Source organism: Tiliqua scincoides, chromosome 1, assembly GCF_035046505.1.
Source record: "Tiliqua scincoides isolate rTilSci1 chromosome 1, rTilSci1.hap2, whole genome shotgun sequence".
Classification (NCBI taxonomy): Eukaryota; Metazoa; Chordata; class Lepidosauria; order Squamata; family Scincidae; genus Tiliqua; species Tiliqua scincoides.
This window is the reverse complement of record NC_089821.1, coordinates 207,272,272-207,344,360: the sequence shown is the minus strand read 5'-3', so window position 1 is coordinate 207,344,360 and position 72,089 is coordinate 207,272,272. Positions and strand designations below refer to the sequence as shown.

Sequence of the window (72,089 nt, the reverse complement as noted above, 5' to 3'; positions counted from 1 at the left end):
CACCTTATGAACTTCCCATATCCAAATCATACCTAAACAGTCTGAACCTGCATTACCTGACATTACAAAAATGGCTCTGTGTGTGTGTGTGTGTGTGTGTGTGCGTGCGCGCGCGCGCGCGCGCATGCGTGCATGCGTGCGTGTCTGCCCAAGCAGTGATGCCTCAAGGTTAATCTTTGGCATGATAAAATGGTATTTTCAGTAAACCCAGGATGTGCATTCAAAATTTAAATGGGATGTTTTTAAGTTCAAATAAAAGCAACTGAGAGCTTGCCAATACGGTGCTAATTCTCTGTGTTTGTAATTTCTTATCCTTTGTTAACAATTTTTTGTGTGTCTCAGGAATTCCAAAATGGTGTATCAGAAGAACCTAGGAGTGGAGTCCAAGCTACCTTGGACTCACCACAGGGTTCAGCACCCTTAATGGTAGCACTGAATTGCTGGGGCAAGGCAATTACTGGGGCAAGGCCCTGCCTGGAGTCTCCCAATGGCAGATCAGACACTATAGCTGCAACTAGTACTTGTTCAGATTCACAGGCTAGCTGGCAGCGTGCCTTGGGAACAGCCATGAAGTTAAGTTGTGGGGGACCCATCGACTTTCCTCTTCTGCTGTTGTTCTGAGCAGTTCTTTACTAAGAAAAGTCCTAGCAATGCTTCTCAGCACAACCAGACTATACTAATAAGTTCTGTGTCTGCGTAGTGCCTGTTTTTCCTCGGCTTATTCTGCTTTGCCTTGCTGTTCATCACTGTTCCTCTTTGCCATGAAACTACTACTCTATTTTGTCTTCACAACTACTTGCCCTGCCTCCCTTCTTCCTTAGACTTCAGCTAGGGCTTTTTCCAGGCAGGGCCTACCAGAGGAATTTTGTCAGGGGGTACAAAGTTTCTTCTGGGCCACTTCCCAAAGGGGGAGGGCAATGGGGACAGGCAGAATGGGGGGCAAAATAAGGCAGGGGGGGTGCTGACAGCCACAATAGTCTTTGGAGCCAAGGTCTATTAGGCTTCTTGATGCAGAGCCCAGATCTACCTGATGATGTGGCATTGGCAGCTATATAAAGTGATATGGAAAACCAAACACACTCCTCAAAGTCTCTCTAAAGTCTTTGAAATATAGAAAATCGATTGCAGAAAAGTGGCATCATGATGTTTATGCTCACACTAGAATGGACCAAAATGAACTTCTGCAGCAGCAGTAGCCCCACACCTGAGCTTCTATACACTTCTTCATGGTTATGGGATCCACAAGTCAAAAAGCTACTGTAGCAAGCCAGTTTCCTCCCAGATTTGACACTGTGTTCAGGAGGGTCATGGATGCAACCCTGAACCCAGTATAAACGGCTTGCAGCAGCAGTTAACACTGCATGCATGTGGTTGTGCCTGAGCATCATGCGTAGGCAGTGAGTTCAGCTGAGATAGGAAAATGTCAGATCCCAGGAACTTTCTGGGTCCCCTCCTTTGGCTCCTGGGTCTCCTTTCTGACCCTGGGCCTGGGTACAAATTTCCCCCTTTACCCCCCTCTCCTAGGCCTTGTTTCCAGGGCTACAAACCAAGCCCCCAACGCAGCTTCTTCATGGTAATGTGGTCCACATAGATTGAAGTGCTAGCAAGGTGTGTTGTGAAATAATCCCATGGCTGCATCACCAGAAACCACACTCTTCCTAGATCCACTGAGCCCACCATCTTCAGTATAGTAGATTGGTTCTATGGCCAGCAAAAGCAAGTCTTGTTAGGGCTTCAAGATACTGAGACCCTCACACGCCTGGCCAGCATGGATGTCTCACATGGAACTCAGTCAGTTTTTACAGTGGGTTGATGCAGTTGAAATACTTGCAGTGGTAATGTCAGCAGTACTTTAGCAGGGAAATGTCCTTAGAGTGTTTGAGTTCTCAAATGTGGTTGAAGCAATTATCCCCCAGAAGTCTGTTCTTGGCTTTGATGCAACAGAGAGGGGGAAAAAAAACTCTGTTGGTACTTTTTTCTTTTAGAGCTTCAAGTCTACATTTTAAATGCTTTTGGACAGATATCAGTGTTAAATTATCTACTTTTTCCACTGTGTGTTCCAGTAATAATAGGTGCATGTTTTGCTGAATTGTTTAAAATTATAATAGAAGGTAGGGTTCACTTCTGAAAGCCGACAGCCGTGCTAAGAAGTATTCCAAGCACTCATTATCGCTTGCTTCTCAAACGCAAGAACTTTAAAAGTCTGCCTGGCTTCCAGGAACTTTCAACCAAATTCAGCCTTGGGTTAATTGACCTTAAGAACTTATTGTGGGTTGTGGGGTTCATTTGGAGCAGTTCACAGGACTGAAACTTAAACTACTTCGACTAAACTAACAAACCACAGAGGGCTTGGCTGAACACATGTGAATTGGACTTTGCCTAACCAAACATTCACAGATCGGGCTTAGATGATTCTAAGCAAGATGGTAGGCAATTCCTCCTCCACTGGATACGATGAATAATTCTGCAGGGTTTTGCAGACAAGTGCAAGTATGTGTTCATATTTCCTAAATGTATCATATTTTCTGTTCATTTTGACCTTCTTGATCCCTCCAACTGCAATAATGCCCATATTTCTGCTTCAAGTGTTTACAAGTGCCCTTGCCCTTACAATCCAGTTGTCTCAGTAAACATGGGTACTGCTCAGTAAGCAGTACCATACGATTGCCAAACTTAGATCAGCCTTTGATGATTTGACCCTTGATGTGAGATGTACTTTTCATAAATTTCAGTGGCAACATTGTGGTAGCTAGGGGAGGATGGTGTGGCCTTGTCAGATAGTAGGCTATTTTCTTATAGCTGAGGGACTTGACATCCTCTTGGTCCTGGGCCTTGATTTGATTTGAGCTATAAACACCAGCACAGAAACACAAATCCAAGCTGATCCCTTGATTATAATGACACTTTGACACTTCCAGGTTGGCCACTAAACAGCTAAATCCTACACATGTCCTACTGCATTCAGTGCATAACCAACGTCCCGTGTGGTTGACATTAAGACTACACTGTGGGAGTAAATCCTACTGAATGCAGTAGGACAAGTGTAGAATTTACTCCCAGTGTAGCCTTAATGTCAGCCACACAGGACATTGGTTATGCACTGCAGGAACACAAAGGATGGTGCTGCCTATGTGGGGCAATTGAAGAATGATTTATGTTGCCTGCTTATGGCATCCCCACTTATCCCTCTTACTCTGGAATCAATTCTCTGATTCCTACTTGTGCAGTTTTTGCATGCTTTTGTAGGGAGCTAGGAAGTGAGCTAGGAGCTAGTTGCTGGGCTTGAGTCCAGCATGTACAGCGCATACGCTCTTTACTCAGCGTGTAGTTCTTTACTCAGCGTGTAGTTGGTCTGTGGAACTCCTTGCCACAGCATGTGGTGATGGCATCTGGCCTAGATGCCCTTAAAAGGGAATTGGACAAGTTTCTGGAGGAAAAATCCATTACAGGTTACAAGCCATAATGGGTATGTGCAACCTCCTGATTTTAGAAATGGGCTACATCAGAATGCCAGATGCAAGGGAGGGCACCAGGATGCAGGTCTCTTGTTTTCTTGTGTGCTCCCTTAGGCATCTGGTGGGCCACTGTGAGATACAGGAAGCTGGACTAGATGGGGCTATGGCCTGATCCAGTGGGGCTGTTCTTATGTTCTTGTGTTGAGACACATGGTATGGTGAAGCAGAGAGCTTGAACCTATTTTCATGACTTGGTCTGGCCTCTGATGGCCAAGTTTGAGAAACTCTAATTCTGAGCAATTAGCCTTCAAGCTGATGCCAAAATGCCACAGTGAAAATATATGAGAGCATGGCTAATAAATGTCTTCAGGAGAAAGTTTCCATTCGGGTCTCAGACAGATTTAATAAGGGTCAGATTTGCTCCATCACTACAAAACTTAATAGAAAAAAACTGTTCAAGGTCTTTGATAACTTGACTAAGTTGGAAAATAAGTGGTATCTCCATCCAAGAAATGGGTTCTTGTCATGATACCAAGGCTTGGTAAACAGGTCAAAACACACATCTATGATTTGACTCTTAATGATATGCTTAACAATCACAGATATTTATGCTTGGCAAAATAAATATCATGAAAACCTGCCAAAATTTTAAAAAACAAAACAACTTAATTCCTTGCAACAAAAAGCAAATTTTTTAAAAAGTTGGTCAGAAGGCAAAAAAACTTAATAAAGAAAAAAGTGACAAACAGACTTTGTACCCTATTAAGGAATGTTGAAATTATAAAAACAGAAGAAGATAGATCAAAAACACATTTGGTTTTTGCATCATGGAAAAATGATTTCACTCAGCATTCCACTGTGTGTGTGTGTGTGTGTGTGTGTGTGTGTGTGTGTGTGTACTTTGTTGGAAAAGGACAGACTTTATGTGAGTCATGTAACTATCTGCAGGGGCTCATGAAGGACACAAAAGGACTGAGTTCTCAGTGAAACATCAAAGGAGTCACATTTTAAACAGATCAACAGAAACTGGTTGTCCTGGGGGAGGGGGGAAAGGAGCAAAGATAAAGCATGGAAAGGTGAAAGAGTTTTCTGGAGGATGAATCTATTTAATTGTTTTTGATTCAATAGAGAGGTCTATTTTGGAATATATATTTTTTTAAAAAGCACAGCCCAACACAGTTGGACTTAGCAGCTCATCAGAGTCACCAAAGGACCCTGCCTTTCACTGTGTTTGTTTATCATGCATCCTTGGCAACGAGTTGCCAGGCTGGACTCTGGCTGCTGATACAATAGGCAAGATGATTCATGAAACAATTCATGTTCCCTAATTCACAGTGTGTCCCCCTCTGCTGCATTCAAGCAAACCAGCCCCAGTTCGGTGCTGATGTACACTTTGTATAATGCAGGAAGTTGTGTAGTCCGTGTGGTTCAAGCTGCCAGAGATCTTTGAGTCATACTTTCTTACAGTAACTAATCATCGAGAACTTTTTTTTTCATCAGCTCAGCAACCTTTGAAAGTAGCTTCAAATCTAGTCCCATTTAATAGACCCAATTCACTGTACATGCTGTTTTTAACATTTTGGAAGTTTAAAATGCAGTTTGATGGTCCAGTAGACAAGAAAGACTTGGGTTTGTTCTGAATCAGATGGCTGATATCTAAATGGAAGGAAGTACCTGAAGGGAGTAAACCAAGAATTTGCTTGCATTTTCAGGTACGAAGATGGATTAAGAGTCCCATGGTTAGCATGGAAAAGCATCAAACCAGCAGCCTCAAATACCCGGGGTCCACTGTGATGCATATACCTCAAGGGGAGCCTGACATTGAGTCTCCATTATGCCAGATGTGCTTCAGCGACCATGCTTTTCAAAGAGAAATTGTCCCTCCAGACACAGAGTCATGTTCCTGGGAAGGCCACAGAAGCTGCAACGTAAGCCAAGTTTTTCCTCAAGTGTTATCCTAGTATAAATATGTATACATAGATTGCTACTGTGGGACAATTAAAAAATCACTGAAGATTTTCATGGAGCAAAGTCTGTAGCCAGGGGCTCTGAGAGGAATTTTATCAGGGAGTACAAAGTTTCTTTTGGGCCCCTTTGCAAAGGGAGAGGGGTGAAACAGAGTGGGGCAGGGTGGTGATGGCTGAGCAGAAATAGGGGCAGGGAGGGGCAAAACAGGGTGGGGAGGTTAGAGACAGCTGGAAATGTCTTTGGAGCCCAAGTCTACCAACGCATGTGACATCAGTAGTGTCCCCAGCATCACCAGTCACTGTAGTGTCCCCAGCATCCCGTGCAGGCAACAAGTCTGAGTAGATAGGAAAACATAAGATCCCAGGAAATTTCTGGGCCCCCTCCTTTGGCTCCTGAGCCCCCCTTTTGACCCTGGGCCCGGGTACAAATTACCCCCTTTACCCCTGCTCCTAGGCCGTGTCTGTAGCATCTGCATCCAAGGCTGGTGGACAGACTACCCGAAAGAGGGGTCAGATTTTGTTAGGGAGGTTGGGTACCTCTCACTAACCCCTAGCCTAGTGTTTGTGTGTATATATTGTCTAAGCCTAGAATTGTAATCCTTGCGACTGCTGCATGTACTGTCATCCACATCTTGATTAGTGTGTCTGAGAACAAAACTAAAGGCCAATGGAACAAGTTCTCCCCCACCCCGGCCCTCTGTTTCCCTTCCTTCCCTATGTTATTCCCCTCGTAGTTTTATAATATCCCATGGCACTGCTGCTGTGTCCCATGTGCCTGATGAAATGCGGGCCTATGTGTCTGCGATGAGAATTGGGCCATCCAAGATTTTTTGTCAGAATGAATGCAAAACATCTCTCGCAGCATCATTAAATGATTAAAATTGGTCCACTGCAATGAGTGGGAACACTTGATCCTCCAATTGTCCTAAAGCTAAGCAAATGTTAACCTTATCTCTGCCTAGCTGGAGTCTACTAGGATCCCCTATGCATAGTGCTCTGAGTGCTTCCTTTCCCACAAAGAAAGGAAAGTGGTGATAAATGATAAAAGTAAATAAAATAAATAACATCTCCATTTACCAAAAGATACTGATATGTCTGTCATTATGCAGTGCATCTTAAAGCATCTCAGTATGGGAAAATCCCCAAACTACATTATAATGCATGAAATTCTGCACTGTGGATTTGGTCATCCAAACAAATCCAGGTTTCTAAATTCATGAAGCAGCTGGTTTTCAAGCCCAGCAGGAGAGACAGTTCTCCAGATTTTGTTATGAGGATTTCTTTTCTAAGTGCCTGAAAACAGTGAGTGTGCCATGGAAGGAGACACGCCAAGAGAGAAATAAAAAATATTAATTGTAATAAGATATAATTCCTGTGCGGAAACTGGACTTATTACTTTCTCCCCTCCCCCATATATGAACGATGAATTATCTTAACAAAATAAAGAAGTGGAAAAAGATGCTTGGGTACATTATTATGCCAGCTGTAAATCACAGGCATTCCTGTGCAAGCTACATGAAAGGGCCTCAAGAACAGATTTTCATTGGGTTTGCACATTCATATGGAAAAGATTTAGTGGAATGAGATTTTTTTCACCCTCTCTCTCCTTTTGCTGAAGGCGGAAAAGAGATGTTCAGTGAGTAAAATAAAGTACAAAAAAGAAATGACAGACAGTAGTCTTGACACAATTTGAAAGGTTCTCTTAAGACAATAGGGTGCCTGCACAAACACATTTTTAATGGGAATTGCACCTGGTGATTGCATCCTTGGGCAAAGGTCTGCATGGGGTCCCCATAGTATTCCACTGGCTCTTTGTTGGCACATTGGATGCTATCAACTGTCACTTGAGTGGCATCTACCACTTGACCAGATGGGGTGAATGAATGACTGGCAATCAGATGGGAAGACCATACAATCAGTCTTGTGCATACAATTGAAACCTTTTCATTTATTCATCACGCACATTTGTATTCCACCCCTTCCTGTGAAGAGCTCAGGATAGCATATGTGCCCCTATTCTCATACTAACCCTGTGAGGTAGGCTAGGCTGAGAGTTACTGGCCAAGATAATTTAGTAACCCTCTTGGTTGAGTGGGGATTTGAACCCAGGCCTCCTTGGCACTAGTTCAATACTCTAAACACTATACATACATCCCAAATGCATGGGGTCATATCTGGGGGAAATAGCTTCCACACAGCTGAGTATGAGTGTGTTAGTGAAGTCGTACTATCCAAGGTCTGCTATGCTAGCAAGCCAGCTCTTAGATAGGGCAAGCTACTAGTTGCTACACCAATGCAATATCATAATAAAATTTGTGGCGGGGACATTGTGGCAGCAATCTTCTGGTTTGCAGTCAGCCACTTCATTGCTGCATGTAAATATACATGAATATTTACATAAGTGTTCATAAAATCACATATTAAACTATCTGGAGGGTCATGGTTGGGCCACCAGGAAAGGTCACACATTTGCAAGGGAAAAAAGTGTTGGGACAGTGTTTACAAGTGTTGCAGGACTCAAAAGTGCTCTTTCACTGATCTCTGCCACCAACAACTGGGCATAAGTGTTTCAAGCTACCCCTAGGCCCCAGCCTGTTTGTAAGGCACTGTGGGCAAGAGTGATGATGGGAATGGCCCATGGGGCACAGCTGGATCTACCCATAAGGAATGCCACTGTGAGCTTCTTTCATGCTACATCATGTTTGTTTCCAAAGCACTTCTCTAAAGAGTTTAGCCCTATCGTGCATAACTGGGACCATGGGAGGTACCCAGGCAGACATGCCCCTGAGCAACCTTACAGGATTATGCAGTTCTTTTAAAGTGTGTTTCTTTTTCCTTTGACTTTTACTCCTTTTTCATTTGACTTTTACTCCATCTGAACATTGCCAGTGTAAGCATGCAGTGGCTTATTCCGCACACTAGTAACTTTGCTTTCAAAACAAAGCCTGTGACACATTATATAACAGGAGTAACTGTAAACAGCCTCTTTAAAAAAAAAAAAAAAAAAAGCTGGCAAAACAAGTTGGGTAACCAGCTTTGCCTTGAGTTGAATGTGGGTATCTTTTGCTCTCTTTCAAAACTGGCTGCACAACTCTTGGATTAGCCTGGGAATGTATAAGCCCCTCATTAAACAGTTTCTCAGGTTAGTGCATAGCCAGCATTTTATTTAATTTCTCACTCACTATAACAATAGGATTTGTAAAAGTACAGCGGTTTGGGGTGATGTTCGAGGGGAGGAGAGCAGAAACAGGTATGTGGTGAAAACCTCATTTTCCTCTTATTTTGGATCTTTCTAACGCCCAGAGGTTTTGTGAAGTCTCAGAATCCTAAGGAAGCTGCTCAGTCATCCAGTAGTCATTATTCTTTAGCCATTATTCACCCAGATCCAGTAGCCATTATTCTTTGGGTGGGTTTATTGTTTAGGCTAATGGGTTCTGAGCTGTCTGTGACAGATCAGGAGAGAGATCTTGGGGTGGTGGTGGACAGGTCAATGAAAGTGTCAACCCAATGTGCGGTGGCAGTGAAGAAGGCCAATTCTATGCTTGGGATCATTAGAAAAGGTATTGAGAACAAAATGGCTAATATTATAATGCCGTTGTACAAATCGATGGTAAGGCCACACCTGGAGTATTGTGTCCAGTTCTCACCGCATCTCAAAAAGGACATAGTGGAAATGGAAAAGGTGCAAAAGAGAGTGACTAAGATGATTACTGGGCTGGGGCACCTTCCTTATGAGGAAAGGCTACAGCGTTTGGGCCTCTTCAGCCTAGAAAAGAGATGCCTGAGAGGGGACGTGATTGAGACATACAAAATTATGCATGGGAAGGATAAAGTGGATAGAGAGATGCTCTTTACACTCTCGCATAACACCAGAACCAGGGAACATCCACTAAAATTGAGTGTTGGGAGGGTTAGGACAAACAAAAGAAAATATTTCTTTACTCAGCGTGTGGTCAGTCTGTGGAACTCCTTGCCGCAGGATGTGGTGACGGCATCTGGCCTGAATGCCTTTGAAAGGGGATTGGATAAGTTTCTGGAGGAAAAATCCATTATGGTTTACAAGCCATGATGTGTATGTGCAACCTCCTGATTTTAGAAATGGGCTATGTCAGAATGCCAATGCAAGGGAGGGCACCAGGATGCAGGTCTCTTGTTGTCTGGTGTGCTCCCTGGGGCATTTGGTGGGCCGCTGTGAGATACAGGAAGCTGGACTAGATGGGCTTATGGCCTGATCCAGTGGGGCTGTTCTTATGTTCTTATATCATCTTCTTCCCTAACTGACAACAGCCAAAGGAACGGAACCCATTTGTTGGACCATGAGGCCCACCTGCTTTCCAAGAGCAGGATATTCAGGCAACACTCACAGGTTACAAAAAGGATGCCCCTCTCTGCATGTTTGGTACTGATCTAGTGCTGGAAGTATCTTGTGCTTTTCTAGGGCTTGACTGTTCACCTCCCTGCAAGTGTGGGTGTTAAGACTAGAACCCTGGAACAGAATGAGTAGGTGGGGTAGTATCCAGCAATTGCATCAGAGTTTATTTTCCATTTGAATTTTAACCTTCTTGCCAACCCCCATTTTCCTTCTGTGAGTTGATCAATGCCTTGTTTTTATGTCTTGTTTTTTTTCCATCTGGTACTTCAGTTTTTCAGCTTTTTAATAAACTTACTCATTTGACTATTTATTTGCCTGGTGTTAGTTCACTTGGGAGGGAGTGGGTTGCCATCTTTCTCAGACTATCATGTTCTTCTACTGTTTGGTTTTAAGGAGACATCTCCTGCCTCCACATTTGGGAGCTCTCTGTTAATCTTTCCCAAGTTGACCTCCTTTGGCCTGGACTTTCCAGCCTTGGGTGGTGGCAGCAAACTATCTTTTCCAAGTTCACTCCCAGTTTAACCAGTGAGCAAAGTAAAGCAGAGAGCAAGGGAAAGGGTGTTGTCACTAACCTCTAGGCACTACACCTGTTTTTCTGTCCCCAGTTCCTTACAAGACCCAGGATGGTTCGTTCTTTGAGGTCAGTTGACCTAAACACTTTAATAATGCACTCCAAATTTTTTTGGCATCACAAGTTATTACATCAGAGAAGCTCAGCCAATGTCTGGCTGCCAAGAAACATGTCCCTGGCGTAGCTGGTTCACTTTCAGTGGGAACAAAGTTCCACTGAGACATCAGGGGACCTGCCATAGGTCTAAAATGTGCTGTTCTCATTGTAGGCTAAATGCAATGGTAGCCCCATAACCCTTTTTGTAGTTGAAAAACCACTTCAAATGGGGACCACTGAAAACATTTTTATCAGGAATAGTTTTCTCTGTTCTCATTCATCCCCTCCAAAACAGACTTTTCAGCCTAAAGAAGAGCTGTCTATTAGCAAGCATATGCGTTTAAAATGAGGTTTGGCCCTCTGCCTCTAGTAAGTGGCTAGGCAATTGTCCCCAAGGAGCTCAAAAGCACTGTGCAAGAAATCCATCTCTATATTTTTATCCCCATCTGATAATCAGCCTTAGCAAATTATAATGGTACACTGATAGACCTATATTCCATGACTTAAAAGTTTAAAACAGTAATCCTGTTTTAAAACCATCTAAGCTCAGGCTCTTTTAGGGTTTTCATTATTCTTTTGTTCACTGTAACTAGCTTTAAAAAATGTGAGTTTTAAAAGAAATCTATCAGCAAGAATTTCTCAGTTTGTAAACTGTCTGGATATGTATCAACTCACATTCTAGCTCATTAATGGATAGATGTGAGTCTGTCTCAGTTCCCCCGTCTTTATAGTGGGAATAATAGTGGTTTGCCTCACATGAGACCTGTTAGATGAAAATGTTGATTCCTGCTTGACCTTGGTCAGTGTATGCATGATTGTCTCTGGTGCAATTCATTACAGATATTCTATTCTAGATGTCTAATTTCATCTCAATTTAAGAGAAATTGACAATAAGTTTGTTCCACAGAACCAAAGCATTCTCTCCTGTAAATGGTGCACAGAACCCAAATGCTGATGGCATTATTCAGAAATAATAATTGCATTCCTTCTGAATAAAAATGCTCATTCTAAGTCAACACTAGAGACAGTGGGCATGTCTGGTGACTTAATAGCAGCAGTTCAGTCTGCTGTGTATAAATGTAGGGATATGATCATCTGATGGAATAATTTCAGCTGTTCATACACAGTGACTGGGTTCTAAATAACTGTTAAGATAGCAGGGCCTCAGTTCAGTGTGATCATTTAGGGAGATATGGTTAAGGCCTTTATTCGATGAGCAGACAAATGATCACAACAACAAATGCACAATTGTTTTTCAGCCCAGGAAACCCCAACTCAGATTGGACATCCATTCTGGAAGTCTATACAAGGGAGTAGATGAGCTCAGGACCTCAGCAGAGAGCAGTTGGCTGGTGAAAAGCTATGGGAATCAGAAGGAGAAGGAAAGATGAGCAGGAAGATAGGTGTTGAGAGGCCATTACACCACCACCTGGGGCACTATTTGAATGCTTTGAAAAGTATACTAAAATGCCTATAGCAAGACCAGTGCAAATCTATTGCTATGCTCAATAAATACCAGAATAAATACATCAGTGGTGATTGTCTGAAGCTAAAATCTTTCAGCATCAAAAAACATAGTTTTTTATTGATTTATAAATGAGCAGATAAAGTCTTTAGTTATAAGGTTCAGTTTGGCTGACGGGCTATGTGTGGACCAATGTGGTGGTTTTAGATATAGATATTCTTCAAGGGCTAGATGCCTGATAACCTGTCACCCTTCCACAGATTTGCATTTACGGCTATATCTCACCCCTATCCCCCATGCCTGCTCATTGCATGGGCCAATGGCTTGTATAAATCACAGTGAAATCCTAACTCTGGCCAGAGCCGGCACAGCTGTCCCTGCTCTGGCTCAGAGTGTCACAAATGTGCTGTAAAGCATGTTTACAACTAATTGTGAGCTGGCAGCCCTGGCGCAAAGTCCTGCGCTGGCCTGCCAGCACTACATCGAGGGGTACAGCGCCAGGTAAGGTTGTGCCAGGAGGCCTAGGGGCGTGGAGAGGGTGGTGGGGAGATGAGGAGGTGCCATTTCTGGGCAGGGGAGGGGGAACAAGGGAAGGATTAGGCCTGGGAGGGGGCAGGATTGGCAGGGCCTCCTCTACCATACCATAATCCCCTTCCTGGCCTGCCTGACATTACACAGGGCTTTCTGGATTTGCACCAGCTATTTAGCTGGCACAAATTTGAGAAGCCCTATTGGGCCAGCTGGGATTTTACCCAGGGTAAGGGAAAATATATCTCCTTACCCTGAGAAGACCTCCAGCCATCTCCTAACCTGCACTGGATACAGCTGCCCTTTGCTGCCCTTTGCTCAGAGCTAGAAGCTGCCATTCTGCCTTACAATCAGAATTAGCTTTAAATGTGCTGTTGGAGCAACAATTCAAACCAGGGTCTATTAGTGTGTCACCCGTTTTCTAAAGGCAGTAGCAACTGGCTTCAGAAGTGATCAGTCTCTGGGTTAGCAATCCAGTCTCAATCACCCTTTTTGGGATGGCAAGATAGCATGCCGAAATGGAACATTCAGTTGTGAAGCCATAGCTTTGGGCTGTTTCCCAAATACCATGGTTGGCAACCTTCAGTCTCGAAAGACTATGCTATAAGCCTACAGCACCCGGCATTCCCCGGCGGTCTCCCATCCAAGTACTAACCAGGCCTGACCCTGCTTAGCTTACAAGATCAGATGAGATCGGGTATGTGCAGGGTATAGTCACTTTACAAAGGCTGTGCCGACTGTTGATATAAATATTGTACTAATAGGGTTTCTGTTAAATGTAGGGCTAATAATGCGTATGCCTATGGGGATGTGTAGGAGTGGGGGGGGGATGACTCACAGAGTCCAAGCTAATGCCTGTCTACTTAGAAGTAAGTCCTATTATAGTCTGTGGAGCTTACTCCCAGGAAATTGTGGATAGGAGTCTAAATGTGCCTAGAGGAGGCTACTTGTTGGCTAATGGCTCCGTCCTATACTCAGCTGGACCATAGTGTACAATGGCAGTGGTGCAGCATCCTTTGCATGCTATCCTATAGCTGGCAGGAGACCACGCCATGGCAAAAAGGTAAGTAAAATAATTTTTTTAATCTACTTTGCCTTGCTATGGTCCCCAGTGGGACTACCCTTTGACTGACCTACGCTCTCATGGGCAGTCTGATTGTTTCCCCCCCCCACGTCTGAGTGGTCCTAAGGGGGCATGTTGAGGCCAAAAGGGGAACATAGGCTATTGGCAGAGTTGCTGCTGCTGCTATCTGCCCTCCCCAATATGCCCCAATTCTTGTCCTCATCCTCCCCTATGCCACTCATGGTCCACCCCTGCCACTAACTTACTGGCACTGACAGTTGGGTACTCCAGTGGCACATGGTTGTCAGCAATTTGTGCTGGTGGTCCCATTCTGCAGTGCCAGCAGCCAGGGCCTTCTGTCAATGGAACACAAATTCTGCCAGCAGAAGGCCCATATAGAATTGGGCTGTGCTATTAGATATCACTTATTCTATAGTTTCCCTTCTGAGGTCAACAGCTCCACTCTAGAGCACAACCTCTTTAAAAAATTCATAGGACTGGCATAGCATTTTTTACAGCCCAATGCAATCTTGTGTTTATGGTAGCAGAACTTGTGATCTGCCACTGTGAATACCAGTGTGATGTTGCAAAAGGTTTGCACTGCTATTTGCTGAAGGACCACCAGCACAAAAGGCTGGAGACCCAGAATAAGTGTGACAATGGTGTGCACAAGTCCTCATAGAGCAAGTAAGATTGTGGTGGGAGTGGTTTGTGGGTGGTTCGGGGGAAGGATAAGGGGAGCATTCAGGCATGGAGTGGGACAGGCAGGGGTGAGAAGGGGTAGATCTTGGTGGCAATCATGCACTCCATGATCCTATCCCCCTTTTCCCAGCCTGACACACCCCCTGATGCTTCTCAAATGTACACCAACTAAATAGCTGGCATATGTTCATGGTGACCCATTGGCAACCAGGCTGCTTATGGGGAGGGAAGTAAAATATTACCTATCTCGGGCATCTGGTTGTCCGCCCACCCCCATTATAGGATGCACAGATCCCTCCCTTGATGTTGCTGTATCACATAGGCTGGTGGGGGATATGATTGGGACATTCGTTTCCCCATTTCACTCTCTGATCTGATCACGCTTTCAAGGTGTAGAGGTTGAATGAAGCAAAGTCAACAATTTGTGACTCAACAATTGTGGGCCAGGGGCTCTTGCTGCATCATCTTGTGATCCCTAGATAAGTGACAGGTAACCTTATCTCTGCTGAGCAGAGGTTACAGATTCAAAGCAAAACAGGATTGCCCAAGACTACCATCAGCAATAGGGATATGATTGAGACACCCTGGAATTGTCCATGTAAAGAGAGGTAGTGTGAACTCCAGATAACAACAAACCTGAGATAATAACCTCTGAACCTTGATTATATGAGCCATGCCTAAGATATTTCAGGATTGTAATAGTACATTTTCTAGGGATAAAAAGAAACAAAAGGATCGTTTGGACTTCTGTCCAGCTTGCTTCTTAGGGCCACTTAACACCGTCTGTTTTTAATGTGTTTATGCAACATATAAGTGTACATGTTAAAAAAGTAAATCATGAATGGACAAATGCATGTTTACAAGCATGGGTATCATACAGTATGCAAACCTGGATTGGATCCCTGTTTAGCATATTGTTGTGGCAAACCTGGGGATACTATGATAGTATGTGTGAAATGGGTCATTGTAGGCTGAGGTATATATTCATATCTTTCTCTCTCTCTCTCTCTCTGTGTGTGTGTGTGTGTGTGTGTGTGTGTGTGTGTGTGTGTGCCCCCATGTGAAATTAAAATGTCTATTTTATGCATTTATATCTTGCTTTTCCACAACCCAAGGTGGTACACCACAACATCAATAGTACAAAATAATTTTATTTGATGAAAACTGACTAAAAGTCATCTCAGGTAGTGGGACCATTAAAACTTGCAACAACAACCTTACTGAAACCAAAACTGCTTCCTCACTTCATGTAACAAAAGTCCTTTCTTGCAGAACAGATGGGCCTTGCAGAAGTATGTATAGGTCTGGTGGGAGGCACACTGATATACCTCTTGGGGTGGGGGGTTCATTCCACAAAGCCAGCACAACCACTCAAAAACCCCAGCTTCTTATTATTGATAATATCACATCCCCAAGAGACAGCATTCACAGCAGGGCTCTTGCTGAAGATCTCAAGGCAAGTGGGTTCAAACATGGAGAGGCACTTTCCACGAAATGATGGCTTCAAGACATGAGGGACTTTCAAAGAAGAAGCAGCACTTTAAATTGAACCCAGATGTTCATCAGCACTCAGTTGGCACAGAGCAGGCTATGAATATAAGCAGAATATGCAGGCTATGAATATAAGCAGGAATATGTTCCTGCCTGCCAACATCCACCAACAGGTGGGCAGCAGCGTTCTGCCCCAGCTGCAATTTGCAAACCATTTTCAAAGGCAGCTGCTGCCAATGAAGTATACAGCAGTCGGTAACCTTTGAGGTTACAAAGGTATGTGAGATCTTGTCTCTGCACAAAGGGATACATTTGGCAGATTGGAAAGTGCTGTCACCTCCAGATAGCTGGGGTAAACCTTTACACCTGCCCCCATGGCAAGTCTTGCCCACCCCCTGATGGCATGTTGTGCACTACCACTACAACCAATAAGGGGGTTCAGGGGTTGGCCTGACCAAGTGGCCCTCTGATAGCTGTTGGGCTTCAAGCATTACCCAACCAACCTGTGATACTACCCTAATAACAGATATAGTTGATAAAAACATTCCTGATCACTACTGCTACCCCCTGCTTCTCCAACAGTAGCAGCAGATTCAGGAGGACACACAAGCCTCCCCCCCCCGGCATTAAGCCTAGTTGTTTCTGACTCTAGGGGCAGTGCTCATCTCCGTTTCTAAGTCAAAGAGCCAGCGTTGCCTGTAGACAGTTTCTGTAGTTATGTGGCCGGCATGACTAATGCCTAAGTGCACAGAACGCTGTTACCTTCCCACCAAGGTGGTACCTATTTATCTACTCACAGTTTTACATGCTTTTGAATTGGTAGGTTGGCAGGAGCTGGGACAAACAACAGGAGCTCACCACTCCACGTGGATTCAAACTGCCAACCTTGCAGTCAACAGGCTCGTTGTCTCACAGTTTAACCCACTGAGCCACTGCGTCCAGAGACAACAATACCTAAACCATAATACAGATCTGTTGCATATCTGTTGCCCAAGGAGAGGGAAAAAAGTCACACTAGCCGGGAGGGAAAAAAATCAGCTGTGATAGCAAGATGTTTGTTCTCAGGCCTAAATCTAAATACAGTGTCTGTTTTCATGGTTTCATAATGGTTTGATATAGGGTTATTATGGATAATGCTTATTTAGATGAGTCAGAAGTTTCAAGCACAAAAGTGTTTTCAGATAGAGAACAGTGAAGAACAGCCTGAAAATGGGCAGGCTAAAATTATGTGTAATTCTGATGAGCAACACAAAACTTCAGAACACACAGCTGGTGCTCCTCCCCCTACTCATTTGTGTCATTCCCCCTACACAGACACACACAGTCCTAGATGACAGAGTGAAACCAAGAAGTGTTTGGAAATCTGTTTCATGACTGGTCTGATACACGATAGCTCGCTCAACTATAGTAGTAGTAGTAGTAGTAGTAGTAGTAGTAGTAGTAGTAGTAGTAGTAGTCACAAGGAATGACTGTTCTTAAGCATTTCCGAACCAAAGTGGAATTATTTTAATGTTCTGAGACTTCCTATACACAAGCAAATACCTTCGGCATAGGCCAGGTTGCTACCTCTTGCAGTGCAGAAAAGGCAAGAAGTCTGCAGCGCTCATGTGGATAGACATAGTATGTCAGACCACTGGTCCATCTAACCCTAACATTGTCTACACTTTGATAAGAAAAAAAAGAGCCTTGCTAGGTTAGAGCAAGGGTCCAGCTAGTCCATCTTCCTAATTTCTCAGTGACCAACCAGGAGCCTCTGGGAGCATACAAGACAACAAGAATACCTGTATCCTTTTGCCACTCCCTCACACCTGGCATTCTGAGGTGGCCTTCTTCTAAAACCTGGAGGTTGCATAAGTCATAATGATTTGTAACCTGTGATAGACCTTTCCTCCATAAATCCGTTTAATCCCCTTTTAAAGGCATCTAGGTCAGGAGCCATCACAGCATCCTGTAGCAAGGAGTCCCACATATTAGTTATATGCTGGTTAAAGAAAGAAAGCCAGCAAGGTTCTTCCTTTTGCCTGCTCTAATTCTCATACCAGTTATTTTAGTGGATGATCCCTGGTTCCGGTATTGTGCAAGAGGGAAAAGAACTTCCTTCCATTCACTCTGTCTATCCCATGCATCATTTTATATGTCTTAGTCATGTTCACCCCCTAGGTGCCTTCTTTCCAGACTGAAGTGCCCCAAATGCTGTAGTCTTTCCTCATAAGGGAGTAACCAGATGTGGCCTTACCATCAATTTGTACAGTGGCATAATAATAGTGACCATTTAATTCTCAATTCCTTTTTTAATGACCCCGATCATGGAATTTACCTTCTTTACAGTTACACTGGCTAAACACTCTCATTAAGCTATCCACCACCATCCCAGGATTCACTCCTGATCTGTCACAGGCTCAGAACCAATCAGTGTTTATGTAAAATTTTGATTTCTTGCCCCAATGTACATCAGTTTACACTTACGTACATTGAAGTTCATGTGTCATTTTGCTGCCCATTTCCCCAATTTGGAAAGATTCTTCTGGAGCTCTTCTCAATCCATTCTAGACTTCACCATCCAGAAAGGTTTAGTTTCATCTGCAAACCTGGCCACCTCACTGCTTACCCCAACCTCTAGGTTATTTATGAACAACTTGGAAAGCACTGTCCCACGACTGATCCTTGGGGCACACTACTTTTCACCTCTCTTCATCGAGAAAATTGTCCAGTTACACCTAGTATTGTATTGTATTGGCAACCTTCAGTCTCGAAAGACTATGGTATTGCGCTCTGAAAGGTGGTTCTGGAACAGCGTCTAGTGTGGCTGAAAAGGCCAATCCGGGAGTGACAATCCCTTCCACACCGGGAGCAAGTGCAGTCTGTCCCTGGTCTGTCTCCCTGGCTATGGGCCTTCCTTCTTTGCCTCTTTGCTTCAGACTGTTGGCCAAGTGTCTCTTCAAACTGGGAAAGGCCATGCTGCACAGCCTGCCTCCAAGCGGGCCGCTCAGAGGCCAGGGTTTCCCACTTGTTGAGGTCCATCCCTAAGGCCTTCAGATCCCTCTTGCAGATGTCCTTGTATCGCAGCTGTGGTCTACCTGTAGGGTGCTTTCCTTGCACGAGTTCTCCATAGAGGAGATCCTTTGGGATCCGGCCATCATCCATTCTCACGACATGACCGAGCCAACACAGGCGTCTCTGTTTCAGAAGTGCATACATGCTAGGGATTCCAGCACGTTCCAGGACTGTGTTGTTAGGAACTTTGTCCTGCCAGTTACACCAACTTTCCATTTTCTGTTCATCAGCCAGTTTCTAATGCATGAAAAGACCTACCCTCTTATTCCCTGGCCATTGGGTTTTCTCAAGAGCCTTTGGCGAGACTGTGTCAAAATGCCTTCTGAAAGTCCCGGTATATATTACCAACTTGTTCACCCACATCAACATACCTGTTGATCTTTTCATAGAACTCTAAAAGGTTCATGAGGTAAGTCTTACCCTTACAGAAGTCATGCTGATTCTCCATTAGCAAAGGTTGTTATACAAAAATGAGTTCCAAGATTTTATTTTTGATTAGGCTTTCCACCATCTTACTTGGAAGAGATGCTAGGCTGACCAACAGGTCACCTCTTGCTCCGTTTTTAAAAATTTGCATGACATTAGCTAACCTCTAATGCTCCGGCACAGTGGCTGTTTCAAGGGACAAATTTCATATTTTAGAAGATCAGTAATTTCACACCTGAGTTCCTCAAGACGGGTGGACGCCGTCTGGGTCCAATGACTTATTAATCTTTTATTTGTCAATAAGTTCTGAAATTCTCCAGCAATGGCCTCTTCAAGATTCTCCCCAAGATCGAATGTCCACCCAGCCTCCTCAGCATCATCAGATCTTTCCACAAGGACATGAAGAGCACTTTGTCTTCGATGGCTCCACATTAGACCCCTTTGACATCCGAAGTGGAGTGAAGCAGGGCTGTGTTCTTGCACCAACCTTGTTTGGGATTTTCTTCGCTGTTCTGCTGAAGCATGCCTTTGGAACTGCAACAGAAGGTATCTATCTCCGGACCAGATCAGACGGAAAGCTCTTCAACCTCTCCAGATTGAGAGCAAAGTCCAAAGTCCAGCTGAAATGTCTGCGTGACTTCCTCTTTGCCAACAATGCAGCTGTCACTACCCACTCTGCCAAAGATCTCCAGCAGCTCATGAATCGTTTTAGCAAGGCCTGCCAAGATTTTGGACTGATGATCAGCCTGAAGAAAACACAGGTCATGGTTCAGGATGTGGACTCACCTCCCTGCATTACAATCTCTGCGCATGAACTGGAGGTTGCCCATGACTTTGTGTACCTTGGCTCAATGATCTCCGACACTCTTTCTCTCGATACTGAGCTAAACAAATGCATCGGTAAAGCAGCTACCACATTTTCCAGACTCACAAAGAGAGTCTGGTCCAACAAGAAGCTGACGGAACATACCAAGATCCAGGTCTACAGAGCTTGCGTCCTGAGTACACTTCTGTACTGCAGCAAGTCATTGACTTTTCGCTCACAACAGGAGAGGAAACTGAACGCTTTCCACATGCGCTGCCTCCGATGCATTCTCGGCATCACCTGGCAGGACAAAGTTCCAAACAACACAGTCCTGGAACGTGCTGGAATCCCTAGCATGTATGCACTACTGAAACAGAGACGCCTGCGTTGGCTCGGTCATGTCGTGAGAATGGATGATGGCCGGATCCCAAAGGATCTCCTCTATGGAGAACTTGTGCAAGGAAAGCGCCCTACAGGTAGACCACAGCTGCGATACAAGGACATCTGCAAGAGGGATCTGAAGGCCTTAGGAGTGGACCTCAACAAGTAGGAAACCCTGGCCTCTGAGCGGCCCGCTTGGAGGCAGGCTGTGCAGCATGGCCTTTCCCAGTTTGAAGAGACACTTGGCCAACAGACTGAGGCAAAGAAAGAAGGCCCATAGCCAGGGAGACAGACCAGGGACAGACTGCACTTGCTCCCAGTGTGGAAGGGATTGTCACTCCCAAATCAACCTTTTCAGCCACACTAGACGCTGTTCCAGAACCACCATTTGGAGTGCGATACCATAGTCTTTCGAGACTGAAGGTTGCCAACAATAAAAAGTTCTGAAATGTCCTCTCTTTAAACCTCTAACTCAAGTTATTTTTAACCTTTTTTATTTCACAGCATACTGACAAGGAACAACATACTGCCTGTAGGAGGCTCACATCCCCAATGGCTCTACAAATAAATTACCGTCCCCAAAACGCTTGCGGCAACTGCTGCAGACAATTCACAGCACAGCAGTGGGCTGAGGCACACCAGTTGAAAATTGCTGCTGTAACCTCTCCAGGGCCTCCGGCAAAGGTATTTTCCATTACCTGCTAGCCACTAACCGGGGGTAGTAGAGCTAGGACTTCACACCCTCTCCATGCTGAGCATGTATCCTACCACTGTCTAATAGACCTTTCTTATTGGAAAGTAAATATGGCCAAGTGCCACAACATGTGCCCCAGCCTTTATAAATGCCTCTCCCACTCCATGCACAGGGCCTGCATGATATTTAACAGACATAAGTTTAAATTAACATTTTCTATCCATAGATGAAAAATTGTTGTGTCCTTGGCCAAGTTCCTTCTAATTTAATGTCCTTGTAATTTACAAATCTAACAATGGTAAGTTTTCTGCCTGATGAATCTTAAGGTTTCCTATGATCTTATTATTTACAGTTTCCCAGTTTGCACAGAGCCATAATTAGTCAAGACAGGCTTCTTTGGTAATATAATGTCTTCTGCAAATCCTATTAGAGCATTAAATAACTGAGTGCAGATGGTTCAACACAAGCAAATGCATGTTGTTTTCCTTAGTGCCTTCTTTCTTAATCTGGTACACTTGCTCTAGATAAAATTATACTCTTTCTGTTTCCTCATATCTTTCTGGTGATTGAATACTCAATGACGTATGCTTACTCGTATTATTGCATTGTTAGGATCGCTGAAACTCATGGGAATACATTCAGTTTATTTTCCAGATTTATTCCCAGTGTAGCAAATAGCACAGAATTTCTCATCTGTTCCATTAAGGATTTTCTGCATATACCATGATCTACAATTGGCCACAATTCAGGTCAGTCTCAGGCAGTTACATCCTGTTGAAATCAGTAGGATTTCAGCATTCCACTTTCTGTCCTATGAGATTGTAGCTATTGCAAAATCAGCTGGTGTTGGATCCCTTTGGGATGAATCAATTTCAAATGGATTAATGTCTTTCCTTGGAATACTACCAAAGACCCACTCCTAGAGGCACATTTTGTGAAATGGAGTCATCAGGCTGAGGGAGGTTGGATATTATTCAGTTTAACTCTGCTTTCTCTCCCATGTGTACCCCAAAATAAAATATGTCATTCATGATTCCACATCCATGTTGGGTGGGTGGGGAGAAAAGCAGAATAAACAGTGAAAGCATCCTATGGTAAGATCCAGGCTAGCTGCTATCAATAAAACACACACAGGAGCAGAAGCTTGGTTAAGGTTTCATAAGAAATACTAATCAAAGTTCATAGTTGCTTACTTGCATCTTCCAATTGGATCAGAGGCTCTACTATGGAACAGAGAACCCTAGAAGATGTTCCCTTTGTGTGGAAGTGTGGGGAGGGGATGTGGTCTGCCATTGTGGACACAGAGCACACATTCCATACATCCTTCTTCTGCAGTGGTGTGGAGAGAAGAGAGAATGTGAGAAAGTGGAGAAGAAGGAAATAGTGTTAAGGACCATGCCTCCTGTAAGAACCATAGAGGGGACAGGTGAAGAGGTCTAAGGTGACTGGACATTACACTGTCCTCCAGAGTCCTTGAGGTGGTGTTGCATCCAAATCCTAACAATCCATCCCATACATTAGTCTCCTAACATATTAACACATATTATCTAGCTCATATGTGGATGAAGAGCTTTTGACTGATGGCCACCACTAATATGCCTATATAAACAGCTGATCAGCTTTTGCTACATCAACAGGCAACTCACACTATTTTAATATGGATTAGTCAAAACATGTAAATTGTTTGTTGAGCAGCACAAACATTCTAATTATGAGGAGGATCTCTCCCTAGGTACATTGTCTGTCATTGTATTTGTGCTGTACTCATGGTAGTTGGGGGTACATCTGCAGGAGTACATCTACAGGAATACATTGTGGCGGCATGCGGTGTGGGGGCGGCAGGTGAGGCAGAACTGCCCCATTGTAGTCCATGGAAAGGCACTGCAGTTGCCCCACTTGCTTACACCCAAGGAGGCTCTCCTTATGCCCAAGGAGGTGCTCCTTGCACCTGCTTTCTTAGGTGTAAGGAGAGCCTCCTCAGGTGTAAGTAGGAGGGGCAGCTGCGGTGCTTTACCATGGACTATGATGGGGCAATTCTGCCTCATCTGCTGTCCCCACATCACATGTCCCTGATACATTGGTGTTGGGGTGGAGCTTACTGGTGCACTCTTGACACCCTTCCAAGGTAACTCACAAAAATACAGCAAAACTATAAATGGAATAAAATAGCAATAATTAACAATAAATTAAAACATACTAAAACAGCAGGAATAAAAGTTCAGTTTCCTGGACTGGTTAAAAGCCTGCCAGAACAAAATGTTTTTGCAGGGCACTGGAAAGTCAGCAAGGAGGGGCAAAACAAGCCTTCCTAAGGAAAGCGTTCAAAAGCCTGGACCAGACAAAAAGCCCTTTCTCATGGTCCAACCAAACATGCTTCAGATGTTGGTGGGACACAGAGAAGGACCTTGTTAGTGGATCTTTCAGTTTCCTCTTGGTTGCAAAAACTTTCCATGATCCATTGTATTCTTCCAAGTGGTCTTTAGATTCCTTATTCCTCAGGAGAAGACCAATACAACTGATCAAGTGACTGCTTATGCTCCTGTGTTAAATTTCTGTAGATCAAAGATTCATCTGATCTGGGAAACTGGACACTGCATGTTCAATGTTGAGTGATACAGTAGGCTGTGCTGGGTTATTGTATCCTGATCAGCCATTGTCTGACAGCATTTAAAATATTTGATCTGTTTTAGTTGTTATCTGTTAAAGCTTAAGTGTGCCAGACAATCACAAAGAAAGTTAGGTTCAGCTTGTTCTGGCAGGCTTGTTGAACTATTTGTCTGATTAAGTAAATTGACTAAGTCTGAGCAATGTGCAAAATAAATCTAAACTAGGATTTTTGAACACAATTTCAATACACACCAAAATGCATACACAAAGTTCATATTTTCTAGGGCTAACATTTTTAAGGGTTAACTGAAGGAGGAAAGGGTAGGGATTCCTATGAAATACAACTGAAGTTGGAACTGCTGGACAAATTCAGAGGAGAAGAATTCCCATCAGTTCAGCAGGTCTGCAGTAACAGGGAAACTGTGCTGGAAAAGAAGCATGAATCTATGCTTCAATAAGCATAGAAATGTACAACTGAAATTTTCCAAAGCTGGTGTAGTTCCAATCTTCATAGACAGCATCTTGAAACACTGTTCTGATTCACTCTGATTCTCAGTAAGTAGTTATATCAAATTTTGACTCACTAGTTAGAAACCTGGCACTGACCAAAGGAAAAAGTGTCTGTGACTGGTGTATGATTTTGTGTCTATAATACAGCTGTATCTTTCTGTTTGGAGAGAAATTCCATAAACCATATTTACATCAAATTTTACCCTGCTGTGAGTCAGAAGAACATGATCTATCCTGTCTAATCATTATTTGGAACCAGGATCTCCATCACATAGGAAGATTAGGTGGTGTCCATCTAGAGATGGCACAATGCAAAAGTTCCCCACCATGCTTGCTTCTGACATGCAGCCCCACACCTAAAATGAGTGCGCACACCAGAATTCTCTGCACTGTCTCAGGACATTTTGGGGTCTACTCCCTGTGAGTGCAGAGAGCCAGTCATGCTGAAAGCAGTTAACAAAGCCAGGTCCTCCTCTTTCTGTCAACATAGATAGCTTTGTGAATACACTAACAATCTATCCCAGAATCCTCTGCAATGCTGGGATGTGGAGTTAGTTAGTTCATTTTATGATTGCTGAAACCATGTCTTTATTCATTAGCACATTAGCTTCTGACTGGTAGAAATACCAGGACATGGCATTAGTGGTCATTGATGTGCTGTCCTTTGGTATGTATGTATGTATGGATGGATGGATGGAAGGAAGGAAGGAAGGAAGGAAGGAAGGAAGGAAGGAAGGAAGGAAGGAAGGACACTTCCCCAATAGGAGGAACATAATTTGACACACATTTGGAAGGTTTTATAGAAGACAATCAAGGCTCTAAAACAGCGATTTTCAACCTTTTTCATCTTATGGCACACTGATAAGGTACTAAAATTGTCAAGGCACACCATCTGTTTTTTGACAATTGAGAAGACACACTGCACTGCCAGCTAGGGGCTCACATCTCCCAGTTGCCCTACTGACAAATGATCCTGAAACTTCCGCTGCACACCTGCAGACTATTTGTAGCACATTACTGTGTTGTGTCACAGTGGTTGAAAATCACTGATCTTGAGCTTTGGCAGAGATCCTCTCTTCCCTTCAAGTCCTACCAAAGCATTCAAGTTTAGTGCATGTGCATGAGCCACAGGAAACCCAGACTCCACTGTGTTAGCCCTAAGACTAAAGTGTAGACAGCCCCTCATGGTCTACCTTCTGCTTTTGCCACCAAGGGACACTCTCTGAGAGTGGCAGTGCGCAAATAGTGCATTTAAAGGCCTCTCCCCCAAGCTGACTACCAGAGTTATTCCCAATGGGATTTTCTGTTTAACAGAAGGATACCAGCAAACATGGAGGGTTTGCTAACTGTGCCAAGATAAGAGTCTGCCCCGGGTATTTTAAGGACCACCTTTGATCTTTAAATAGAAAATTGTATCTCAGGAAAAATATTATGTTTGTAGGTTCACAGTTTACTGAATGTGTTGTTAGTTCCATGTGTGACATTTAATGGCTTCCTTAGGATTGAAAATGGCTCTTTTCAGACAATAATAAAATATAACAAGATGTGTTTTGTTCTTTCTGTTTTATAGATGAAAGAACTGTACAATAAAGAAGATCCATTGGCTCAGCCTGATCAGAGCGCTTACTGGGCTAATGATAACTCAGGTAAGGGCAAAATATAGCTTGCATTCAAACAAGCAAAGCCATAGCCTTCAGAACACTACAAAAATGTTGTATTTTATTGGATGTATTTTAAAAAACAAAAACTAATTGCTCAGTTCTGTCCAGGGCTGGCCTGCATGGTTCAGGGATGCTGACATAGCATCCACTGTATCTTGCAGACTGGCTGGGAACAAGGCTGGCCAGGAGAAGTAAGAAATATTTTTACATACTTTCTCTGCCTTTCACTGGTTCCTTGTGAACCTACTCAGATTTATACCAGTTATTTTGCTAACATAGACCTGTTAGGGAGAAGGAGGCATGTTGGGCCTGAAACAGGAGGATTGAATCTCGTGGATGTCACTGCTGCAGAGATTTGCCCCATTCCACCCCTGATCCACCCCTGGCCTGACGCAACCTGCAGCCCAATCCCTGCCCTGAACCCCACTGTTGCCAACATACCTGCATCAACAGCCAGTCTACGGGGTACCACTCCCAGCCTTTGCACCAATGCAGCTTTCCACAGGAAGGAGGACGGGCTGCTGTGCTAGCAGCCCAAACAATGCAGTGAGATCTGCCAGCATATCACACAGATAGGATTGGGCTGTAAAATTATATAATATATAAACAATTGATACGTTGAATCATGGGGGCAGGGTGAGATCCTTAGCTTCTGAAGGAGGGCTTGGTATTTGAGGCACTCTTCTTTAAATCATATTGTTACAAGTAGCCAGATCCTCTGAGTGTTCACCTGGAAGTAAGTCCACCACACATGCACATTTGTCACAATGCAGCTCAGCGTCATTGAGATTTGCATAGCTGCTCTCACAGTGATTAGGCAATTAATGTACTGTACCCCCCCCCCCGTAAGCTTACAACATTTGAAAACATGTAAAATTGAAATCTGCATAGGAAAATGACTGGGAATACCACTTAGAGGAAATCACTGTTAGGTTGATAAGGAACAATAAGGCTAAGGCTAACTTAAGCAACCTGAAAAGAATAACTGTTTAATTGCTCATGTAGGTTATCATGGTCTATCCCTGCTCTGGCAGTTTTACGGGAGTAGTTGACTTGAGGCTCCTCAGTGGTTCTTCTTGACATGATAAGAGCTGAAGTGTGTGGGCTTTAATGATTGGTATCTAACTGGAATGGCGACGTACTTCTTTAATCCATTAAGTTTTGTTTTCAAAGAGTCTTTAGGACCATGGGTAAAAACATGGGATTTTTTTTTATGGAGTATAAAATCCTTTCCAAGGGCTTTAAGACCACATTCAACTAGTTCAGCTCTCACTAATGTTTTGCCCTTGACTCTGAAGGGCATTATCATAGATGACACCTGAAATAATGAAAACACTAGGAGGAAAGATGTAAAAACTCCTCTAAAATACAGACAGTGAAAACTGAAATTATCCCAGCCAAGTTAAGAACATAAGAACAGCCCCACTGGATCAGGCCATAGGCCCATCTAGTCCAGCTTCCTGTATCTCACAGTGGCCCACCAAATGCCTCAGGGCCCAATCCTATCCAATTTTCCAGCACCGTACCATTGCGCAACAAATGTTCCCATACCTTAAGGGGCCTTTGTGATTGCTGCCCCACCACAAGATGCAGTGCATGCCCCATAGGCACAGCTGCACCGGCAGTGGAAAACGGGATAGGATTGGGCCCTCAGGGAGCACACAAGACAACAAGAGACCTGCATCCTGGTACCCTCCCTTACATCTGGCATTCTAAAATCAGGAGATTGCACATACCCATTATGGCTTGTAACCCGTAATGGATTTTTCCTCGAGAAACTTGTCCTATCCCTTTCTTAAGGCATCTAGGCCAGATGCCATCACCTTATGCTGTGGCAAGGAGTTCCACAGACCAAGTACACATTGAGTAAAGAAATATTTCCTTTTGTCTGTCCTAACCCGCCCAACACTCAATTTTAGTGGATGTCCCCTGGTTCTGGTGTTGTGTGAGAGGGTAAAGAGCATCTCTTTATCCACTCTGTCAAACCCCTGCATAATTTTGTATGTCTCAATCATGTCCCTCCTCAGGCGCCTCTTTTCTAGGCTGAAGAGGCCCAAACGCTGTAGCCTTTCCTCATGAGGAAGGTGCCCCAGCCCAGTAGTCATCTTAGTTGCTCTCTTTTGCACCTTTTTCATTTCCACTATGTCCTTTAAACGATCTTACCCTATCCAATTTTCCAGTGCCAGTGCAGCTGTGCCAATGGGGCATGCACTGCATCTTGTGGTGAGGCAGCAGTCACAGGCCCCCTTAAGGTATGGGAACATTTGTTCCCTTACCTTGGGGTTGCATTGTGGCTGTACCTGTGCTGGAAAATTGATTAGGATTGGGCCTTAAATTATTAAGGTCCTAAGCCTGGAAAATTTAGGTTAAAATCTGACTTCTACAAAAGCCCACTCCCATCCCATCCATGGGATATTTTTTTTTTTAATCCATGGGATTTTTTTTTCCTGGCCTGGTCTGACCCCCTGGTTTACATAGAGCATCTGAAGGAGAAAAGTTCCTTGAGGAAAGCTCTTTTAACTGGATCAGATTACAGCATATTCATACGGAAGTGAAGTTTCCCATTTCTTCAAGCTGCCCATTTCTAGCCTTCAGCTATATGAAGGCAATATAGCTGTTCCCAGGATGTATGTGAATAAATCTTTTCTGACAGTATGGAGAACATGGTCTGGTTAACAGATTACCTCAGCAGGTCTTAGATTCATGAAACTTCCCCAGTCTAGCTTGCTTTGGCTCACAATATTAATGCAGCAGTTATGTTTCAAAGTTGTATGTCATACTTTCTCCAGGGAACTGTGCACAGCATTGTAGATTCACAGGAGTGATTTGTTAAGGCCAACAAATCAGCTGCAGGAGTCAGTGGGGATTTTAATGTGGATTTTTCCACATCTGAGCCCAACATCCTAGCTACTTTGCCAAACTGTACTGTCCTTTCAAAAATCATCTCAATTATTTTATAATGACACGCGAGCAGTGACTTAACCCATTTTTGCCCAGCCCGCAGGAATACACATTTAGTCCCTGTTTCGTATATGCAAAGTTGGGCAGAAATGGCTTAACAAATTCACTCCCTGGAATTGCCACTTTGGGGAGGTATATATAGGCATGTGTGCCATGAGCTGCACGACAGACAGAAATTCAACAGGAGAAATGTTCTTTGTCACTGAATTGCCACAATGGGAAAAGTTGTATGAACTATGGCAGGGATTTCATGGGGCAAAACAATGTCATGGCAGAATCTCAAGAATGAAACAAAAGATGTGGATCTATAGGTCTCTGCCTTTATTCTTGGGATGCAACTGTTTTTCCCCAGAAAAAAACACAAGGATTTGGAGAGTTTGGGATTCAGAGGCACTCACTGCAGGTCACATTCTATAATGCACGTTCTGTACATTCTTCACAAGGCAGATCACTCAGGGCATCACTTTCTTTTTAACACCACTTGTATGCCTTCTCATGCAAAAAAAAAAAAAAGTATATTTGAATGGAATATCTGAATGTTTTTGATGTCCTTTACCATTTGCATAAATAAGGGTAAATTAAGTAAATAATTGCAGAGTGAATTCTGACGGTGTCATGATTACGTACATGGCAAGATAATAGCAGATTATCAGTTTCAGCTTCTGTTTTCTCTCAGTCCCATGGCTCCAGGTCACTGTTTGCTTCTTAGGCTCTTGATAATATTTGCATTTTAGTGCTTCCACCTTTGATGTCTGTTGAATCGACAGACAGCAGTCGTGCAATTGAACTGTTGGTAGACCCTGTGACTCCTAAAGGTGCCTTTTCCAATGGAATTGCTGGAATGTGAAGAATGTTTGAGGTGAAGAATGTTTGGATTTCTATAGAGGACAGTAAATAAGGGAAGAATGGTACTAGGAGTGGAGGATTAGCTGCCTTCTGATACTTGTAGTTTTCCACAGATATATTCTGTATTTTGTATGCATCTGTCATGTGAACTGGCAAAACTCCTGAAGGTGTTTTCAGATGTCAGACTGATGCTTGACAATTGTGGAGATTTTTCTCTTTGGCCATTTTTTCCTTACACTCACTAAATCGTTGAGTAGGAAAACTTATAATTGGCAATAGACCACAGTTTCTAATGGGGGGGGGGGGATACACTAGCAGTTTCAGAAATGATTGGCAGACATTCTTAGATCCTGACATCATAGTTGCTCTCAAACAATCTTTGCCCATGATGTTGAAATGAGTGGAGCAGAAGAAACCTTGTGTGTAGTCGCACATGTGCACATTGTCTTCCCACCCTTCTCGGAAATATGCAAGCTACTTGCGTAGGGACTAGCTTGTGCCTCTCCCCCATGGGAGAAAGTAAGAAAATGTTTTGCCAATGTGATGGAGAAGCACAGCCAGGAAGCATGAGATTCTTGAACTTCCTGCTCCTTCTGCTTGTTGTCTATCACATCCACAGCTCTTCTAGCAAACTATGAAAAGCTAATAAAGAAAACGGAATGCTTAGCCTTCTTAGAAATGGCGTTGAGGTCAAAGCCGAAACTTTTTACCAATACTTTCTTTGGCCACCCCAACCTTCAGCCCTTCCCCCTAGACAATGTTTAAACTCCAGTGTTGTTATCACTAAGGGCTTGGCCTGTCACCTCTGCAGGAATCCCCATTTTAGTTGGCGAATTGATTGGAAAGATTGTTTGGAGACAGGGTTATTTTCAGTAAGCAAAACTTGTGACCTCATCTGGGATGGATATTATTGGAAGACAGAAATTATTGTCAATGCATAGAAGACTGGAATCATAAGGCTCAAAGGTACTACATTTAGGAATTTTAGCCTACACATTTATCTTCCTCCTTGTCATTGTAGAGGATTTTAGGTGAAACACATCGGTTTTTAATCTTCTTGTAATTGTGCTCACTCCAAGCCTTCACTAAATGGCACTTAAGGAAATATGACTCTTCTAGTTTACTCAGAGAGGCTTGCAAAGGCTTACAAAGATAAACAAATCATGATATGCAGAAGATGATAGTTAAAAGCATAGCCAAGTATCAGATACTGACCTGACCAGGCTTTCAAGCATGTCCTGTGTATGTGATGACTGATCCATGTTAATTTTGTTTCCCATGACATTTTCCCTCACTTAATGTTCTGTAGGACAGGGTGGTTTTATCTCTCATTTTACTTCATGATGGGAGGAAATGTGTACTTCCAACTAGACTTCTTAATTTTGTTTAATTTTTAGTACAACTAATTCTGTGGTTAATACCATGTATATGGACAAACAGAACTGTTTCAGTTCTTTCCAATAAATGAGTGTAGAAACCCCTTAATCACAAACAAGTTCTAGTGTACAGGAGAATCTTCATTATTCAACTGTTGGTTATCCAAAGCCAGTTATCCAAGTCTGGCAAACATGAGATTTCAAAGCCAGCATTTGCTGCCAACATGCAAAATGGCACTGGGGGCATTTTTTTCTCTGCAACTCTTTCACAGCCAAGGCAAAGTTCTGAGATGTGTTTTCCTGTTGACTAAAGGAATTATGGTTGCAGAAGGGGTTGCAGAGAGGTTGTGGGCAAGGAAACCCAGCTTCATGTTGCTTTCCCCCTGCCAATGTGTTACCTACCACCACCACCCCACTGCTGATTAGTGTAGCACAGGATTGGGAATCCACGTGAGCCACAGGCTAGAAACGCCAGGTTTGCCACCTAACATGTAGTTCTACTACAAGTGACCTTAATTCCATGCGTTTGAATGGATCATGGGGTTCTCTAACACTACACTACTTGGACTTACCCAAATAGTTGAGACAATGTGATATATTGGGCAGGTTGCTGGACTTTTAAAATTTAATTGGAAGAGCCGATACCTCCTTTAAAGGTACAAACAAACATTCTCCTCCCCAGTGCCAATACCAGGTTTCAGGTTTCAACCCTGGGGTTTCCATAGCAGTCCCTGATGGAGCATGGGTACTATTCCTGCCACCACTACTGAGGATTCAGGGGTCAGCCTAGCCAGGTGGACTGTCTGGTGAGGATTATTATTATTATTATTATTATTATTATTATTATTATTATTATTATTATTATTATTATTATTATTATTATTATACCCCACCTTTTTGCCCAACGGGCACATAAGGCGGCTTACAATTTAAAAGTGCAACATGAAAAACAGGATGGGCCATCATGTTTAGTATGTTCTGGTTTTTTTCTTTGGCACCTTTTCTCCCTTTCATTTTCAGCTTGTAACATACAAGGTGCAATCCTCACCCACTTTCCAGCACTGGCATAAGGGCAATGCAGCTGCAAGGTAAGGAAACAAATATTCCCTTACTTTGAGGAAGCCTCTGTGAGTGCCACCCAACTGCAGGATGCAGCACAAGTCCCATTTGGCACCACTATGCCTGTGCTGGAAAGTTGGTCAGGATTTGGGCCACAATGTAATCTAGAGATTGTGTGATAAGGATTTTGGGGCAGGGTTTTAGAGTTTGGCCTGCTCTTCTCCCTTGCAGTCCTCTAATTCTATGTACTACTTATTAATCAATGTTTCTATTTGCAGACTGGGGTACAGGACTATAAATCTGGTGACTAGGCAAATGAAAATCAGATTGTGTGGTAATAATGAGATCTTTAAACAGTGGAAATCCATTTACCCAAGACATTTGTCATCTTTACATTTAGACTCTCACATCCTGCAAACTATGATTGCTGGAAGATAATTACTGTAGGAAGCAGAGTCCTTGTGTGCATAGAACATAGTAGCACTTAATCATGTGCTGAAAATTAAACAGCAGCAGCATGGGTGATACAGCAAGTAATCCATTATGCAGACAATTGCATAGCAAGCGTGTAGAAATAACACTGGGAAACAAGGGATTTTTGCAATGTAACTCTGTGGTCCGAAATACAAGTTTTATGGGTCCTTGATTTAAAATGAGCATGGCTGACTGTAGATTGAATAATTATAGTTCTTTAGTTTTAAATTTTTAAGGCACAGAGGCTCCAGTGTTTTCACTGAGGCTGCAACCCTATACACACTTGCCTTGGAGCAAGTCCCATTGAATTCAATGACACCTCTAAGTAGATGTGCATAGGATTTTGCTATAAGTCTCTCAAACAATGGATTCTTTATTAATTCCTTTGCACACTTGGTTCTGCTTCCACCTTTGAAATTAATGGAGGTGTGTCCATGCAAAAGAAGCATGAATGATCTGAAGTGCACACAGATGTCCACACCAAAGCATTTCACTATATGCAAGGCATGTTTAATTACATGTTTTAAAAGGAAATCCATTTTAATCCTGTTCTAAATTCTGTAGCAAGTGTTATGCTCTGCCTGCTTCTAGAACAAATAGCCTTCTAATTTTTCCCAAGTTATCTGCTCCCTTAAGAAATGAACTAGCACTGTGGCCCTTGCACTACACATTCTAGAGTAGTGATGCACCATCCCTAGAGTAAATGCCTTGGAACTGTCAATCTGAGCCACAATTCTGGCGTAAAGAAGGTGATAGATACATCTCCTTCTTTAAAAAAATTGTTTACAGCTGTATGAGTTCTTCATATTGTCTTTGTTTCTCAGAACTTCCCCTTTAAAAAAATTATTGGCGTTCCAGAAAGAATGTATAGCAAAATGCAAAACAGAGTAGGTGAAAAGTGCACATTTCTTGGTCTTTATTACCACAATATTATTACAAACTTGCAAAAATATATGTATAAATTATAATTTATGAAACATTCTAAAGAGAAAACAACAAACTCACATTTGTATTCACTGCTAAATGGTTATCTTGCAGCACAAGCCTAGGCAAGTCTACTCAGAAGTAAGTCCCGCTTTCAATGGGGCTTACTCCCAGGAAAGTGTGTATACCACTGCAGCCCTAGTTTAGAACACAGCAAACAATTCACCTTAATGAAAACATCTTAGAGTGTATCCTAACCCTAGCATGTGTGGGAAGAAGTTCTCACATGGAAATTTCTTTGCCCGCTCCCCACAGCAGCAACCCTGTGACTCCCAAAAATACCCTTTTGAGGGTTAGGGAACTTGCTGGAGCAGAATTGGATGTAGTACTCAAAAATTCCCTCTTGTTGTGTAAATGGCAGTGCCCAAATATACACAAATTGCCTTTATGATACAACTTGTTGGATTTTTGTTTCCCTTTCTGAATCCAACTATACTTTCAGCAATTCCCAACCCTAAGAAACTAGTGCAGTACTTAATTCTGACCATTCTCCTTACTGTCTCAGTTTCAGCTGGTGTGGGCATCATGCGTTTCAATACAGGTTGTAGTGCTGTATTGGCCTCCTAGCACCACATGCAGAACCCTGACTGTACTTCTTGTTAGAAGGAAAGCTACACAGTGATCATAATTTCATATTGGCCCTTTTCCTTGTTAATTTACATGCTGAAATCACATTTTCTAATCAGTTTGTTTTTACCTAACATGCTAGCTGGTGTGTGCATGGTGACTACATATATGTGATGATCCACTTAATAAACACTAAGGTGTGCATGTAAACATGGAAATGCATGGAAACATTAAAAAAAGTAGCATTGCTCCAAGTGCAGGTAAGGTAATTGGCCTAGGGAACCGTGACCAAACAAATTGCAATTGCAAAGGCCAAAAGCAAACATTCCTCACTAAACTGGGTCAATGCTCTGGGTATTGTATGACTGAAGACCTTTCGTCATTGTGACCTCAGATGAGCTGAAGGAATTAGAAGGCCTGCGTATTCTTTTCAAATAAGAGCTTGGTTTGACATAGACATATATAATAATCATGTCTTAACAAAGAGGGGATTCCATAATTGTAACAAAGGCTCACGTGAATGCTTGTTGAGGTACTTAGAGAGAGAGGATTTCCGTAACTTGGAAATGGATTTAGTTGATCTGCTTCCAGATAAGGATGGAAACATTTTACCCCCTTCTTTTACAACTTCAAACAGATGAAATATGGTTTCAAGTCTGCGTGCAAAAACAGATTAGCTCTTTTCAGGCAATGACGTGTTTCTTGCCTTTTAAAGCTGGCCATATCTCAGAAATTGTGATAAACTTTTCAGGGTAAACATTAAAGTAAATTCCATTTTCAGGAAATGTGGTGAGCTTCGAGATGGACCATAACCAGCAAAAAGTGAATTTCATTCAGTTTTGTAGGCAGAACATGTTGGAAGTGGGAAAGGTGCAACAACACTGTGCAAGCACCCTGCACCTGTGGCGGGGGCAGTATAGCTAGTAAGCTAAGCTAGCCAGATAGGATGTCCCTGGTGTCCCTCTAACACCCAATCCTATGCAGGTGTTCTCAGAAGTCAGTCCCATTGGTTCATGAACGCTTCACTGTATCTCCTGGATGCGACCGGAAGAGTCTTCCAGTTGCATCAGGAGGGAGGCCTTCTGAGGTACGGGGAGGCCACACACAACCTCTGAATGCCTCTGAATACCTGCTGGAGCCTTCTGAAAGGCACTTGCAGTTTTTTACTGAACCGTGTTTCAGAAGGCTCTGACAGACCTTCTGATGCACAGGACGGTTGTGCGTGGCCTCCCTGAGTCACAGAACACCTCTGGACGTGACCAGATTCTGGACATGACCAGATTCTGGTCACGTCCAGAGGACTTCAGATGGCCCTCATCCACTGATTTGATTATTCTTGTGGATTTCGGTATCCATGAGCTGGCTGGCAAAGGATCCCCTGCGGATACTGAGGACCAACTGTATTTCTGCAGTTGTTTTTTTTTCTAAATAACAGCTGAAGATGGAAACCTGATCTTGATCAGAACCCCAGTGTGAGTGCACTGTGTTCATTTTTTAATGCTCTTTTTCTGTCATGGTCTTGATCTGGATTGGGGGCCCTGGGGCCAGAAGGAAAATGGCACTTCCCAGTTGGTAGGAGCCCTTGTGTTCTAAACTTTCCCATGTTACCACCCAGCAGAACCATGCGTGGGACACCCTTTTTACTCAAAGGACTAATGATTTATAAGTGACAAATTAACATAGTTATCTTAAGCAAAAATGTTGCTGGAGCAATTGTTGTTTTATAGTATAGTTATTTACTCCAAAGCCAACTCCATCTTAAGTATGTTAAAGGGCAATTTTTCTTGTTAAAGATAACACCAGCCAATTGTTTTCACAGGGCTTTTGACCAGGCTTTTGATATCACATAAAAGGCTCAGAGAGATATGGTAATAGATGCTGTGTCCGACACTATCTAGAAAACAGCTGAATAGACAGGTCACTGAGATTAGCTTTCAATTGTACATCATTAAAAGATGTCTCTTGAGCAGTGGAACAAGCTGAAAATTCTTCACTATACTAATATGTGACATGTATTTATTAAAATATTTGCACCACACCTTGCGTTCTATTGATGAAAGCTCATGCCACTGCAAGCCATTTTTTGTTCACAGGCCAGTTGTAATCCCTAGGCTGCACAGTAATCTTTTAGATCACTAAAAGCACAACTGCTTTCCAAAGAAAAAAATGTATTGATTGGTCTTGCACCAGCTGCTATGAACAGGCCTTGCTGAGGGAGAGGCAGCATGGCTTCTGTAAGGGTAAGTCTTGCCTCACGAACCTTATAGAATACTTTGAAAAGGTCAACAGGCATGTGGATGTGGGAGAACCCATGGACATTATATATCTGGACTTTCAGAAGGCGTTTGACACGGTCCCTCACCAAAGGCTACTGAAAAAACTCCACAGTCAGGGAATTAGAGGACAGGTCCTCTCATGGATTGAGAACTGGTTGGAGGCCAGGAAGCAGAGAGTGGGTGTCAATGGGCAATTTTCACAATGGAGAGAGGTGAAAAGCGGTGTGCCCCAAGGATCTGTCCTGGGACCAGTGCTTTTCAACTTTTTCATAAATGACCTGGAGACAGGGTTGAGCAGTGAAGTGGCTAAGTTTGCAGACGACACCAAACTTTTCCGAGTGGTGAAGACCAGAAGTGATTGTGAGGAGCTCCAGAAGGATCTCTCCAGACTGGCAGAATGGGCAGCAAAATGGCAGATGCACTTCAATGTCAGTAAGTGTAAAGTCATGCACATTGGGGCAAAAAATCAAAACTTTAGATATAGGCTGATGGGTTCTGAGCTGTCTGTGACAGATCAGGAGAGAGATCTTGGGGTGGTGGTGGACAGGTCGATGAAAGTGTCGACCCAATGTGCGGCGGCAGTGAAGAAGGCCAATTCTATGCTTGGGATCATTAGGAAGGGTATTGAGAACAAAACGGCTAGTATTATAATGCCGTTGTACAAATCTATGGTAAGGCCACACCTGGAGTATTGTGTCCAGTTCTGGTCGCCGCATCTCAAAAAAGACATAGTGGAAATGGAAAAGGTGCAAAAGAGAGCGACTAAGATGATTACGTGGCTGGGGCACCTTCCTTATGAGGAAAGGCTATGGCGTCTGGGCCTCTTCAGCCTAGAAAAGAGACACTTGAGGGGGGACATGATTGAGACATACAAAATTATGCAGGGGATGGACAGAGTGGATAGGGAGATGCTCTTTACACTCTCACATAATACCAGAACCAGGGGACATCCACTAAAATTGAGTGTTGGGCGGGTTAGGACAGACAAAAGAAAATATTTCTTTACTCAGCGTGTGGTCGGTCTGTGGAACTCCTTGCCACAGGATGTGGTGCTGGCGTCTAGCATGGATGCTTTTAAAAGGGGATTGGACAAGTTTCTGGAGGAAAAATCCATTATGGGGTACAAGCCATGATGTGTATGCGCAACCTCCTGATTTTAGAAATGGGTTATGTCAGAATGCCAGATGCAAGGGAGGGCACCAGGATGAGGTCTCTTGTTATCTGGTGTGCCCTCTGGGGCATTTGGTAGGTCGCTGTGAGATACAGGAAGCTGGACTAGATGGGCCTATGGCCTGATCCAGTGGGACTGTTCTTATGTTCTTATGTTCTTATGCTATGCATGGAAATCAATTGAATATGGAATCATGACACAAATACTCAAGCATTCTTGGAACAGGGGCCGACACCTACAGCCCCACATCCAGCCCACCAGCACATTTTGACTGGTCCACATTTCTAGCACATTCTCAAAGGAACTCCCTTGAAACCAATTACTTCCAAGTAAATTGATTTTAATGACTACCTTTTGTAATTTTTTTTTGCTTTATAACATGTTCATCTTTCCAAAATTTCAGGATCCCCTAACCTACACATGAGTGACAAATAAATTATTCAAACCATCCTTTCAGATTTGTAATGCTGACATCCTAGGAGCCTGGATTATTCATACAGAGTGCTTCACGAAAGACAAAGAAATTATCTCACAAGCTACTGCTGGATTAACAACCAACAAGAAAAGACTAATGGAGTGAAGCTGGACATAAGAAAAATGATTTGTCAGAAATATTTTAATTACAGGTCACACAGGCTAAGACATGTAATTTTCCATGCTGGAGAATTGATGTCTCCTAGTACAACTGCCCATCACTTTATGATCCTGCTCCTCTAATCTCCTAGCATTAAAACTTTGTATTGACAGTGCTGTAAACCTATGACTAGGCAAAAAGTGAAATAAAAGAGATGTATAATTTATGTTTGGCAGAATGTGACACTTAGATCAGGTCTATAGGAGCTCCTTTAGCCAATATCTAAAGACCTTGTCAGACAGATGTCCAGCAGCCTTTGGACAGTCTCCTTAAATCTTACTTATAAACCCACAGCCAAGCTGCTGTTTAGATTATTACAGCTGTTATTGTTAAATCTATTAAATGGCTCCTCTACAGCTTGTGTCTACAGCTTGTGTATATGCAGCTGGATCAACAACCCAGCTAAGGCAATTATTCTGAAATTAGTTCAACAGTCCTGCCAGTCTTAACAGGGTGAGCAACCACAATCTAAACAGAGTAATGATGACAATTATATATAGAAGCATGCTTCAATTCAATGAGCTCTTGTTGGATTAGGGATTTATACAAATGACAATCTTCTTGGATTGTGGTCATTCTACAGAAGTAAGCCGCACTAATTTCAGAGGCATTTACTTCCACAGAACGTCTTGGGAACTGTGGAGGAGACCTAAACGTGCTCAAGTGGAATTAAAATGTTCTGCAGTCAGAGCTGTCCCTAGAAGAGTGTGGGCAGAGTGCAGGCCCAGGGCAACTCAACCAGTGCAGGGGGTGCTCTTATGGTCTTATATTGGTCATGAAAGCACAGGGCCCAGGGCACTTCAGGTGCCCCACCCAAAGAATGGTTCTGCTTGCAGTCAATCACATTTTCTTTCACATAATGGACCCAGTCCAGCAAAATATTCTCATAACTAACACCCCAATTCTAACCAGGATGCCCACCCATGGGACAGAAGCGCTGAAACGGCCACCACTGAATCCGGCAAGGTCAGGGAGGCAGCCAGAGGTCTCCTCAGTGTAAGGGAACATCTGTTCAGTCTGTGTCACTGGCACAGATCTGAAGAGACCTGTGTAGGGCTTTGAGGCTTGGGAGGAAGGATAGGATGCAGCAGCAGCCTTTGCTGGTGTCCCTGACCCCCCTCCCAGGCCTTAACCGACCCTGGACTACTCTCCCCCTGCTCAGTTTCACCCCTTCCCCACCCGCATTTCGCCCTTCCCCCACCCTGGCTTCAATTGGTTTATACAGGTTTAACCTCATTTCTTTGTCTTAACTGGACTGTGATTATAATCATTTGTGGAGTCAGTCCTCAGGGCCTTGACGGGTGAACTAAGAGGTAAGAACTGCCACCTGTGAAACTAAACTATAGATAAGACATGACATAAGAACATAAAAACAGCCTTGCTGGATCAGGCCATAAACCCTTCTAGTCCAGCTTCCTGTGTCTCCTAGTGGCCCACCAAATGCCCCAGGGAGCATGACACAGGCATCAGTCCTTTTAAACCACACACAGATCAATCTGTTCTAGTTAAACACTAAGGCTGAATTTTAAGACTGTAGTCTTAGTCACAGGGGCAGGTGCAAGGGGTTCATAGGAAGTTGCCACAATGAGTCAGGCTCTTGCTCCGTTTAGCTAGCTCAATGTTTTCAACAGTGACCACTCAGCAGCAGGTTTATTCATTCAGATTTACTTCTGAGTAAACACATTTAGGAGCATTCAGAAACAGAAACTGTAAACCAATATACGTGAACTGTAGTATCTTTTATTAAGCTCTGGAGGCAGGAACACCTCAAATGTCACCCAGCTACAATACCGAGTGATGGGCAGATTATACATTTAGTGAGTAAAATGGCATCATTCAGTAAACCAATAAACATATTCCTAGGGTCTCCTTCATCTTCATCCCTTTTTAATGGTTGTAAACTCTTCTAAAAATAGAACCACCCTTTAAACATACAGTCCCTTGATAAAATTGTCAGATCATTTTTAAAGGCTCTGTGGAATTGCAGTGTTTCTCCTGCATGGTGCTATGGAGCTGGGCTAGTTTGTTTGTTGTTCTTGTTGTAAGATTACCAGAGTCCTTTCATAATTCAGATCATTATGTCCTTTCCAGAATATCATAAACCCTTAGAATTACAGTATGGCTATAAGCGGTTTGTTTTAGCATTATACATGTTTCACCTTTGAAATGATTTTAAGTGTAAAAAATGTCTCATGTCATGTCTAAGGGGTAATGTGGAGTACAGAGTACAATGACATAATCTTTTGCATGTCTACTCTGAAGTAAGTCCCACTGTGTACAATGGGGCTTACTCCCAGGAAAGTGTGGATAGTATTGGAGCCTAAGGCCCAAATCCTAACCCACTTTCCAGCACTGGCACAGCTGTGCCAATGGGACATGTGCTGCATCCTGCAGCTGGATGTCACTCACGGTGGCCTCCTCAAAGTAAGGAAATGTTTGTTTCCTTACCTAGGAGCTGCATTGCCCTTATGTTGGTGCTGGAAAGTGGGTTAGGCTTGTGCCCTAAATGTGTTTAACTGACATACGAATCCTAACCATTTGCACTTGCTCATTTGATTGCAGTGCTGTGTAACGTCCTTGCAGCACTGACATTGTATTAGGATAGCAGCAATCAGCACATCTCAGCCTAAACGTTTATTTACTGGTACAGAAAGTATCAGCATCAGGCCATAAGTAACTAACTTATGAACTTGCAGGCAGCGGGTTTCCCAGCAACCATAGAATAAACAGGAAATGGGGAAGTGGAATACTGCTTTGCAGAAGTGCCCACCACAAAGATAGAAAAAGCTAGTGTGCACACAAGTTTCCTGGTTAACAATATTATTTGGGCTCTTTATAGAGCTCTGTTAGGATGGCATAACAAGTGGTTAGAGTATGGTTGTCATAACTCACTTTGCCTCATATCTTTCTCCCACTCTGCAATGTGGGCACAATAACAGTGAACTACATATATCACAATGCAATCCTAGGCATGTCTACTCTAAGGTCTACACTGAGATCAATAGAATTTATTCCCAAGTAAATGAGTTCCATTCCTGGGAGTAAGCCCCACTGAACACAGTGAGACTTACTTCTGAGTAAACCTGCATAGAATTGTGCTTTCTCAGCCTCAGGGCACACAAAAGCATCTGCAATGTAGGGATAATATTAATAGTGAACTATATAACAGGGCTGTAATCTGTTTGGATTAGCAGTGATCAGCTGAGATGTTTAGTACAGCCACCATGTGGATTGTTGGCATGCAAGATATGTGCAAGTGTTTTCAACAGAGGACCCCAGGGCATGAGTAATGTAAGAGGTTGGCCAGGTTGGGCACTGGCAAGGACCCATGGAACACTGGGGGCCCACCTAACCAACCCTGAAATCCCCAGCAACCAGCAAGCAGTAGCTGCCTGAATCACTCAACCTAGTGACTTGTGGAGTTGCCATGTGCTCCCACCCTCCACATCTGTAATTGGACTTCCACAGAGGAAGCAAATTTGCCAGAGGGCAGGAGAGGAGAGATGACAAGAGTGACTCCCTCTGACTCAGGGGTACCAATGGATGAGTGTGCAGAGAAAAGGCTCTCCTTTTATTTTTCTAGCTGGAACAGCTGGAGAGGGGACAATGGAGAGGGGTTTCAAATTGTATGTCTCAGCACCCTAGCAGCTGCCCTAGGGTCAAGCCTTGACATTATCAATTAGAGATTTACAAGTAACACTGTCTGAGGCCTTAGAGGGCTGTTGTCAGTAGACAGCACTGACCTGGATGGACAAGTTCAAAGGATTGAACTGAACATCATCAAACCCAGAACCCACCCCCTTTTTTCAGGAGCCTGGTCTGCAAATTGCTTCTGATAACAGACCCCTGAGTGCCAGAAAGCAGCTTCTGCTCAGTCCACAGGAGGCTTCTAAAACGGGTGTTCCACAGGTTCTCTGCAACTGTAGTGTCCTATTGTAAGAAGACGGGTTCCCATGAAAGCTGATGTGGTAGTCCTTGTTGGAGTTAATGGTGGCTAATGGTAATTTTCAACCTTTTTCATCTCATGGCACATTGACAAGGTGCTAACATTGTCAAGACACACCATCAGTTTTTTGACAATTGACAAGGCACACCATGCTGTTGATGGGGGGCTGTACTGGAATTGCGGAAGATATTACCGAGGAGATAGGGTGTGGTGTCCACAGTGCCCCTTGCTCTGAGTAAATGCAGGATTAAAGCCCAGGTGGTAGCTGGAGGTGTGCTGCACAGCTGCAGCCACTAGAGCATAAGGAGATCCCTCAGGGATATAAGGAGCACCTGAGGCAGAAAGGGTTGGTGGGTTTTGAAGGAGTGCAGGTTGGAGGTAGGAGAGGAGACTGACTGGGTTTATGGAATTAGGAATCAGACTGTGGATTGTTACTGGACTTTGGCTTTGGACTTTGATTTGGATACCCTGATGGATTGGACTGAACTACCTGGAACCTGACTTTGGATTGTAACTTGGCATATTGGCAACTCTGATTGATTGGACTGGTTTACAAGGCCCAGTGGCTTGGGATTTGGCAAAACAGGGGCTCACATCCCGCAATGGCCCCACTAATAAATTACCCTCCCCCAAACTCCCATGGCACACCCGCAGACCATTCACAACACACCAGTGTGCCACTGCACAGGGGTTGAAAATGGCTGTGTGGCCTCAAAGACTACTGCATTTATCATAGCCAGACATTGGGTGGACGAGAGGAGAGCAGAGCCCACCTCACACGCCCAACAGCCCATTCCTAACCAACTTGCATCCTTGACCTTGCGAGAATGAGGTGCATGCCCCATTGGCATAGCTGCACTGGCACTGGGAAGTTGGTTTGCTTTGTAATTCTATTAAGCCTCCTCCTCAGGGTGATCGCGAGCGCCCCCTGCGTGCCAAAGAGCTTCAGGTTGGGGCCGCCAGCCCTGTGCGTAGATGGAGAGGAACAGACGTGAAGAGGATGCAAGCAGCCCGGCTGGCCACGGCGCACGGAGGCGGGGAAGCCCTCTCTGTATATCTCTGGGCTTCCTTTTCGGAAGCGCGGAGGTGCCAGGATGGGAAAGGGGGCGCCTGCTCCAGCCTCCACCCCTTCGCCTGGCGGGCCCAGGAGGAAAAGCCAGTCTCAACAACTGGCCTCCTTCCTCTGCGGTGACACATGTGCAGGAGCCCGCTTGTCTCCCTCCGCTGCTAAAAGGAGAAGGGGGAAGCTGCGTGGGTGGGAGGAGAGACATCCAGGCAGCAGATCTCCTCCAGCACAGCCTGGACTCAGGAAGGGCCCCCCCCCCCGTCGCTTTGGTTTGCGATTCCCAAACTTGTTGAATCGGATCCCGGGCATTCAACCCAACTCACCTTCCCCCCACCTTCTTCAGAAGGTTTTATTATAAACCCTCCGATTTAAGCCATATCTGTCCAACGTTGCATACACGCAATAGGGATCCAACGTGTGGTGGCTGGGCAGAAATGGGTTGAACAGATCTGGGGATCTGATTCAGTGAGCCACAAAAGTAAGTGGCTTACAGTGAACAACACTGCATCCTCCCCCCCTCCTCTCCTAGAGGTCCCAAACTGCAGACTTCAGACTAGTCTGTGCACCTCACAGGGGAATCAGAGCCCAAGCCTATGCATGTCTACTCAGAAGTAAGTCCCGTTAGAGTCAATGGGGCTTACTCCCAGGAAAGTGTGGATAGGATTGGGCTGTTAGGATGCAATCCTATGCATGCTTTCCTGGGAGTAAACCCCATTGAATTCAATGGGACTTACTTCTGAGTAGACATGACTAGGCTTGGGCTGTACCACAGCAGCAGCTGGGCACTGGAGGATCTCTGGAGTAAATTTTATTTTCTGTTCTGACCCACTCCCGTTCCTTCCTTCCTTCCTAAAGGGTGTTTTGAAAGTCTCCCTGGGATCTTGGCGCGGACGCCTCAATTAGAACAGACTTGCATTTCGAGTTGCTGCGCTGGGTGTGTGTGTGTGTGTGTGTGTGTGTGTGTGTGGGCAACTCTTTGTGTATATAATAAGCAAGTGATGATTTCAGTCAATTTCAGGAGGATGTCGCAACAACGTGGCTCATGTTGAACTTTAGTTCTCGGGTATGTAAATCACCTTTAATACGAGGTTCATAAACTGGACAGCCAGATCAGCTGGTTTCTTTCTTCCACGGGCCTGCTTCCCTGCCAGCTGGGAGATCTGGATGGTCTCAAGGAGGAGACGTCCTGTTTGGGATTATTCGAACACAACCCAGGACTGAGAACAGACTCCCTCGCAGGACTGCTCTGGGCTGCTGCCCTTGGGATTTTAAGGAGCTTGGAAGAGAGTGGATGAGGATCATGAGAGGGAAAGAGGAAAAGACGTCGCTGAAAGGTTGGTTGCAAGTCCTTTGCTTGGCAGGTTTTGGAGTGAAGCTTCATAGGGAGGGGAGAAGATCCTTTTACAGCAGTCTCCAACTTTTGACCTGGGCGAGGAAAAGTGATTGACTGGACAGGGAGATGCCTTGTTTTGAAATAGCTCGCTCGGATACCACCGATCAAGGGTGAAAGGCACAGTGGTTTTGGTGGTGCACCGATATTTAGGATTGTTTTTAAAGGAAAATCACCTCGGGAGGACAAATGAGGGGAGGGGAGTGGATGGAGGCCGCTGTGCAACACGTAACAGGCACGGTTGCGAGTCCCGAGAGTGTGTTAGGACGGACTGAGCAGTGCAAGGCACATGAAAGAAGGTTTGAAGTTTATGTAATCTCAACCCATGGCAAATCTCTGGACATTTTGTCTTGAGCTCCACCAGGGATGTGGGCTGCAGAAAGCTTGTTCCATAAAAAGGAGGACGGGATAGGAGCACTTCAGTACTCCTTCATTTGGCAACCACGAGAAGGCACACAAATGTCATCCAAAAAGAAGGGAAGTAGGCTGCAATCCCATGCATGCTTTCCTGGGAGTCAGCCCCGTTGAACTCAGTGGGGCTTACTTCTGAGTAGACATGCATAGGATTGGGCTGATAGACATTCTTCCCTACCAAAACTAAAGAGTGTCTTCCCTTTCTGGAGGTGGTCGCAGCCATCATGATTGGGGTTCTGCATGGGGGGGGCGGGCCATACAGTACCGTGGCTGCCTGTGCAGCGGTCCTGCGGCAGGGGAGGGGGTGAAAGAAGTGGGCAGCACTGGGCTTTCCTGCTGTGCCGCAGGAACGAGGCGGAGTAAATCAGTGGCACAGGCCATGGAAGAAACAGTGGTGGGGCCTGCGCAGTGAGCCCACGGTAGGCTGAGATCTGTCCAGCCAGCCTATAATCTCAACGATCTGCAGCGCAGCGCAGCTCAGGGAATGAATGGAAGGCGGCTCGGGAGCATTGCTGTGGAACGCGGGGAGGAGCCACAGCCGAGGCGGAGCATGCGCGCGCGGCCCTTGGGGGCTGTGGCCGGGACCCGCCGCCAGCTACGTGTTTCTTGCAAGCCTGAGTTGCCAGCGGAGGGTCTCTAGGGGGCTGCTCGGGCGTGCCTTGCGAAAGGCGAACCCGCTGGGGAGGACGGGGACGGAGAGGGGCCGTGCCGTGGAAGGGGACCCAAGTGATGCGGAAAGCTGGAAAGTTTTCTTTGGGGCTTGATTTCCCTGCGGGCTGCGTTTGCAAAGTGCTGCTGGGGGTGACTTTGTCCAGCAAGAGTCGCCAGTCTTGATTTGAGTTAGCCAAGGTGCATGCTTTGCCATGTTGAATTTGCAGCTGGGTCAGCTGACCGCGGGGGGGAGGGGAGGAACGAACCCCTCCCCTGAATAGGGAAAAAGCTCCCTCCCTCCCACTCCTCTACTTCAGGCTCAGTGCAGCCCGCTCACTTGCACTGCAAGACAGGGCAGCCTTGCGTCATCGGGTCCACAGTCTGCAAAGGGTTGTTGCTTGCAAAGAGTTTGCAAAGGAGCAGACACAGAGGTGCTCGAGGCAGAAAAAACAGACGCAGAGCCCAATCCTATGCATGTCTACTCAAAAGTAAGTCCCATCAGAGTCAATGGGGCTTACTCCCAGGTAAGTGTGGATAGGATTGGGCTGGCAGTCCCCGATTTGGGGACTGAGGTTCATTAACACGCACGTCCCTCTGGAAGCTCGTTTGGACCAACAGGGAGACTGCAAGTGTCATTCAGTGCCATCCCTTGAAAGGCTGCCTGCAACGCCGTGTGGAGGATTGCCAGCCCAATCCTATGCATATCGACTCAGAAAAAAGGTCTCATTGTAGTCAATGAGGCTGACTTCCAGGTAAGTAGGCATAAGATTGCAGCCTGCTCCCGCACACGGCTGTCCCATTAACCTGAATCGGACCACCTCGCTGGAGTACGAATTGGTAGATTGCATTCATAGGGAAAGACTGAGGAAAAGTTTGCATAGAGAAAAGGAAGCGGCGTTGGCTACAGTAAGATTGCAGGGCGGTGAGAAGGCTGTTGCCTTACCCACAAAATCCTATTCAAGCCATTCCTGCCCAACGTTGCATATACGCAACAGAGATCAAATGTGTACACCTGTGGACAGAAATGGGTTGCAATCCTATCCACACTTATCTGGGAGTAAGTCCCATTGATTATAATGGGACTTCTGAGTAGACATGCTTAGGATTGGGGTATAAATCACTGCAACTTAAGTCGACTAGATGTTCACTTTGCCCCTCCCCATGGTGTCCAGATTTGGAGGAGGGGATGGATAGGCGGGCTGGGATATGGAGTGTAATCAGCTTGTGTTGCACGTCCAATAAACTGGAATGCACCCAGTTTGGCATGTGGTCAGCTACTAATCACGACCTGGAATGCAGCCCCCGAGCTCACCAGATTGAATTGAATCTGTCTCAGATGAAATCTCTCCTCCTCTCTTCCCCTCCCCACCCCTTGCGTGCCACCTGCGCTTCAGGTCTCCGCTGGGAGGCGTCCCGGCCACCGCCAGCCATAAACAAACCCACGTGTTCTCACGTGTTCGGCAATGCTGCTTCGGGGAAATAAACACATCAAGCCACACTCTGGCACAGGCTGTTTCGAACAGACTGAATTGAATTGCAAACTGACAGCCCAATCCTATGCATGTCTACTCAGGAGTAAGTCCCATTAGTGTCAATGGAGCTTACCCCCAGGAAAGTGGATAGGATTGGGCTGTGAGGCCGCCATCCTATCCACACTTATCTGGGAGTAAGCCCATTGACTATAATGGGACTTGCTTCTGAGTAGACATGCATAGGATTGGGCTGTGAGTTCTCCCCCCATCTTCGTTCCTTTTGCAAATCAGATTCCTTCCCACCACCTTCCTCCTCTAGAGTAGGCTGTGGGTTTGGTGGCCCTCCTTGGCCCGATGCTTGAAAAGGCGTTTTCGGAAATACCCCAGGCAGCCAGTGAGTTCCTAAGCCCGGCCGATGGCCTGGAAGGCCGCTCGTTTGTTCAACGGGAGAGCGTCGGGGCAGGAAATCTCGTTCCCCTGAGTCACTCCCTGGGAGGAAAGGCACAGAGCTCTTATCAACCCGGATCCCAGGCGGCTGCGGCTGCTTTTGCTGCCGACCCAGACCCAGCAACAGGACCATCCTTAAAAGCAGCAAGGGTTCTTTTTCCAACGGGGGGAGGGGAAACTGCACACTGACAGATCAGATCTGAAGTGGAGAAGAAATTGCTGAGGCTGCAAGCAAGCAAGCCTGTTGGTTCCAGCTGGCACTTGGGTAAGAAACAAGTTCCAGCAACTTTTCAAATCAGGCGTTTTGTTTGGTGGGGTGCAGCAGCATCCTCTCTCCATTATCAGCCCATGACGAGCTGACCCGGAAGTGACAAGGGCTGCAATCCAAGCCCCACTTTCCTGCGAGTAAGTCTCATTGAACACAGTGGAACTTACTTCTGAGTAGACATGCAGAGGTTTGGACTGACGGGCTTCACCCTCCGCCCCCGGGCTCCTCCCCCGGGGCCAAGAATTCTTTTGCAGCGGTTTGTTGTTGAGTCTTGAGGTGGTGCCAGCCCAGGCAGCCAGTGGGCAGCCGGGTGAACCCTCTGTCCTACTGGGACTCCCTTAGGCAATTACTAAGTCCCATCGGAACAACGGAAACCGCTTTCATGCCAGCGGTTGCTGTGTTGCGTGGTTTGCATGACATGGCAAGGTGGGGGGGGGAGAGGAGAGATGTCGCAAGGGAGGGGGGAAGAGGAGAGAAGGGGAAGTCCAAGGCGTCGTGATGTAGCTGCTCTGAAAACCCCTAGGTCCTAGGAGCCTCAAGACGCTTACTCCAGAGTAGTGATGTTCAACATTTAGTTTTTGGAGCCTGCAAATATTAAAGTCGTCCCTCCCCAAGCTAGGCGTCAAGCTTCTGAGTGTGAGGAGCAGTCCTGAGTGTGCATCAGTAAAGTGGATCAGACCTATTACAGGGACAAGACAGTACGATCCTGTGCATGCTTACTCCGGAGTGTCACTGGATTTAATGCGGTATACCGTTTTAGAAGGGCGCCAGCCAGGTTAATATGAGCAAGCAGGCGGCGGGCGGGGTTACACTTCTAAATGGGGAGATGTTCCCAGCCCACCTGGGATCTACAGCCGCTCTTAATCCTCGTGTGCGTGGGCGACATTAATTGCGGGCATTCCCGGATTGGTGGAGCTGGCGAAACTTGCTCAGAAATACTTTTTAGTTCAGACCCGTTGCGTTCTATCGTTGCACTGCGACTGGCTAGCGGTTTCTAAAGGGCTAAGTGGTGATTAGCCCAGTTCACCAAGGATAGGGCTATTGACCATAGTGGAGAGGGGAATCTCATGTTCATAGCACCTCTGATTACCTGCAAGGGGGGGCGGGTTGCATCGAGGTGGCTCTTGCCGTCATGACCTGCTTGGGAGTTTCCCTTGGCGCCAGATCTGCTGTCCTTGGCACAAAGGGATCCTTGAATCATTGCAATCCTAGTCCCCATTTTCCTGGGAGTAAGCCCCATTGAACCCGGGGTGACTTGCTTATAAGCAGGCACCCCTAGGCTTGTGCTATTAGGACGGTTTTGGTGCAGCACTCCTATACGTACACACTTTCTTGGGAGTAAGCCCCATTGAACTCGGTGGAACTTACTTCTGAGCCTAGGATTGGGCTGTTAGACCTGCGGGGGTCTCAAATAAGGGTGAGCGCCCATTTGGTCTATGAAGAGCGAACAAAAAGGCGACTAACAGCCCAATCCTAGGCATGTCTACTCAGAAGTAAATTCCTTTAAAGTCAATGGGTCTTACTCCCAGGAAAGTGTGGACAGTATTGGGCTCACAGGATACAATCCTATCCACAGTTAACATGGGAGTAAGTCCAATTGACTGCCGAGTGGCTTACTTCTGAGTAGGACTCAGAAGTGCATAGGACTGGGTTCACACTCTTTTTGCATGCAACTGAGCGGGCTGGAGTAATTCAGCATTTCCAACCCAAGCAATCTGAGCTCCTGGAGGCCTCCCTGTTAGGGCAGCACCGAGAGCCACAAGCTTTAGCAACGGAAGTCTGAAGTAACTTTGGGCTGGAAATATTGGGGGGGGCGGCGGAGCGGGGGTGCAGATCAGGCCAGCTGAGCGCTTGTTGGGCAGGCAGGGCCGCTATCCGATTCCTCCTGGTCGTGCCACTGGGAAGAGGGAAGGAGCTGGGAGGCCTCATGATTTCTTGCCTTCCCTCCGGGGACGGACGGCTCAGAACGAGGCTTTGCAGCCCCAGCCTTGCCTGGCGTCGCCGCCCTTCCCCGGAATCGTGGCTGATGCCTCTGATGGCGTTTCTTTCCTTCCTCTCCCCCGGCTGCCAGCGCCGGCCGAGGGGAAGGGCGGGCGCGCTCGCTCCTTGCCAAGGGCCTGGCGGGGCGCCAGCTCTGCCGCTCCTGCAAGCAGTTCAGGGCGCCTGGAGCAGCCACGGCTCCGCCTCGTTGTCCCCGCCCTCTGGCGGGCCTGGCATATAAACCCCTCCGGCGGGCGCCGGGGATGCACAAGTGGATAGACTCTGCGTGCTTCGCTGGGCGAGCTCAGTAGCAGGCTTGGCTCCCTCCCTGTTCATCGGCTTGGATTATCTGCCCGCTGTTGTTGCCCAGCTCGGCAATGACCGTCAAGGCGGAAGCTTCTGGGTCCACCCTGACCTATTCCAAGATGAGAGGGATGGTGGCCATCCTGATCGGTGAGTGCCCAGCAGCCCCCTCGACGGTGCGCACCTCTCCAAGTCTGCGCGAACGTTCTCCGTCCGAGCAGCGGGGAGAAGACACGCCGCGCACGGGAGTTGATGGGCATTAACACCTTTGTTCTTCTTTTCTTAAACTTCCAGCCTTTATGAAACAGAGAAGGATGGGCCTGAACGACTTCATTCAGAAACTCGCCACCAATTCCTATGCATGCAAGCAGTAAGTATCCTTTTTTTTTTCTGCCGTCCTGCAGAAATCCTCCTGAGAAATGAATGTCACAGTTCCAAAACTTGGTTTAAAAGATGGGATGGCAGGGCATACAAGCCCCTTCCAGCGGCAGAGTGGGAGCGAACAGGGTAACAATCCTATAGGTGCTTTCTCATAAGCAGGGCTGTAGGGGGGGGGCAAGGTGGGCATTGCCCACAGTGAGTCAGCAGTTTGCCCACCCTCGTATTTATGGGTCTTATATTTCTACATACTTATCCTTTAATTTTGCACACTAGTATATACACCCAACATAATTGCCCACCCTGAAAAAAGTTGCCCACCCACTTCTAGAATCCTGATTACCAGTCTGCTAATAAGCAAGTGCCACTGGGGTTTACTTCCAGGCAAGTGTGTAAGATTCCAGCCTTAGGGAGAGTTTTTTTTACCTTTATTTTTGTGTTAGAAAACATAGTCCCAGTATTTTTCTAAGCCATGGTTCAGTGGGACTTTTTCCCTATAGGAATCATGCTCAGAACTGCAGTTTTAGCTTTAAAACGTAATCAGTTATTTATGTTTAAATGCTGTTTTGATGATACAAATAATGAAAAGTGGCCTTTTTTGCCTACCCCAGACTGGTGAGGGAGGAAAAGTTTGTTCAGAAGGTTTCATGCATTAAAAATTTGTCACTGTTTAATAAAGTGGCACAAGTTAAACCCAAGTGCTGTGTTTGGGAGGTGTGTGGGTAAATAGAATGCACAATGCATATCTTGTCTTGAGTGCTCCCTGAGTAATCTAGTGGGCCACTGTGAGATACAGGAAGCTGGACTAGACAGGCTTCCAGCAGGATCAGGATCAGGTCCAGCAGGGCTCTTCTTATGTTTCTCATTTGGGTGTGTGGTTAGTTTACTTGCTTGCAGTAAAGAAGGGACTGTTGAGGTTGAATTTTCTGAGTTTAAAAATGCCTGAATTCTGCAAAACTTGTATGCAACTCACTGCACAGTCCTGTACATGTGCACTTAGAAGTAAGTCCCATTGTGTTAAATGATGCTTACTCTTGGGACAGCAAATATAGGAATATAGCTGCAGTATCTGTGTTTGGTTGGAACATAATAAACTGGAGAATGACAACTGGTCTTGATTTCCTGATCCCTCAAGCTCCTTAAGCTTCTAACCTTTAATTACAAGGGAAATTTAAGACTTTTTACTCAGAAGGGTTTGTTCCTGTCTCTTGTTTCATCTTAGCCCTGAAACCAAATAAGCTTCTAGTTGCTTCTATTAGCCTGCCAACCTGAAATGCTCTCAAATAGAAATGTTGGCATGCCCCCTAGTGGTCAGGTGTTTTTTATACCGTAGCCTTGCACAACTGTGCTAATAATGTCATGTCTAATCTCTTCAGCCCTGAAGTTCAATCTATTCTGAAGATCTCTCAGCCTCAAGAGCCTGAACTTATGAATGCCAATCCGTCTCCTCCAGTAAGTAGCTTTCTATTGTGTGAAGCCTTTCCAGAGAACAGTTTAAGGTGCCTATAATAGAAACAGATTTAAAAAAAGGATCTCCATTCAGTTCAGGACAGATTGTACCTTGGAAAGGAACATTAGAATAAGTATATAACATTTCTGTAAAGAAGAAAAGAATGCATATATATGCTTTTTGATTTCATTTAAACAAAACAATGTAGCTAAATCTATGGATAGCTCCATGCCACTGCAATCTCCTATGCAGTCTCCCACATAGGAGATTTAATGCAATCTCCTATGTTAATTGAAGCCTCCCCCCCCAAAAAAAATTAAGATATTTTGATGTGAATTGTTAAATCTTTGAACCAAGATGTCTGCATACTGACAATGTTAGTTTTTTTTTTTTTCCCCCAGCCCAGTCCATCCCAACAAATCAATCTTGGTCCTTCTTCTAACCCGCATGCTAAGCCATCAGATTTTCATTTCCTGAAGGTTATTGGAAAAGGCAGTTTTGGGAAGGTAAGTTATATCTCCTTTGACCCATTTGCTTATTGCCTACAGTGTTTTGTGCTCTTGATACACAATGGATTCCAAAGCAAGCTCCCTTAGTCTCATGGCACCAACACTCCTAACCAAGCATTGAGTTTCTCTGTCACTGTTTGTAGTGACAGAGAAAGTTGAGCAAGAAGCAGATAAAAAGTAGAAGAATTCAGTGGAGGGCTGGGTTTTTTGTTTTGTAACTTGAGGGTTAAAAAAAAATCAGATTTAGAATATTTGCTTGAATTACAGGGCTCAGAGGGATTTGATACAATATTGTCCAAGCCCCTACCTTAAGGCAATGTCTTCCACCCATTACGCAGATACAGATTCTAATGTTGCCAGCCTATCCAGTTGTGCAGGGTGATTGTTTTCCTGTTTAACAGGAGTTTAAGAGCATCTACCAATTTGCTTGTATTTATACCTTAATTCCCTTAAAACACATATTACAAATGAAAATGATTTTTTTTTAGGTTCTTCTTGCAAGACACAAGGCAGAGGGACAATTCTATGCAGTGAAAGTACTCCAGAAGAAAGCAATCCTGAAAAAGAAAGAGGTAAACAGCTCATGATTCCCACTGGTGCATCTTTGCAATTGAGGAGATAATGATAACAGATGTTGTCATGTGCTGCTGTATGTTAATGGGCAGTGTTTTTCCCTTATCCAGGAAAAACACATCATGTCGGAACGCAATGTCCTACTGAAGAACGTGAAGCACCCTTTCCTGGTGGGACTACACTTTTCTTTCCAAACGGCCGACAAACTGTATTTTGTCCTAGACTACATCAATGGTGGAGAGGTAAGCACACAAGGGGTGGTAGTGGTGCTGGGGGAGGGGCGTGATCTAAAGACTACTTAGTACAGACTCCCCCTTCCTTAGAAGTACAAGTCAGCACTGCCATGTGTACAGAATAGCACTGTTTCTTCTCATTTAGTATAAAAGGAACTTGTAGGGAGAAGTTATGCAATCCAGTGTATTTTGCTTGCCAGCATCTAATAGCAGGAAATAGCCAGAGGATTACTAGGCCATTTCCTACAATTGTTCTTTCTATAACTAAATATGTTGAGTTTAATTAAATGGTTTGTTTAATTTTTTTAAAAAATGGTTCCCCCCCCCCCTTTCTGTCTCGTGTAGTTGTTCTATCATCTCCAGAGGGAACGTTGCTTCCTGGAACCAAGAGCTCGTTTTTATGCTGCTGAAATAGCCAGTGCACTGGGATACCTGCATTCTCTGAATATAGTTTATCGGTAAGCAAGGCCAATTGTTATGCAAAGACATGGTTTCTACTACTGGTGATTAAAAATAGAATTCAAACCAATTCGCTGACATTTGTGTTTCCCTTTTCCTTTTTGCCACAGGGACTTGAAGCCAGAGAATATTTTACTTGATTCTCAGGGGCATATTGTCTTGACTGACTTTGGACTCTGCAAAGAGAACATTGAACACAACGGCACAACTTCCACATTCTGTGGAACCCCTGAGGTAGGTTTGAGTTCAGCTTTATCCACGTGACAGTGATGCATATGCCTAAAATGCATGACAAGAGAGAGTTTCCCAGATGAAACAAAAGGCATTTTAGGCTGGTTAAGGGGGTAGGACAGTATCAGATTTCAGCCTCTCTGACAAGCTGGGGGGGGGGAAGAGATGTATCAGGATGACAGCCTTTGAAAACAATAAAGGATGCGACAGTATTGCAGAGACTGCTATCAAGGAAACGTTATTAAAGACTATAGGTCTGAACCTTGCCTTATATGTGCAGGCCCCATTCATTTCACTGAAGTTCTTTGAAAAGTATCATTTAGAGCAGGGGTCTCCAAACTTTTCAGCCAGAGGGCCGCATCATATATCTGACATGGTGTAGAGGGCCAGAAAAAAAATTTAAATATAAAATTTATATAAATAAATTAGAGATGGAACTTAGATGAGTGGATAAATGAATGAATGGGCTCATTCATTCAACCTCTCTGGCCCTTAGATCACACTCCAGACGCAACCAGGGCACAACTCCAATCATGTTCTGCCAAGCGGGCCAGAGGCTTTCAGGGGACAAGAGGCTTGCCATGGGCTGGATCTGGCCCCTGGGCCTGGTTTGGAGACCCCTGATTTAGAGAATAGGGATCTGACTTTAGTCTCTGTCTCATTGTCCTTGGTTTCTGTTTGATCTAATGTTTCCATTCCAATTTTTGTTTTTCCCAGTACCTTGCCCCTGAAGTCCTGCACAAGCAACCCTATGACCGTACTGTTGACTGGTGGTGCCTTGGAGCAGTTTTGTACGAGATGCTTTATGGACTGGTAAGTGGAAATAGATACTGTCTGGTTACATAAGCATAGCAGTCCTGTTTACCCCTGTTGTAGTCGACAGCACAGGAAGCCTAAACTTGGCTCCACTGAGATTAATTGAAGGGTTGCTGTTGCTTTTGATCTCAGTGAGTCTAATATTTTGCATGTCTCTGTCATCTAGCTATCACCCTGCCAGTCTGTGGTTTGAGAGTAAACAAATTATGGGAAAGGGGAGGGATATAGTTGAGGTGCCTTCATCACCATTGCATCACCAGATGCATCCAGATGGGTATTAAAAATCTGAGGATATGGTGACAATACAGTAAGGTATGCACTAATGTATTTAACATTCTGTGTGCTTTCTCTTTACAGCCTCCTTTCTATAGCAGAAACACAGCAGAAATGTATGACAACATCCTGAACAAGCCTCTGCAGCTAAAGCCAAATATTACCAACTCTGCAAGACACCTTTTGGAAGGTCTTTTGCAGAAGGACAGAACCAAGAGACTGGGTGCAAAGGAGGACTTTGTAAGTATTATCTTGGGAGTTCGGAGGAGAGGGAGAAATTTTAGGAAGTGGGCTAGACTGCACAAGTCTCCTTCAATTACTCTTGTCTGAGTTGATCTAATTTCCGTTTCCTCAACAGATGGAGATTAAGAATCACATCTTCTTCTCCCCAATTAACTGGGATGATCTCATTAATAAGAAGATTACACCCCCTTTTAACCCAAATGTGGTAAGTATCCCTTCTAATTATAGGCTGGGCAAGGAGGGCTTTATCTATTTATACTGGGATGTGCAAAGGTTGATTATTTTTATCTTTGAAGGCAGGTTTTTAGTATGTTTAAATGTATTATTAGCATGGCCCTGAAGAAGCAGTCAAAGAGCACTGATTTTAAATGGCTCCTTCTGTTTGCACAAGGGAGGAGGCCTGCAAGATTGCTTAGCTTGCTCCAAATATAGGTTTGATAGGGTTGGTCAGGTTCAGGACTGCTGAGAGCTGGCATTGGGTCCAGGGCAAGAAGCCTGATTAACCCTCCTCTTCTGAATAAATTGTTTTGTACTGTATAGTCTGTCATGGTCCAGGCCCCAGGGATTTTGCCTCCCTCCCTCAGGCCTGGTCAGGATGACAACATGGCCTTATTGCATTTGATCTCCCAGCAAAATGTGGGCCACTGTCAGTTGGGGAAACTAGCAGCCTGTGCCTAAACACTGCTACTCAAAGATCCCATTTTCAGTTGGACTAAGGCTGCAATCCTAACCACACTTTCCTGAGAGTAAGCCCCATTGAACAAAATAGGACTTACTTCTGAGTAGACCTGGTTAGGATTGTGCCCTAACTTAGTTTTAGACTAAAAACATTTCTATTTTGAGATTGTATTGCCAAAACCATCCTATTAAGTCCAACTGACTTGATTTCCGATCCAGTAAATATATACACTGAATACTCCTGTACTATTAAAAGAACAGCAAGCTTTAGATAGTTTATATGGTCATCTCTAACTATGTGCAGTGCGTTTAGAATTCAGTCTTTGTTGAATTGAATCTGGAACATGAGAATTGTGTGTGTATCTTGGCTTGAAATAAACAGATCTCTTAATGGGTGTAGAGTCTGTGGTTCAGGGTGGCACCATGAACACTCTCCAGTCTCTAGTTAAGAATGGATCCAAACACTCCGGGAAGTCCAGCCTTAACACCAACACCTTCTCTTCTTGTTTTTTCTCAGAGCGGCCCCAATGACCTACGACACTTTGATCCTGAGTTTACAGAGGAGCCTGTCCCAAACTCCATTGGCCAGTCTCCAGATAGCATCCTCATCACTGCCAGCGTCAAGGAGGCTGCCGAAGCTTTTCTGGGCTTCTCCTATGCCCCACCCATGGATTCATTCTTGTGAATGACTTTTTGTTCTTCATTTAAGTTATAACCCTTCAGTTGGCCTTCTGGCTCAGCTGCCAGTTGTCCAGTCATCTTGAAAGTGAAAATTTTGCACATCTTCCCACTGTGGCAGCTTTGCAGCCTTAATTTCAACTTACATTATTGTTTGCTGGAAGCTTTTTTTCCTTCTGTTGTTCATTTGGAAGAGCACAATGTAACTCCTTTAAATGAACTCGCATACATTTCACTTCCGGTTCTTCCCACCCACCAAAGTGGTGCTATCTCCTTTGGAAGTTGAAGAAGTAGAACAAGTGACTGCTGCCATAGACTGCCATAGATTGTAAGCCTAAGGACAACAAGAGGCTTTTTTTCTTTTTTTGAGATAATGTTCTGAAAAGCCTTGCTTGAAGATCTTTCTGGATGTGATAAGGACTTTACGAAAAGTGCCTTTTTTCTGATGAGATCTTGTGAGCACCAAAGCTTTTCCTGTCACAGAGTGTTTCTTGATTCATGTGTGTAGGTTTGCTATGTGGACAATGGAATGAGTGTGGTATGCATATTTTGCAGATGGACTTACAGTTCTGAAGCGCCAGTGCAGCACTCACATGACATTACAATGTGGGGCATTGTTTGTTCCTTCCATATTTGGAAGACAATAAATTAATAAGTGTAGATAATGATTTTTAAAAAATATGTAAAACCTATACAGTTAACTAAAACTATCAAGATAGGATTCAATGACTTGTATCCAAAATGCTTGAAGAAAGCATTGCTGCTATGGGAAAAAAAAAAATTTCTATTTTTAGAAAGGGTTTCTATGGACCAAAATGCCCCAGCTACAGTCAGTTAGAGCTGTTGGTTTATTTCATCAACATTATTATATATTTTTTGTATATCATCTGTAAGATTGGGCATTATTTATGGTTTTTCTGTTTGTTTGCATTCCTGGTTGTATGTATTGTAAAAAGACCTGTACAGTTGGTTGCAATGCTAGATGTATATTTAACAGAAAGAAAGAAGGCCTGTAATGTATACCATCATTGTAATGTACTTAATGGTTATAATATGTACCATTTTTGTGACCAAACCCATTGGTTTGCAGTAAAATCTTGGACAATATTTCTATAATTGCTGTCAGTTCTTCCTTTAAAAATTCAGGGTTCTGTCCATTTTACCCTGTACCGTAAACATTTAGCATTTTCTTTCAGTGTAACCCTACTTGACTCTTAATGAAGCATAATTACAACTTCAGTCAAGACCAATTTTCTAGTACTATATTGGACAGTGATGCTGAGGTATATAAAAGGATTACCAAAGGCATGACTATTTGCTGCAGTAAGAATATCTAGAGGCTGGAATCTTTAGCCACTAACAGTTTGTCTATATTTTTGGCTATATAGTAATTAAAGATACCACCTGTTTGGTAGCAGAACTTCAAAGAGCTGGTGTGGCGTAATGGTTGAGAGACTGAGCTGTGAATCAGGAGCCCCGAATGAAATGCTACCTCTGCCAGCAACTCACTAAGCAGCCCTAGGAAAGTCCCTTCTCAGTCTCAGTTTTCCTCATCCCCAATTTGGGGATAATAACTATCAGGGCTGTTTTAAATACAGGTATTGCTATAAAAAGGCCAAATATTGCTAGGAAAAGCTCATGCCCTAGAAATTAACCTTGGAGATAAGGTCTGGGCAGCAGTGCAGAAATTGATATTTTATGTTGCTAACTGCTAGCTGTCCAAATCAGGCTACAATCCTATACACACTTTCCTGGGAGTAAGCCCCAGTAAACACAGTGGAACTTCAGAGTAGATATACATAGAATTGTGTGCTCATCCGACCAAAAGTGGACCTTGAAATCATGTGGATGTATGTTTGTCAATAGTACGTGCTGGGAACACTAGACTCAGGACATTTTTCTTTTTCCATGAAAGCATCTAGAACCTTTCAGTCAGGTACTATCCAAAGACAACATTCCATCAGTATGTTCCCTTATGGAAAAAAGTTTGAATTCACTTTTTTAAAAATTACTACAGTTATTTTATTACACTTGGCACCATCTGAAAGTTTTTTAGATGAGATTGCATTCATGGACTTACGCCCCACACTTATTTGCTTCCTATACATTCATCTAAACAATCCAGAACATTGCGTGCAAGTACATCACCAAAGAAGTGCTTGTAGATAAGCCAATAGCACTTCGTGATGCAAGCAAGTCGATCAATCCACAAGCTCCAGGGGAAGGGGCACACAGTCATCCCCCCACCTCCACATTAGCCAATGTGATCCAAAGGAAAATGCATTTTCAGCAATGAGTCAAAGCCTGAGTATACATGTTTGTGCATATATCATATCTAGAGATAATCTCTGTTCTGAGAAAACACTGTCTAAGCAGCTGTGAAGGGAAAGAGGCAGAGAAAAATAATAACGTGCCTGAGGTTAGTAGCAGAGGTGGGAAAAGTTATTGGATTATTTTAATCCTTTCACATTGCCTCTTTACAGTATGTGCCAGGCACGTTCATACCAGTGTCGACCTGCGGGTTGGTTATGCATCATCTCTGCTATTTAGTATTGAAATATCTTGCAAAATAGTTCACTATAAGAACATTCCTATGATAACAATATTGTGCAATTAGCTTCAGGTATGGTATATATTCTATGCTTAAAATCTTTCCAGTTTTAAAGACAACTGAATTCTGTACTATGAAAATCCAGATGCTATAATACAATCAAATGAACGCCATCTACTTTGTGTAATTTGCTCTAGCTAGCTCTGAGAAGGGACAAAGAGTTATGCTGAAGCCCCAGTCTTTAACCATCGGAAGCTTGTCTCCCCTGTCCACTTCTTGTTGTGTGTCTGCAGAGATTTCACTCAGTGCACATCCCAAAGCTTCCTTTAGAGCAGGGGTGCTCAATAGGTGGATCACGATCTACCGGTAGATCGCGAGGCAAAATGAGTAGATCGCAGAGTGCCGACCCCCCCCTTCAGGTGCCTCTGGGAGGAAACGCCGGGAGTAAGGCCCATTGTACTCAATGGGGCTTACTCCCAGGTAAGTGTGGCTAGGATTGCAGCCTCACAGCCTAATCCTAGGCATGTCTACTCAGGAGTAAGTCTTGTTATACTCAGTGGGGCTCAAGGTACACCAACATACATTGTACACATAAATGTTATATGTTATGATGGCGCGTACATTGTAAAAAAAACTGGTAGATCTTCGGGCCTTGCTGGGTTTCAAAGTAGCTCTCGAGCCAAAAAAGTGTGAGCACCCCTGCTTTAGAGCCATAAGAAACTTGTCTATGTTTTGAGCAAATTAAAATTGGAGAGTCCGAATTCTTTGCCTGACACCAAATTTTGCATTTCTGTATGTGTTTGTGTGTGATTGCAGAAGTACAGAATACACACACAGCTCTGCTAATGGTGCAGTCGTTTGTGAAGGACAAATGTTTGTACGAGAAATCTCTCGTAGAAGAGAAATCCATTTGTCACTGCTGTCAAAGAAGAACTAATGTGGACACTATCAGTTAGGGCACATAGCAGTCAGACAGCCTGATCTAGAGCTGTGTTAAGTCAAAGTATATGCATTAAAGCTAAATGACCTCCACAGCAGTAACACAGCCTTACAGCTGCATGTAAGACAAACATACTGTGTTTGTTGTAAGCAATCATTCTACTAACTACATAACATGCAGTAAAGATCCTTGTTTTTTCTTTTAAATCTACAAGCACCACAGAGGTTTCTATCAAGATAAAAATCACATGTGCAGTTGAGACTGACCATCAGCATGGGGAAATAAACCATCATGGCTCTGTTTCAGTTTCTGTTAAGAACTATGTATGTCTGTGCCACCTGCTGAAAATATAGTTCTATGGTTGGGTTTCCCTTGGATTGACATTGCCCTCTTGGGTTGACAATGCCAGAAACTAGAGATCAGAGGCAGAAGAGTGACCACCAGAGACCCCACATTTTTACTGGTTACAAAGGAACATACACTTTATCACTTGATGTGTTTCTCCCTAAGATACAAGAAGTGTTGGGGAGTCAGGGTAGGAAATGACCCCCCCCTTTACACAAAAGACAAATTGAGTGCTGAAACCGAAAGGTGCAAACTGCAAGAGAAGAGATTCCAATTGGACATCAAGAAAAATTTGGGCATCAAGGGCAGATCGGCAGTGGAACAGAATGCCGAGGGAGGTGGTGGACTCTTTCTCACTAGAGGTCTTCAAGCAGAGTCTTGGAGCACCTGTTGGAGATGCTCTAGGATTATTTCCTGCTACAGGCAGGGGGTTGGACTAGATCATTTGGCAGAAGGGCCACATCAAATAGCAGGTACAGTGTTGAGGGCCGGAAAAAAATTAAATAATAAAATTTAAATAAATACATTAGAAATGGAACTTAGATGAATTAATAAAAGAATGGGCTCAAATGTCCAGGATTTCTGCAAGCACCAACACACTCCAAGAAATAAAGCACACACTTAAATGGCCCCCATCCCCCCACCCTGGAAGCACAACTCCAGTTGTGTTTCATCAACTGGGCCAGAGGCTCTCAGAGGATCAGAGGCTGGCCCTGGGCCAGATAGAGGCTGGCCGTGGGCCACATCTGGCCCCTGGGCCGGGGTTTGGAGACCCCCTGGACTAGATGATCTATTAGACTCCTTACAACTCTATGATTCTATATCCATATATGCACCCTTTCCATATCCAGCACCATATCCGGCTTGAGAAAGCCACTGACTGTCTCTATTAAACATCTCTATGTGGTTCTACTATGCACAGCTCTAGTAAATTATTGCAGGCCCAATGAGTGGGGCAAATTCACCCTGTAAGAAAATGTGGCCGGATAAACATTATGCATGCCATTTGGCAACAATGCTGATAAAGATGCTATATGTCTGGAAAAAGCTTTTGACAAATTTGGCTAAGGATAGACTGGAAAATATTTCACTGGACTATGCAGTAATGTAAAGTATTTGTTGCAGCTTCATAGCTTTCCTCCCTTCCCCTCGAGCACAATGCATATTTCTTTGGCCAACAAAAATGGAGTTCCATAAAGTATTCATAGGACACAATCCAGCCAAAGAAGCACTTGCATGCAATGGATTTCAAAGGGTAAACTAATCATATGTTAACTCAATCCCTTTGAAACCAGTAATGAGCCTGGGTCGTGTTCATTTTTTTTTTACGTAAGCATTTCCTGGTTATACTGATTTGTCGTAATGACATAAGGGAGAGACACAGTAAAACATGCCATGTCAAGCAAATTATAGAAGTTATACATTCCTGTTGAGCATTTGAGATTTGGAAGGTTATTTCAGTTTTTTGTTTTTTAAATGCAGTTTAGAACAAAGCCACAGTGCAAAGAAGACACTTTGTTTAATATTGCCTCCACATGTCATGTCTCATTATAATAATTAAGAAAAATGCTGGATGAATGTCAGTGGTGAGAAAACTCTCGCATATGAAACGGACTGAATAATCAATAACCTTGTTTGCAGTGCTTACATCTTCAGACACATACAAGGTATTCTGATTGAGGATTACAGTAATGGCTCAATTTTTGGAATGAGGCATCTCAGTGCATTGGAGGAGTCCTGTGTAAATACTAGTGTGATATTGTAGGTGGATTTGAACTGGAGAGATTCACTACATTTGAATCCTTACTCAGTCATGAAGTTCATTGGGTGATGCTGGACCAATTACTGTCTCTCTCCACCTACCTTATTGTACAGGAATGTAGTGAAGATAAACAGAACACCTACTCCAAGTATGTCACCCCAGTCCTTGGATATACATGGAATAAATAAATAAGGGGATACTGTATGGGGGCACCAGCTGTAGAACAGTGTAACCTCAAAAGTTAATGAACAGGTGACCTCTAAACTGAAATGGGAAGGGAGTGGGGTGCAGACTAATTAAAGCGTATTTGTGCGTTTCTTTAGCATGTAAAATGTTTTGGAACCACATTCGCTTTCCACAGTGATTGATTGATCGATGGATTGCAATTGTGACATTTATGGTTTGGACAGACATTGCTTGCCATGCTCAAGTCCTAGTACAAGACAAATACATGACAAATGTTACCTGCTAAATATAAGCTAAATATAAGCACCAAGATATAAAAGATCCACAATATCACATTATTACCTGCAGTGGTGTCTTATAATCATGTCTTGTGTTTAAGACTATGCAGGAGGTCTGGCTCAGTTGGTAGAGCTGCCGACTTGTATGCCTGAAGATCTGAGGCTGCCAGTTCGAAACAACCGGAAGTACCCCAGAACTGACAACACGCTGATATACTGATGAGCTGACCCTCAGCTGGTGGCAGAGAGGAGTTGCCGTCAAGTGGAGCGTGGGAGGTGAAGGGCCAGAGAGAGGCCAGACCAGGAAGGAATCCAGCTGGAACGAGGAGTTCTATGAAAGACTAGAACTAGTCAATTGTAAAAATCCCTACGGGGGTTTAGAACAGCCTGCCTATGTAAACCGCCTTGGATTAAAGTCTGAGGAGAAATCTGAGGACCAAAGAAAGGCGCCGGTAAATAAATACCGGTATAAATAAATAAAGACTAGGCCACGTGTGATACTTTTCTGCTGAGCCTGAACAATTTTATAGGCAAGTCATATTTAGGTAAACAGTGACACCCTGTGGTAACTGTAGGTCAGCTAGCCAACTTCTTTCTTAAAGTGAGATAACACCATCAGTTTTTAGATCCACAGCCAACACTCATTAGGCTAAATATTGGGAAAGCTATGACATCTTGTCAGTATCAAAGGGATATGACCGTGAAGGTACCAATTATAAATTCTAAGCTGGTACCAAATAATATAATAATGAGATGCAGCTCTATGCCTGTATACAAAAGGTATAAGAATAAGACATTATGGGCCGAATTCTATTCAATGCATGCTGGCTCACTGCTAGTACACACTGTCACAAACATGCCATAAGGCACGTTTGCAACCCTCAGCATTGGTGGAGCACCGGTGATAGCTCAGTGCTAGCCGACGCTGGGCTAGTGCCAGTGGAGCACCAGTTATCTGCTGCTCGGCGGTCATGCGGACTGCCGAGCAGCGAGAGGTAGGTAGGGGCGAGGGGGGAGGCGGGGAAGAGGTGTTCCGGGGTGGGAAGAGGTGGAGGGAGGGCAGGGAGGAGATGTGCTGGGGGAGGGAGCGGGATGAAAGGGAGACGGGACTGGTTAAAATCACTGTTAAAAATCACTAATGATGTACATAAAATGGTAGCAGACTTTCTCAAAGCACTGAAATAGGCAGAGAGACTGACATGAAATTTGCCCTATTAAAAGAACAACAACATAAAATGCAGTTTGAACGGTTCTGTATTCCAGCAACGCGATGCTAATAAATTGCAGAGCAAGTGCTGGCAAATGAGCCTTTCAGTAAGTTTCATTGGCTCCAATTACACTTGCACACTGGGTGGAAGATCTTCTTAAGGAAGATAATTATTCAATGGAACAGAAATCCACATGAACGGTTCCCTGTAATCTTGAGTTCAAATACCACCTTCATGAAATTGGGTCTCTTCTTTCTTTCTTTGGGGAGCAGACTAACATTGGAAATTGGGGAGAAACTGGAGACTTTGTACCAGCAGCATTTTTTTCCCCACCAAAGCCACAAAGTGCTTTTTAATCTTGAAGAGTTTAAAGATGAGGGTTTTTTGTAAGAGGGGAGAGGTACAATGAAGAGCTTTTTCATTTCTCTGCATAGCAGCCAATGAAATGAAGCAGATGGGGAAAAGCCTTGGGCACAATGACGTTTGGTTTTTTCTTTGTTTTGGTTTTATGGGGAAGGAGGAGGCACAAGATCCTTCTTTCTGGTGGCAAACTAGGAGCAAAATAAGGAAGTGGATGATGCATGAGGACACTCTTCTGTGTCAAAGTCTAGAATACAGGCCAACCCCATGCTGTTGCTGACAGAAGTAGAAGAATCTGACTTCCACTATGATAGGAGCACTTCTATAGTCAGACCATGCAAGGTTTGTATTGATTGTTTTTGACAATCCTCTCCCATGTGAAATCTGCCCAGTCTCTATGAACTGAGCCCAAGTCTACCCGCCCAGCAAACCTTAGTCACAGAGGTACCTCTATGACTAAGGTTTACTGGGCGGGTAGACTTGGGCTCCTGCCTGGACTTGGAGCCAGATCTACCTACTGGGTAGACCTGGGCTCCCATTCTTACTGCCCTCAGGAGTTGCCTCTTCCAGGTGGCTTTGGGTTGAACTTTGGCCTCCATGGCTGAGATTTGCTGGGCATGTAGGCCTAGGCTCCCACCAGGGCTTGCAGCCCCAATTAATTTTGTCACAAGGGGAGGTGTCAAAAATTTATGGGCCCCAGGTGCCAAATGATCTTTGTACACTACTACCGCTGTGGATGCGGTGGATGTTCTGAACCACTATTTGGTCAGTAATGGGTTAGATGAGGGCAAACATGCAGAAATTAACTTCTAACAAGACGGAGTTTCTGTTGGTCAGGAAAACTCTAGATTTTGTGGTGGAGTATAGGCCTGTTCGAAATGGGGTCATGCTCCCCTTGAACAGTAGCGCAGCTACAGTGGATGGTACAGCAAGTATTGCAGGCGCTGATGTGCACTGTGTTAGAGGCTGCTCCCACTTGCCGTTGGAGCCATTCTAGGCAGCGACAGCGTTACCATCGCTGCCCAGAATTGCTCTGACGGTGAGTTGGAGAAGCTGCTTACACTGCTGGGCTGGTTACACAGTGTACTGCACAGCTGCAATATGTGCCACGCTGCCCCCTGTCACAATGCTACTGCCCTTGAAGGTATAGGCCTGCAGTTTGGAATTGCTTCTGAACCCGATACAACTTCTGGATGTTAAGATGTTGGGGGGAGGCGGGCGGAGGATGGGGAGATGGCAGGGAGGAGGCGCGAACTCTCAGCCCATAAGGGCTGCCTCCTCTGGGGAAGCTGGGTGATCATTCCAAGCTCTGTCACTGGGTCCTAGAAGCCCTACATGAAAACCATCCAGGCATTGTATGAATGAAGACACTGGCCAAGAGCTACGTCTGGTGGCCTAGAATTGACACGGTCACCAAAGAATGGGTGAATCGATGCAACACCTGCCTAGAGTGCCCATAGAATAGTGGGAGACCACTCAGTGGTCCCGACTATATATAGACTCTGCAGAAACTTTTCAGGGCCAAAATTTCTTCGTTCTAGGGACTTGTATACCAAGTGACTAGAAGTTGTCCCAGTAACAGCTATGACATCCTGGGCCATCGTCAAGGCTCTCTGCAAGATCTTTGCTACTCACGGCCTGCCTGATATGATCGTATCTTATAATGCTGTCCAGTACATGTCAGCAGAATTCAAGGAGTTCATCGGCAGGTATTTGATCCGCCACGTGACATCAGCTCCCTTCCATCCGGACACGAATGGTCAAGTTGAACACATGGTGAGAACCACAAAGGAAGCACACACCCGCATCATCCAGGGTGATTGGGACCATCGTCTGGCAACATTCCTTTTCAGCCAGTGAGTCACTCCATGCACTGCCACAGGCCACAGTCCTGAAGAATTTGTTATGGGGTGGCACCTGACAACCCGTTTCGACCGGCTGCACCTAGACAGAACTTCGGAAAGACCACGGACTTCCGAGATACAAGAGGCCGTTTGTTGGTTCAACCTGAATGACCCAGGGTATGTTCGGAACTATGCAAACGGCCCAGCATGGATCCCAGCAACCGTCATTAGAGTCACCGGTCCTGTCTCATACAAGGTTGCCATCCCAGATGGCCAGACCCTCCACCATCATGTGGACCAGATGCGCCGCCACTTGGCTGACTCAGCACCCGCCATGCCGATTCCAGTCCTCGGTAACCAGCATCAGGTCTTGCCACCATATGGAGAGGCCATCACTCCGGACGTGTTTCCTAGGGAACCGGAGACATCCCTGGACTTATCTGAGCCACCTGATATCAGTGCACATACGGTGAGTTCCTCTGCCATAGCTGTGCCAATCCCAGAGCTGACTAAGGAACCAGAAGTCCCGATACCAAAGCCTTGTCACTCCTTGTGAATGTGGGTAGGGCCCTGCCACTTAGAGGACTACATTTGTTAAACTTGAACGGTACTTTGGGGGGAGGAGTGTTATGTGTGCAGGTTATGCAGGATTGAAATCCTGCATAACCGATTGGCCCAGTCTTATGGCTGGCCAATCGGGTGGTGGATTGAAATCCTACTGTCCAATTGGCCCTCTAGTTTAGTGTTCCAACAGCACCAGTCATGGGGAATCTGGGCGGAGCTAAGGGGTATAAAGCCAGGGGTGTTGCCTTGTGTTTTCATTGCCAGGTTCGGTTCTGAAGATGAAATAAATGTGTTGAGATGTTATCTCTAGTCTATGCCTTCCTTTATTTGCATGGACTCACTATTTAACAATACAGTATATATACTCTGTGTGTGTGTGTGTGTGTGTGTAGGGGGGATAATAATGTATACAGAGGCTGTATGGCATTGCAGAAATTGGAAGAAAAAAATGAGCCCAACTTTTTCCTGACATGGAGTTGTCAAAGGTCAAGGAAGGCTATTAAGTATGAGCAGTGAAGTAGTAAAATCTTCCACCAGTGTTGGGCAGCCCAATCCTAAGTTGCTTGGGCGAGCGGCTGAGGACTGAGGTGGCACCAAAAATGGCTACCACCGCATCCTGCGCTCCCAAGGCAGCCGTGGGTTGCACTTCAGGAGAAGGGGACTTTTGTTCCCTTCCCCCGGGTAAACAGAGTAGCCCTGCAGTGGGGCTACTCGATTCACCGCAGACAAAAAGGTTGGCAGTGAGGTAAGAGCCTCCGTGTCAGACGCCAAGCCTGATGCGGAGGCTCAGGATCCAATGGAGCAACGCTCCACCAGTCCCACCTCCCTCCCTCCCCCTGGTATGTCTCCCCCCACCCTTTTCCCGCCTCCTCCCTCCCTGGAACACCCCTCCCCCCTGCCCCCGTTTTCCTCTCCACTGCTCAGCAGTCCATGCGACTGCCGAGTGCCGGAGGCCCGGCACCCGCTTGGCCCAGTGCTGGGCTAGCATGGGCACTTGCCCAGCGTTAGGTCTTGCAAATGTGCCTTACGGCACATTTGGAACAATGCGCACAGGCGGTAAGCCGGTGCATCGAGCTCAGGATTGGGCTCTTAGGTTGCACCTCCTCTGGTCAAGTCTCTTATGTGCATTTCTCGCGTCTTCTCACTCCCTCAGGGAAATGCTGCAGTTTCCCCTGTGACCAGCAGGGGCCACCATGGCAACTGAGAAACCAGCTAGCAGGGAGGTTTGTCTTTGTCGACTTGGTTTGCCCTGCCTCAGTCCTGAGTCAAAGTTGGCAAGGGAATTCCAGGGACTGAAGTGCAGCAGTGCTGCTGGACAAGAACAGGTAAGGTACAATAGAAACCTGCTGGTAGGGCTGCCGGGGTGAATGTAGGGCCGCAGGGCCTAATGAAGCTGGGCACGTTTGTCCATGTGGCATGCTGTGGTTAAATGTTGGCTGCCCAACCCCAAGCAGAGTTTTCTTCCTGACCTTGTGTGTGCGTTTTGCTGACAATATTGGACCTGTTTAGGAGAAAGTGTCTTTAGATCAGGGCTCTGCTTGAGGCAGGGCTCGAGCCCAGAATTCGTCTTGAACACCACACCTCAGCCCTGGAGAATGTGAAAGAGGCTATGAATTTCACAGAACCTGGTACTGCAGGATGGAAGCTGCCCCAGTTTCTACAAGCATCTTTTCTGGGCTTTCCTGTGCCGTTCAAAGTTGGTGGAGCTTCGTGGCGGAGAGTGTGAGGGAGGAAGCCTTCTGATTCAAATCTCACCTTAGCAATGACGACCTTAGGTGAAGCACTGTTTTATTTCTTGACCTCAGCTCTCTCACCCCTCCATTATTAAAGCCTTTTCTGCCCAATGTTGCATATACGCAACAGGAACCAAATGTGTACACCTGTGGGCCAGGCAAAAATGGGTTAAAGGGTTTAAGAATACCGGCCAACCTTACAGGATTGTTCATGGCCAAGTGAGGAGTGTCTTTAGGGCGCCCAAAATAAGATCTCTTCATCTTTAAATAATAATAATAATAATAGCAGGGGTGAGGAATTTCAGTTTAACCTCTTTCTCCATGGGCTATCCGATCCTTTTCCACCTATCCAAGCTGCTGTTTGCCCCACGGGGGAATACATACAGGTAGTGTACAAGATGACCGAGATTATATACTGTATATGGAGTGCTTTGAATCTTGACATGTGCTATGTCATATTATTTTCTATAAGGTCTGTAACAGGTCATGGCCACACTGTAATCCTGGCGTAAACTTCATCACTTTTAGAACAAGAACAATAGAGGAACATTTGGTTTGGGTCTTTAATTTCAGGACTGAGAATTTGTTCAGACAGCCATATCAGGAATGAAAACTGAGTCACCTCTTTTAGGCAATGAGTGGAACTAGTATTTTACTCCTTAAAGTTCAGGCTGACCAGAGACTAGATTGCCTCAAAGCTTGCAAAGTGTGCTTTATTTTTGCCACAAAGAAATCACAGCCAATCTTCACACACCAGGGATCAAAAGGCAGGTCTTCTAGGATAAGGGTGCAGTTTCCTGACAGATTCATATTCGAAAGTTCCGAATTCTTACAAAGCCATCATTGCCTTTGAAAAAGATAGAAGTATTACAGTGCTCTACGGATCTACTTTCTATTCCCTTTCTGTTGTAGAAGCAATAGGGAATTTATAGGAGACTTACAGCAACTCAGTGTAACGACAACTTCCTCCAATTCATGGAACAGTTCTCTTTCTCAGTTAGTTTTATTGGTTTTATGTACTGATATAATCACAAAGAACAAGATGGTTTTGATGGTGACTTAAACAATGGCCAAACCATGTTGCATGCAGTCCCATAATTCCTCAGCTTAATTTTCTTTTTTCACCAAGAAAATGCACCTGCTGGAGACTGGAATTTCAAATAACAAACTGATGGCAACAAGATGGCAAAATTATCTTCTATGCTAGTAGTTTGTATGATAAAAAAAACTCTTCAAGCTTTGGAGAGAAAACCACCTGGGGGGTGATTTGGGAAGTGCAAACAGAGAAATGGTGGTACAGCTGCTTCTTCATGGAAGTTCTCTGTTTCATATTCCAAAGTCCTGTGGATGCTTTTCCTTGGAGAAAAAAAGAAAAAAAAACATTCGGAGGAAGCAAGTGTCTGCTGGGGGTCGTGAGTGTAAATAGAATGCTAGATGCAGGGAGGTGGCAGCAAGATGCAGGTATCTGGTGGTCTTGTGTGTATTCCTTGAGGCATCTGAAGGACTGCTGTGAGATACAGAAAGCTAGACTACATGGACCCTGGGCCTGGTCCAGCAGGGATCTTCTTATGTTCTTAATTGGTCTAAACCAAGTGGAAATAATATGACCTTGCTTGAGACTGTAGTGTGTGTTGCACATTATAAGTGCTATATTAATAATTAAGTTCTAGCAATTGTTTTGAACAGAAATGCCACTGAACCTTTTTCAAAGGGTAGCTATGTTAGCCTGCTGCAGCAAAGATAAGAGTCTTGTAACACCTTAAGGGTGCAATCCCAACTTGCACTGGAACAGGCAAGCCAGGAGGCTTGTGCTGTATCCAGCACAGGATTGTGGCCAGCAGCAGCTTAGCCAGAAGCAAGGGGAAACTTTTCCCCTTACTCCCAGGTAAGGGCTGCTGGCTCCAATGGGTCTCCTCAGACTTGCGCCACCTCCTGAGGTGGCACAAGTCCGAGGAGAGCGGAGCAACTTGAAGCCGTTTCGTTCTCCCCGGGGCAAGGGTTGGGATCCAGCATAACTGTCGGATCCCAGCCCCCCTGGCTCCCTGCATGCCCGCCCCTAGGGCCGCCCATCCCCCCTGCCCAGGAAAGCTTCTGGGAGCGCTGGCCTGGCTTCTTCCCACAGAGGCGCAAACGTGCTTTACGGCACATTTGTGACCCTCCCAGGCCGGCCGAACTCAAGGTTTGGAGTGTTCCCCAACATATTTATGTTAGCATAAATTTCCATGGACTGCAGACAACTTTATCAGATGAATGACATATAACCGACAAGTTTGTGTCCACATGATTATCGAGAAAACTGTATTCCCCCTTTTCCTCTAAATCTGTGTATAGAAATGCTGCCAACTGAGAGTAATATCATCTATCCGGTGCAGTGGGTTGTAGTCTACAAAAACTTGTACCATAATAAGTGTGTTAGTCTTTAAGGTACTACAAGATTGTACTCACTGAAGCATTTGCTTAATACTGTAGCGCAGTGTTTCTCAAACTGTGGGTCAGGACCCACTAGGTGGGTTGCAAGGCTATTTAAGGTGGATTTCCATTCATGTCAATATTTTAATTTTAATATATTAGCCTTGATGGCTACCATGGTATGTGACTGCACTTGGGGAAATGTTATAGATCTGTACTTTTAACAGGCTACTGTGTATATGTTTTTCACAATGATAGTCAATGGGGCTTACTCCTGGGTAAGTGTGAGTAGGATTGCAGCCTAGGATTGTTAAAACTCTTCCTGCTTGATGATGTCACTAACGGTCATAACTTCTGGTGGGTCCTGACAGATTCTTATTCTAAAAAGTGGGACCCGGTGCTAAAAGTATGAGAACCTCTGCAGTGGGTTGTGTAATATGAAATATAGTTTTGGTGACATCTAGTGGAATAACATAAATACATTTCATATTGGTCACTCCACACCTGATCCTCCACCTCTACCAGCTGAAGAATTCATTGGTGACAACAGCACCAGTTGTTTACAGCAGATCATTGCTGACTTGAGTCCATCTATAATGCTATCTGTAATTAATACAGATAGATTATCCCTTACTTGTACATCCAAAATCTGTTCTATTCTGAAATCCAGGCATTTTTTTCCAAGACTTTTTTTTAAGTGCAGAAAGCAGCAAAGTGCAGAGCTGAGCAGGCAGCACATTGCGGGCTGCAGAAGGAGCACTTGTGAACAGAGGAAAGGTGAATGCAATGTGAATACAAGGATCACTTGTGTAGTGTTTTCTGTAGTGCAAACCGTAGAAGGTCTTGTGCTCATTCCCATGGACACTGCAGGTACAAGCTGTAAGTTCTGTTCTGTGACATGTACCTGTGCAGACATTGTTGAAAAATGTCAAAGAGGCCAGCAGACACCCTTATGGGTAACAGTGAAAACAGCAAGAGGAAGCATTTTTCATATTTATGCAATTATTCTGAAATCCAGACAAATCCGAAGTCCAGGCACCTTCACTCCCAAGCAGTTTGGATAAGGAAAACTCAACCTGTACTATACACCTGATTTGTCTCATTGGTATCAGTCACAGTGCCAAGTTGCTAGGTGTCTTGGGACGAAACCCTGCAGTGTATCCCCACTCACCCACCTGATAGTGTGTTGAGTGTTTCCACCGCCACTACTATTGAGGGTTCAGGGGTTGACCTGACCAGGTGGACTGTCTGATGT

At 44.6% G+C, this 72,089-nt stretch overlaps 1 protein-coding gene across 3 annotated transcripts; it reads left to right on the top strand.

The window, feature by feature from the left end:
- The first annotated feature begins 44,252 nt into the window (after positions 1 to 44,252).
- SGK1 (serum/glucocorticoid regulated kinase 1) lies at positions 44,253 to 57,770 on the top strand. 3 transcript variants are annotated; one of them, XM_066614821.1, is made up of 12 exons: positions 44,253 to 44,542; positions 50,428 to 50,503; positions 51,888 to 51,963; positions 52,363 to 52,467; positions 52,959 to 53,042; positions 53,154 to 53,285; positions 53,622 to 53,734; positions 53,846 to 53,969; positions 54,684 to 54,779; positions 55,140 to 55,295; positions 55,414 to 55,503; positions 56,494 to 57,770. In XM_066614821.1, exons 1-12 carry the CDS (start codon positions 44,500 to 44,502, stop codon positions 56,659 to 56,661), a joined length of 1,263 nt encoding a protein of 420 aa, XP_066470918.1. In that variant the 5' UTR covers positions 44,253 to 44,499; the 3' UTR covers positions 56,662 to 57,770. The 3 variants fall into 3 exon arrangements, with proteins under 3 accessions (XP_066470918.1, XP_066470927.1, XP_066470908.1); XM_066614830.1 differs by lacking the exon at positions 44,253 to 44,542 and adding an exon at positions 47,697 to 47,847; XM_066614811.1 differs by lacking the exon at positions 44,253 to 44,542 and adding an exon at positions 50,113 to 50,283.
- Positions 57,771 to 72,089: the final 14,319 nt, after the last annotated feature.

What these genes read in the sequence shown, in the direction of transcription:
- SGK1 (XM_066614811.1), top strand. Translation starts at nt 50,208, where the DNA reads ATGACCGTCAAGGCGGAAGCTTCTGGGTCCACCCTGACCTATTCCAAG. An exon ending in GATGGTGGCCATCCTGATCG is followed by an intron (nt 50,284 to 50,427) that starts GTGAGTGCCCAG and finishes TTAAACTTCCAG; the next exon opens with CCTTTATGAAACAGAGAAGG. An exon ending in CATTCTGTGGAACCCCTGAG is followed by an intron (nt 53,970 to 54,683) that starts GTAGGTTTGAGT and finishes TGTTTTTCCCAG; the next exon opens with TACCTTGCCCCTGAAGTCCT.